Source organism: Durio zibethinus, chromosome 22, assembly GCF_047325235.1.
Source record: "Durio zibethinus cultivar Kanyao isolate XHJ-2024 chromosome 22, ASM4732523v1, whole genome shotgun sequence".
Taxonomy (NCBI): Eukaryota; Viridiplantae; Streptophyta; class Magnoliopsida; order Malvales; family Malvaceae; genus Durio; species Durio zibethinus.
Window position 1 is genome coordinate 13404943 of NC_143183.1, and position 72089 is coordinate 13477031.

A 72089-nucleotide genomic window follows, 5' to 3' on the forward strand; every position below is an offset into this window, starting at 1 on the left:
TTCAGCCAAAAAAGGAAAAAAAATGTTAATAGATAATTTAAAAAAAATTAGATAAATAATAATATTAATAGACAACCTAAAATAAATAATAGATAAATTATAATATATAATCAGATAAATATATATAAATATTAACAGAAAAGAAAGAAAAAGAAAAGAAAAAAAAATAGTAATTATAATAATAAGGATATATATATTAATAAATAGTAATAATAAATAAATAAATAATAAATACATAAGATAAAAATAAAAGAAATATATATATAAATAAAATAAAAATATAAAATACAAAAAAAAAATGGGCTTACCCATTTGGACCAGGCCCAATCGATCCGGGCCTGGACCAAATTGGGTATCTATAGCTGCCCCTTTTTCCACATTTTCTGTGAAACAGAAATTGCGCAAAGACGTAGACACCTAATCAAAACTCAACTCGATATTTTTTATTTTTTTGTGTTTAAGATTTGATCAAAACTCCTATAAGCAGAGGCTCAATGACTTTGAAAAACATAAACAATGCTCCTCTAATCAGACGCTCAACGACTTTGAAAATGAATAAAGCTCCTATAATCAGAGGCTCAACAACTTTGAAAATGAATAAAGCTCCTCTAATCAGAGGCATAACAACTTTGAAAAGTAAATAAAGCTCATTTAAACAGAGGTAATTTTTTTATTTTTTTTTATTTTTTTATTTTTTAATTTGATCAAAGCTCCTCTAAGCAGAGGCTCAATTACTTTGAGAAACATAAATGGCTCCTCTAATTAGAGGCTCAACGACTTTTAGAAAAAATAAATGGCTCCTCTAATCAAAGGCTCAACGACTTTAAAAAAATAAATTGCTCATTGACAATCATGTCCAAAAGAGTTGAAAATCGTGTTTGAAGGAATTTTTGGAGATTATGCCCAAAGGTCTTATAAATCAACCCTGATACCAAGAGATATCCTATTTCAAAGATTAGGAACTTACCTGACAAGTTTCTTCTCAAATTTGAAAATGTCTTCACATCTGTCTTTTCTATGTGAGATTTTGAAATACCCCTGCTTCTTGAATTTATGTAGTATATGCTATGCAATGTATATGAAATTCAATGCATGTTATGCAAATGTTGGCTAATTAACTCATATTCAATTATGGTACTCAAATTTCTCAAGCTCTTTTCTTGAGCCCCGAACCCTTGATTCTTCAAAAACCCAATTACACTGCTCTTCTAAGATCGAGCCAGTATAGCTCTCAATCATCTCTTCCACTCACATTCTTTCTGTAAGAAAAATCTCTTTCCAAATTCAATGTCTTTATCAGGAACTAACATCTCAATCCTGTCTTTATCACTCTTGACTTATTCAATGTAATGTAAAAATCTTTCATGCCATTATTCATTCATCAATCATTATTTTCAACTCAAAAAGTACAAATGCATTTGCACATTTCTTCCATTGTAGGGTATTAAGTAGAAAATAATGAGAATGACTGAGAAACAGTCACAAAAAAAAAAAACACAAAGAGTGAAATAGAATGTCTTTTATTAGCAAAAATGTTGGCTAATTTTGGCCAAAGAGGAATTACAAGGATAAGTATGGGGACAAAGCCTAAATGAACAATCGGATAATCATGATAACACATCTCAAGGTTTTTTTTGAAAATCTAACCATCTGATGTATTTAACAACTTGGAGCTTCTTCGAATTTGCTAGCCTCTATGCCAACAAATTTTCAAATTCGATGTCGTATTCTCCTTATCTAAGATGCCTTTTCAGGTTTTCAACTTAGACAAAACCCCCTATGACTCAAACCGTCCTTTTAGGATTTTTGCCTTGAGTCCTCCTTTTTCATTCACGTTTTTTCTTTTTTCTTTTTTTTATTTTTTTCATTTTTTCATTTTTTCATTTTTTCTTCAAGCATAGTATTTCTTCATAGCATCAGAATTTATAGAATGGGGTAAATCATTTCCATCATCTCAATCAGTATCAGAGTTTTTCTCGAAAAAGCTCGTCTCACCACATACAGTCCTTCCTAATTTGGAGTTTATTTTTTTCTACTATCGTGCTGGATTGGGAGGATTCTTTTTAAGACCAACTTTCTTTCTCGAAAGCAACGGGGTCAAATCTTCTTATCATGAGCCCTCATCATTCTTCTTTTATATAGCTAACCATGGCACAGTGCAGTCAATCTCTTTTCTTCTATGAAATTTAACTGTTCATAGCGTTCTCGAATCCATTCAGCTTCTTCTAACTCAACTTTTTTTAGAATCCTCAAGGAAGGGATCTCTACTTCTACTGGTAGTACAGCTTCTATCTTATAAACAAAAAAAAATAGGGTTGCCCCAGTAGAGGTACGAACTGACGTTCGATATACATGCAATGCAAATGGCAACTTCTCATACCAATCTTTATAAGTCTCGATCATCTTTTCCAGAATCTTTTTTATGTTCTTATTGGCTGCCTCAACTGCCCCATTCATTTTCAGACGGTATGGTGTCGAGTTATGATGCTTGATCTTGTATTGAGCACATATTTCTTACATCATCTTACTATTTAGATTCTTAGCATTGTCTGAAATGATTCTCTCTGAAAATCCATATCTACAGATGATCTCTCTTTTTATGAACTTGTAAACTATAGATCGTGTCACACTTGCATATGATGCTACCTCTACCCATTTTGTAAAGTAATCTATCATCACAAAAATGAATCTGTGCCCATTAGAAGCCTTTGGGGTGATTGGACCAATGACATCCATGCCCCACATTGAGAATGGCCATGGTGGTGTCATAACATGTAAAGCAGATGACAGAGTATGGATCTTATCAACATATATCTGGCATTTATGGCATTTACAAGCATAGTCAATGCAATCATTCTCCATTGTCAACCAGTAATATCCTGTTCTAATAATCTATCTCGTCATCATATGTCCACTGGTATGTCCCTCACATTTCCATCATGCACTTCTTCAATGATTTTTCTTGCTTTAGCCTTAATTACACACCTTAGTAATACTTGATCCTGACTTTTTTTGTACAAAACATCCTCATCCAGGAAAAAACTCATAGCCAACCTTCGGATGACCCTTTTATCATTTTTTGTTGCTTGAATTGGGTATTATTGGTCCCTAATATACTGTAGGATATCATAATACCAGGGTTTCCTATCTTTTTCTTCTTCTACACTAAAGCAATAAGTTGGTATATCCTTAACATCTAGCCTGATGGGATGAATGTCATTATTGTCATTAATTCGAATCATTACAGCCAGAGTAGCCAATACATCAACAATCAGATTCTCTTCTCGAGGTAAGTGGTCAAACTAGATATCTTCAAATTGTTTCGTCAACTCTAGAATATACTTGTGATATGGAACGAGTTTTGAATCTTTCGTCTCTCATTCCCCTTTCAATTGATATATAACTAGAGCTGAGTCTCTAAACACTTTTAATGATTTCACTCTTCTGTCTATAGTAGCCTGTAGGCCCATGACACATGCCTTATATTCAGTAATATTATTTGTGCAATTAAAATTTAACCTTACTATTACAGGGTAGTATTGCTCTTCCGAAAAAATCAAAATTGCCCTAATTCCATGCCCTAAGGCATTGACAACTCCATTAAAGTACATTCTCCAACATTTAATCTTGCTGTTACAGGACAATATTGCTCTTTCAGAGAAATCAAAATTGCCCCAATTTCATGTCCTAAGGCATTGACAGCTCCATTAAAGTACATTCTCCAACATTTTTCTCTATGCTCCTCTTTCTCCAGTTGAGAAATAGTCATTAGGTCTTTATCAGAGAATTCCAACTTCATTGGCTCATACTCTTTAGTAACACGATCTGTAAGAAACTCCGTTATAGCGTCTCTTTTTATTACTTTTTGGCTCACGTATATAATATCATATTTCGAGAGTATTACTTGCCATCTAGCAATTCTTTCAAACAAAGAAGGCTTCTTGAAGATATATTTAATTAGATCCAATTTTACTTTGAGCCATGTGGTATGATAGAGCATATACTGTCTGAGTTTTTTGGCAGTCCACGCTAATGCACAACACATTTTCTCCAATGAGGAGTACTTAGATTCATATTCTGTGAACTTTTTACTCAGATAGTAAATAGCTCTCTTCTTTTGACTAGACTCATCTTGTTGCCCCAGCACAATCCCATTGAATTTTCACATACAGTTAAGTATAAAATTAATGGTTTCCCTGTAACAGGTGGTACCAACACTAAAGGGTTCGACACGTATTGCTTAATTTTATCAAACGCCTCTTGACATTTTTCATTCTATTTTTCAGGATTATTTTTACGGAGAAGCTTAAATATGGGATCACATTTGTAAGTAAGCTGAGAGATAAATCAAAAAATATAGTTCAATCTCCCCAGAAAACCTCGAACTTTCTTTAGTGTACTTGGAGGTGATAAATTCTGAATAGCCCATATCTTATCTGGATCGACTTCAATTCCTTTTTCACTGACCACAAAGCCTAATAACTTCCTTGACTTTACCTCAAATGTGCACTTGGTTGGGTTTAATTGGAGCTGAAATCTTGTCAACCTCTCAAATAACTTTCTGAGGCTGGTGACATGATCTTCATCCTCAGAAGACTTTGTAATCATATCGTCTATATACACCTCGATCTCTTTATGCATCATGTCATGGAAGAGTGATACCATAGCCCTTTTGATATGTTACCCCAACATTCTTTAACCTAAAAGACATGACTTTGTAATAAAAGGTTCCCCACATAGTTATAAAAGTAATCTTTTTCATATCATCTGTAGCCATTTTTATCTGATTATACCCTGAGAAACTATCCATAAAAGAGAAAATTGAATGCCTAGCCGTATTATCTACCAGTGTGTCGATATGAAGCAACGAAAAATTATCCTTTGGACTAGCCTTATTCAAGTCTCGATAGTCTACACATATTTATACCTTTCTATCTTTCTTAGAAACGGGTACTATATTGGCTACCCACTCTGGGCACTTGGCCACTTGTAGAAAACCTATATCAAATTGTTTTTTCACCTCTTCTTTGATCTTTAGTAACATTTCGAGCTTCATCCGTTTTAATTTCTACTGAACTGGCTTACATTTCGACCTTAAAGGCAATCTGTGCTCCACTATCTCGATGCTCAACCGTGGCATATCTTGGTAAGACCAAGAAAATACATCTACGAATTCTTGAAGTAGGTCTGTCAATCGTTGTCTATCTCTTGATGAAAATGAAATGCCCATTCTGACATCTTTCTTATTCTCTTCGTCTCTCAGATTCACTAAGTCAATTATCTCCTGATGAGGTTTAATTGGCTTATTCTCTTGTTCAATCAATCTCATTAAGTCTGGAGGCATAACATATTCCTCAGAATTCTCTTCATTGTCAAGTTCATCAGTGTTAATTGAATTCTCAAAAGTAACCTCTTGATTGTTATCATGATTATCTTCATGTTCATTTAAAGACCTGAAATTAAATGAAATGGGATATGTTAGCAAGATGTACTTGAAAAGATGAAAATAATGAAGACACAAGAAGAAATGAATGAAAATGCATCATTCTTAATTTTTATTAAAAATAATAGAAGATAAATGGCCCAAACAAGAAAGATCACCCCAATGTCTTGGGCACTAGCTATTGGGGTGTTACAATTACATTGTATTAGTTTCAAAAGTCACAGGCATCTCGATGGCACTCCAATTATTCAGTTCATAATCTGGTGGACAAAGGCGAACCCATCCCTCTTGATTAATCTCCCTTTCATCTTCGATAGCATCAATGGTTAACTGGGTAAAAGCGTCTTCCATATTTTTTTTTGTATCTGGGTACATGAATTCTTTAGGTTTGAAAGTCTCATACAGGTGTGGGATAACCATTAGTCTTGCTGTCTTTCCTGTTGATCTTCTTTTAACCTTCCATTCTGCCATCTCATAGCCTAAACCTAACCTGTCGCTATTGTCTATCACCGTTAGGGGTTCCTTTATTCCCTATAAGTTCTTGCCCAGCCCTAGTCCTGGATACCAGCCCTTATTGATGACTTAGCTTATCATTATCCTTAAAAAAAATTGATTTTTAAGTCCTTCACCTATGAATTAACTAATTCAAAAGATCGATAGGAGCATTCTAATGCTTCTTCGACAGCCTCTACATATGAGTATTCAATGGTTGGGTTACTAGCATGTCTTCCTCTTCAACTACCACTACTAATTGACCTTTTACATTAAACTCGATCTTTTGGTGCAAAATAAATGGCACAGCTCCTGTCATATGAATCCACGACCTTCCTAATAGACAGCTATAGGATAGAGAGATATCCATCACTTGAAACTTCACATTGAAAGTGCATGGCCCAATTTGTAAAAGTATCTCGATATCCCCTAAGACTTCTCTTCTGGTCTCATCAAAGGCTCTCACAATCATCTAAGTATCCTTCATATAAGACTAGTCAATAGGTAGCCTCGCCAAAGTTGACATAGGCAGGACATTGATAGCAGAGCCATTATCGATAAGGACCTTAGCTATGATATGGCTCTTGCACTTGACTGTGATATGCAGAGCCTTAGCATTTCTTTTTCTTTCTAAGGGAATCTCATCATCGCTGAACGAAATATGATTTGGCATGACTAGATTTCTAGCTAGGTGGTTCACATATTCAATAGATACATTATGTGCCACGTATGCCTAATTCAACATTTTTAGCAAGATATTTTGGTGTGGCTCTGAGTTTAGTAAGAGTGATAGTAATGAGATTTGAGCTAACATTTTATTCAACTGTTCAACAACTGAGTACTCACTATATTTTACCAGTTTCAGAAATTCACAAACCTTTCTTTTTGATATCAACTTCGGACGATCTTTTTTAGGTTCTACTTCATGATTATTCATCCTTCTCTTTCTTTGGCCTTCTTTCTTCTAGCTTTCTCTAACATTTCTAGAGTGTAGCACTTTTCACTTCGGGTAATACCTCTTACACCAGTTATATTGGAAGCATCAGCTTTGGAGATATCCTCTTCTTGCCCCTGAACCACTGTATCACAGTCATATCTCTAGGGCACAGCTTTATCATTTTTGTACGAGAAAAGAGTCAAAATTTTAAAAGTTACCAGCCTAGGAGTAAGTTTGTCTATGATTGACTTTGGCTTGTTCCCACAATGAATTATCACTGGCTTTAGAAACAGTTTTGTAGGCTTCTCAGTCATGGACACCTCAACACTTCTTAAGTTTTTTTTTCCTTCATAAACCTCCATCTGATATGAATTCAAAAGTTTTTGTACCTCTTGGTGAAACTGTTCACTGGTTTCAATGGAGTGGCCTATTGTCCCATTATGATACTTACAACTAGTATCGGCTATAGATGCTTCATGATAGCTATGTGGATTTACTAGTTGTATCATGTCAACTTTTCGTAGAACATCGAATAGTTGGTTGAGAGGTGTCTTAATATCTGTCACTTTTTTCTTCACATGGCACTCTTGTTCTTCACTTATAATATTCACATTATGATTCGGTAAGGGATTACCACTAACATTAGGTGCAGTCACCCCTCTTGTATCAAAGCAAATCATTTTATCCTTGATCAACCGTTGCACTTTGTGTTTCAAGGCAGTATAATTTTCGGTGGAGTAACCAGCGATCCCATAATAATAGTCACAATGAGCTGTGGGATCATACCACTTGGGGTAAGGTGGCTTGAGGGGTTTTAATTTACTAGGAGCAATCAAATGACTGTTGTAAAGCTCCTTATATAATTTTGTATAAGTCATTAGAATTGGGTCAAACACAGGTTTCTCACGGGTAGTTCGTTGCTCTCGTGAACCACCAATGGGGTTAGTTGGGCGATTTTGAGGTCTTAGAGTAGGCTGAATGTTAGGACTGTATATAGTATTTTGAGGCCTAAGAGAGGTTTGATATGTTTGGGGGTAAGGTGACTGTACAAATAGTTAGTATGGGTAAGAGGAAGTATTATTTACAGTAGGGTAATATGACAGGTATCTAGGTGGTAAGTAGGGTTGATAGCCCCCAAATTACTGTCTATCAAAGCTCACAGCCTGAGCTTCAGTCTCTTTCTTCTTCGAGATTCTCTTACTAGATGCTTCACTTCCTTTCAACTTACCATTCTTGATGGCACTTTCGATAATTTCTCTTGAAATTATCATATCAGTAAAATTTTTTGTTACATTTCCTATCATTTTTTTATAATAGAGAGGTTTCAAAGTGTTAACAAAAAGCACTGTGATCTTTTTCTCAGTCAATGAAGCTTGTACCTAAGAAGCTATATTCTTTCATCTCTAGGCGTACTCTTTAAAAGACTCATTTGTCTTTTTCTCCAAGTTCTGTAAAGACAAACGATCAATCAATAATGTGTCGATATTGACTGATGAAGTCATGAGACATATCACTCCAAGAGCGAATGTGGGTTCTATCCAGCTGAACATACCACCTGACAGCAGAGCCTGTAAGACTATCTTGAAAGACATGCACTAAAAGTTTTCATCATGAGCATGAGCTGCCATCTTTCGGTAATACATGGTGATATGGGTTTTGAGGCACTTCATACCATCATATTTTTTAAATTCTGATACTTTGAACTTAGGAAGAATGACCACATCAGAGACTAAGCAAAGCCCAGCAGCATCAACTGAACCATAAAAGCTAAATCTTTCCACAGCACGTAGCCTTTGTTCTAGCATACTAATCTTGAAGCTTTTTTGAGTTTCCACTCTTATCTTTTCTTTCTCCTTCTCTTTCAAATCATCTAGATCAAGAATTAGTTCTACTACCTTTTCAGTAAAGACAGGATTTACATAGCTATGATAATGCCCTGGATTGGAAACTGATGGCATTCCAGGATATGTTGGATATGTGAAGTGTTGTGGTAGAACCTCTTGTGTAGACTGGGCTTGAGGTGGGCTAAAACTTAGAAGATATAAAGGATCAGTCACTTCTTGCAATAGGGAAACTTGTTGGCTTGTATTTTCTTCAACTCTTTTTCTCTTATTCATCTTATTGAGAGCATCCAGAATCTTGCTCAACTCACTTTCAATCTTCTCTTGTGCTTTTTTTATCTTTTCAAATCTGTGAAAATTTTTTTGCTCTATTTGTCTCGTTCTGAATCTTGTATTGTATCGATGGGTAGGGTTCTCGCTAGATGGAGCTATCCTTAAACCTTGAGTACCATATCTTAGAATTAGTAAATTTGCATGACTATCACATGGTTACTTTGTTAAGTGTAATGAATGAGAATGCGATAAATGAAAAATGCATGTATGCAAAGAACATTTGTCTTAAAAACGATATTCAACTAAAGATTTCATTTGTTCCAAAAAACTTTTGTTTACATTGAGTTTATAATCTTAGAATTATAACCATAAAATTGTTTAATTTATTCATACTGAGCCTTGGCTTCTTCGATGAAGTTCAACAAACGCTGTCCATGTTCTTCTACTGGGGCCACCACTTGTTTCAATGTCTCTGCCTTTTCTACCATCTCTCTTGCCTTGCATACCCCTTTACAGATTTGGGTCATTAGGTACTCAATGTATTTTTATCTTCCTAAGTTTTCTCTTTTACCACATCAAACTTGATATGATAATTCTCTATGCTCCCTAACTAATGTAGCAATGTGGTCTTTTTATTCATTCAACTTTTGCTTTAGCCTACTCAGATAACTGTTTAGCATGTTACTCTCTGTCTATAGTTGGGTACTTTCTTCTTCCAATTCAGCATACTCTTGCTTCAATCTTGCATTTTCTTCAGTCAGCTCAGTGATAGTTATCTCTTTAGCCCTTTCTCTCACACATAACCTTTTATGTTCTTGGTGTAGCTTTGCTAGGTCTTCAATAGCTGTATCACATTCTCTAGCAATCTTGTGAACTTTAACTTCATGACTTTCAGCTTTATCTTTCCATTGATCTTTTTCTTCTTGAAGCTTTTGGATTTCTTGCTTTAACTTACCCTTTTTAGACTCATATTCTTTTGTTGCAAGCTGTAATTCTGATGGTATCTCTTCAAGTTTTTATTCTATTGGTGGTTGAGAACTTTCATAAGTGAATACCATTTCTTGTTTTCGTTTTGCTCTCCAAACCAAGTATCCTGGAGTGACTTTATCAGTAAACGGTCCATGACTCACTCTTCGGGGATTTTTTCATGCTTTAATCATCTCATTCATCCTTTGAAATACTTTTGGCTCACTGTAATAGAAATCTAATTGATGAAGCCTATAAGTCATAGGAATGAACTATTCTCCCTCAAACTACCTTCTCACTAGAAGTGGTGCATAATTTGTCGCTCCTCATAAACCCAGAAGTAGGACCACTGTATTATCCCCACATTGATACAACATAGGCTCACGATTTATCTATGGGGCCAACCATCTCACCTTGACGCTAGTCAATTTTTGTAGGAAAATTATCCATTCCTGTTTAGACTTTCGTTCTGACCACCCACTTTCACAAAATTCCTTGATCGGAGCTCGATTACGGATATAAAGCTTTGAGAAAGCACCATTTCCCATTCAAAATGACTTTTCATCCATAAGTACAATAACTGTATGCAACTTATAAAATGTTTTCCATTTTGACGACAGTAATTCAAAGATCTGACAGTTTCTGCTAATATTACCGTTGAAGGATTACAACCATTAATCACATTCTCGATAAAGTCAACCACCACTATCTCAATATAACCCAAAACCTTTGGGAAGATCACCATTCCGTATATAGCTAAGGCAAATATATCCAACTCCCGTTCTTCATTGACATGTTGCAATAGAAACTCATGAAAGAACTTTCAAGGTAGGCAAACTTGTTCTTGTTTCTTCTTCATATAAAAATCCACAACTTCCTTGTCTATCCCCATGAGTTGAGCCAAACCTTTATGAAATCTTAACTTGTGTTTTTTGACATATATCTTATCAGGAGCCTTGAGGTGCAAACCTAGTAAAATAGAATATTCTTCGATGGTGGGAGTCATATCAACTTCATTGAAGATGAAACACTTATATGCAGGATCCCAAAATTATGCTGCGACTCTAATTAGTTGATCATCAACAACTGTTGCTAGAAAGTGTGCTATATGCCCGTGTCTCTAGCAAAACTGCTCTTATCTCGATAGATTCATCTTTTTCTAGATATCAACCAAATCCTTTAGATTATTCTGTTTGAGGAGGATAGATGTTTCTTGAGACAGAGTAGAATCATATCCGATTGGTAAACAATCTCCCATCTTCAGTTGAATCTTTTTTGATTGGGCCCTTACTTCGTTGGGTGTCTCACAAGGTGCTAATACGGATGAAGAACAAACTAGTCATTCAGTGGAGTCCATGAAAAAAATTTGTTGAAGATCGTCTTTTAAGCAAATGTTCTTTATGCAACTGTATGATATAAGCATAAATCAATGCAGAGGAATGAGAGAAAAGGTTAGTACGCCCAGAAAAAAAAAAAAAAAAAACTAAGTAAATTAAAACATCATACAAAAAAAGAGAAATGAACCCTATACTTCTAGTCAATTCTAAAAGGGAAGAGTGATGGGTCTATCAATAGGTTAAGCACTCTTAGGGTTCACTATATGTGGTTTAAGGTCAAAGTCTAAAGGTTCTCAAATTGCTCCTTACATCTTTGTCCATCACAAACTAGTAAGGCACCCTAATCCTCACCCATTACAGGCTACAAACGAAAAAAGTTCAATTTGAGTGGGAGTATTTCACTAGTCAATGGGAGGCATTAGACCTCACGAAAGCAATAGGTACTTTACTCCCTTCTAGAGGGACAGAGCTCGGGTATAGAGCTCATGTTATGCACATGTATATGAATGACATAATTAATAAAGTAAATAAACATGAATGAATAATAACACATATATACAAAAAGGTTCAATTTTATTAGGCTTTTGGATAACATAAATTTATTTGCTGGCCTGACTCTCAAAGTTTCTCCAACGGAGTCATCAAGCTGTCATAACGTCTAGATCTGGGGATCTATCGCTAGACATTGACTTGAAGGAGTCGCCACCTATCTTTTTTTATCTAGGTGCGATTGATCTCCTAAGGAATCTATCATTTCAGGGAACACCTAAATTTAAGGGTCCCTAAAAGAATAGGTTCGGGTCTACTAACCAGAACAGGGTTCAGAAGTTTGGTTATGTGTGAGGAAGGGTATAGCACCCTCACAACGCCCATCAAAAGATGGTACCAACTTAATTTTGTGTTATCCAATAAGCCTTAAAAATTTACCAAGTGATTAACTATTGGAAATTATTCTCAATTAACTCTAATACTTTTAGCAAAAAATTGAGAAAATCCCCCCACCTCAAGAGCATGCAAGAAAACTATTGTTTCACTTGCAGAGGCTCCATCGTCGGATTATTTAACATTAAAAAAATGAGAAAGAAAAAAATGATTGTTTTTGTACAGAAAAAATTGATACTTTCAACTTTTCCTCAAAATCCTTTTTTGTCTTTTGAAAATTTTATTCTTAAGGAAAATTGATACTTTCAACTTTTCCTTAAAAATATTTTTTAGAAACTTTTAATTTCGAGGAAAATTGATACTTTCAACTTTTCCTCAAAACCTTTTTTTTAAAAATTTATTTTTAAGGAAAATTGATACTTTCAACTTTTCCTAAAAAAAAACCTTTTTTAAAAATTTATTTTTAAGAAAAATTGATACTTTCAACTTTTTTCAAAAAATATTTTTTTGAAAACTTTAATTTCGAGAAAAATTGATACTTTCAACTTTTTCATGAAAATATTTTTTTTGGATTTTATTTAAAGAAAATAAAATAATAAAATAAAATAAAAGTGAAAATAAAAAAAAAAGTAAAATAAAAATAAAAATAAAATAAAGATAAAAATAAAAAATATTAAACAAAACTAATCTAATAATAATAATAATAATAAATAAATAAATAAATAGATAAATAAATAAATAAATGAAAAAACAACTTGGGAACGGCTCGGCTTGAGGAAAAAAAATGGCTTGGAGACGTGGCTCAGGGGTGTCGGCTCGGCTCGGCTAACGGCTTGAGTCGCGGGTCACACGTGGGTCGAAAGTGGGTCGGCGCTCGGGTCGGGTCGAATCTTGGCAAAACGTGTGGATCCTCTGAGTTACTTAACGCAGAAATGACATCATTTTGAGAGGGTATATAAGGCTGATTCCTTCATTTCTTCAGCAGAAGCCTTCTTCCCTCTCTCTCTTTTCCTTTTTCTTCTTTCCCTTCTCTCTAGAAATCCGAAGAACTCCGGTTGAATGGTCGTCGAATTTTGAAAATTTTCACCGAAATCTGGGTTTTTCGTCAGAAGTTTGCCAGAAAACTGATCGGTTTCTAGAAATGGTTGTCGAAAACTGGGAAGTTGACCGAAAACTTTAAACTTGGCCAGAATAGTCATCGAAAAATTCAACCTTCGTCGAAAAATTTCACCAAAATCTGGAAATTTTCCAAAAATTTCTAAAAAAATTTCGTAAAAACTCTCCAAAAATCCTTTTCGATTCTTAGAGCTGTTCTAAACGCACCAAAACCTTTTTAGCTTTTAAATCTTTTCTGTATTTGCTTTTTCTCTCAGCCAGTAACTCTTTTCTTCCCTTTTTTCCTTTGATCCGAGGGTCCTTTTATAAGGATTTATTAGAGGAGTTTCTGATCAATCACAACTCCTCTTTGGATTGGGATTCAATCATTGAATCCAATATGGACTCTGATTGAATCCCTATTCACGGTAGGATTTTCCAAATTTTAGCCAAAAAAAAATGTTAATAAATAATTTTTTTAAAAAATAATAATCAGATAAATAATAATATTAACAGATAACCTAAAATAAATAATAGATAAATTATAATATATAATCAAATAAATATATATATATATATAAATATTAACAGAAAAGAAAGAAAAAGAAAAAAAAAGAAAAAAATAGTAATTATAATAATAAGGATATATATTAATAAATAGTAATAATAAATAAATAAATAAATACATAAGATAAAAATAAAAGAAATATATATATAAAAAAATACAAAAATATAAAATGCAAAAATAAAAAAAAATGGGCTTACTCATTTGGACTAGGCCAAATTGATCCGGGCCTAGACCAAATTGGGTGTCTACAATGAATCCTTGAAATTTTCAAATATAAAGTTTTAAACTGTGGATGTGAATCACTAACAAAAATCTTTTTAATGTGAATTTTAGAATCTTTTATGTGAATTATAGTTTGTAAATATTGCAAATCTGAAAATTTTTGTGAATCTTCCATCTTAGTGAATCTAAAAGTCTTGCAAATCTTTGAAGTTTTGCAAATCTAAAATTCTTGCGAATTAAAGTCCATTCTTGCGAATCTGAAAACCTTATGAATCTGGAATCTATGCGAAACTTAAAATCTTGCGAATCTAGAATCTCTGTGAAACATGAAACTTTGTAAATCTAAAACCTTTAAGAATATTGAGTCATTTGCAAACTTTTGGAATCTTTACGAAACTTAGAATTCTTGCGAATCTGAAAAATTTTTGTGAATTTTGAATCTTTGAAATTTTGAAATCATTACGAATTTTTTACGAATCTTGAAGTCTTGAAATCTTTCAATTCTTATTATAGAAGTTTGCAAATCTTTGAAATTTTGTGAACCCTTAAATTTCCAATTTATGAATCTTTGGATTTCAAGATTTTTTAAAAATTTTTTAACCCAAACAAAATGGATGTATTTTATTTTTGCGTAATTTATGTTTCACAAAAACTGTGCAAAGAGGCGTAACTGTAGATATCCTATTTTGTCTGAAAATTTTTTTGAAGTTGAAATGGGCCTTATACCATAAATTAGGCCTTATGAGCCCAAGAATTAAGAGCTAAAAAATTTTTTTAAAAAAAAAAGAAAGGGAAAGTTTGAAAACCCAAAAGAAGAGTTGTGTGAAATGAAGATCTTGGATTCAATGATTTGATTTTCTTAGAGCTTAATTAATGCAAAACAAAATCACATAATTGAATCAAATAAAATCACCAAAATCACAAATTTCGAAATTGATTATTTTCCAAGTTAAAATAGCTTTGAGCCTTATATTAAGGACTCAAAATTGTGGTCAAGAAAAAAAAAAAGGTGGAAAACCCACCAAGAAATGGATGACTAGCAATCTATACTCAAGTTTAGAATTGGTAACAAAGCTCTTAGGTTGGAATTGGTGATTATCTACCATTACAGATTAAATGATACTTTCACCTAAGTGTGTCTCCATACATTAAGGTAATTTTTACATTTTGTTTATTTATTTATATATTTATTAATTTATTTCACTTTTTTTTATGTATGTTTAAAATAAAATTTAAGGATTGTGAGTTTTAAATTATGAATTTTTTATTTCATGGGTTTAGAAGTTTTAAATTATGAATTTTACCAAATTATTTGAGAATTTCATAATGAATTTTTTTAAAAAATAATAACAAAATTTTCAATTCTACCAAACTTTTAGAAGATTTTAAATATTAAATTAAATCTTATCAAACTATTGAAGAAATTAATGAATTTTTTTAAAATAATAATAATAAAATTTCTAATTCTATCAAACTATTGATAGAGGACTTAATGAATTTTTTGTAAAAAAATAAAATAAATTTTTTAATCCTATTAAATTATTGGAGGATTTAAATATTGAATTAGATTTTACCAAATTATCGGAAGGTTTAATGAATTTTCTTAAAATAAATTTCATATATAATTTTACAATAAAATCTCACCAAATTATTGGAAGATTTACATCAAAGTAAATCTTACAAATTATTGAAAGATTTTACTAATTATTTTTTTAAATAAAATTTAAATGAATTGATGTAGTAGATTCTTTAGAGTGTGATACTAATCTCTATGAATACTTATAATATGAGAAAATTATCTTAAATTACTACCAAACTATTGGAGTAATTTTAGGAATAATTTTCAATTATTAAATAAATTGACAAATTATAAAGATATTTTTAGACTTGGATAATTTGAAAATTGCTACCATCCTTTGGATGGGCGTTATAAGGGTACTATAACTTTCTTCACGTGTAATCGCACTTGCAAACTTAAATTTGGTTTTGTAGACTAGAATTTATTATTTAAAAAAACCTAAATCAAGCTTGAGACTTTTCTTTAAAACGTGATAAATTCGATTAGATGACCAATTGCATCTAAATAAAAAAGATTGATGGTAATTTTTAAGTCTAAATCTAACGGTAAATTCACGCATCTATATGTTATGACAAAATTCTATAAAAAAGAGTTGTTAATTTTAAACGTAATAAAAGATAAGAATAAGTATTAGTAGATTTTTTTAAATTAAAATATTAAATTTACATCGTAAAATTTAAATTAATTATTTTTAATAAATATATAATGTAAATGACTAAAAAAATACTTTTAAGACTTAAAAAAATACAAGGTATAATAATTGGTATTTTAAAATTAATCCATTCTTCCCGCAACAATAAGATCCCATTTCCCTTTGGCAGATAAAAATCTTATACTCAATTCGCTGCAAGAAATCTCAATGTCTGCCCCCTTGCGGGTAATATTTGGGCGAGGAATTGGCTGTTGAAGACATGCTTAATCAAATTAGTATCTTCGTGTAAGTTGATTAAAAATTCACAGGCTCCTTATTTTACTTGTCTATAGTTGCCTAAGAAAAGAGAAATTAAAATGTGAACAAAACTTTATTTAAAAAAAAAAAAAGATGTGAAGAAAACAAATCTGATGGGAAGTGGGAAGGCAAGAGTTTAATTTTATTACCTTAAATAAGTATAGAAAGAGGCGTAAATTGTTTTGTTCTGGATCTACTTCTAAAAAGTGATGAGAATTGATCATAAGTTAGTGAGATGAATAATAAAATTCATATTAATTATTGTTATAGTATAATATTATTTGTTAATAATAAAGAAATAATAAAATATTATTTTATGAAAAATAATATGTGACATAATTATATTTAAATTTTTATTTTAATGTTATTATTTAGAAAAATAAATAAAAATAAATACGAAATATGTAATTTATAATATTTATAATTATTTTTATATTTTTTTCAATTAACCTTTTAATTTGTTTGATCATTTTCATTACTTTTTAAAATTTCATTATTTTTTTAATTTCTCATAAAATATTATAATATTTCTTGACCTTACAACAAGATTGAAAAATTTTGAAATTACCGTAGACTTGATCTCGTTATGTTAGTATTTTTTATTTTTTTTAGTGGATATTCTCCACTCTCCACTTTTTGTGGTGTGAAGCTTTTAAATCGAGCATGCTATCATGCTTGCTAGGAAATGTTTATGCAAATGTCTTTTTCTTGAAAAAATACTACTTCAAAATTTTATTAAATGGCTTATACGTAGGATGCCACTAAACCTACCACAGCTGTTCTTTGCAAAATGATATGCACTCCTTTTGTCTACTAGTTTTCCTTTTTGTTTTTTAAAATCTAATTTTAAGGTTAGTTTAGTTGAGGTTAAAAAATTTTGGATTGAAAAAAATATATTTAAAAAATGTGATAAGAAATGTGTGGTTAAAATTTTTTTTGAAATAATATCATTAAAATTTTAAGTGTTTGATATTATTATAAAAAAGGATAAATAATTAAAAAATTCAACGTGATATTTTAAAATAATAAAATATTAAAAATATATGAATAATATAGTAATTTTTATTCCAAACTCAATTTTAGTTTTTTACTTAAAAAACATTTCTTGAGGAATTTTTTGATTTAGGTTGGTAAATTAGATTTTTAAACTGAAAAATCATATTTTTATTGTTTAGCATTAAGATTAAAATAAAAATAGTTTTTGAATGTTAAAAGTTATTTTCAATAACAATACTAAATTAGACCTTAATCCTCATTTTTTCTAAAAGAAAAAAATCAATTATATTTTAATTTTACATGCTTAAATAGCTATAAACAAAAGAATAAATATTAGAGTTTATTTTTCTTTTATAATTTTATTTGTCACCGTGCTAAAAACTTTTAATAAGACCAGGAATTTATTCATTTTTTATACATAATTTTACATTATATAATAAATAGTCTCAGTCTATATTTCATAAATCTCTCCCCATTTTATTTTTTTTTACTTGATATTGTTAAAATTTGAATTTCATCATTGTGGAATAATTTACTAATTGTTTACGTAACAACCCATAATATTATTAGAATAAAATAAAATTACATTATTACATTTTAACAGTAAAAAAAAATTTTGGTAGCACTTATGCATCACAAAACTGATCCAAATTAAAAAAAAAATTTTATTTTACTCCTTTAAATTGAAAACATTCGAATAAGAAATGATAAACATTTAAACCATATGAAAATTTAATTTAAAATTTAATAATTTAAATTTAAAATAATCTGAATTTACATAATTCAAATATCAAATTTGAATATCCAAATATCCAAATCCAAAATAACTGTAATTTATCTAATCCACCGATTTAGGAGAAATAAAAAAAAAAAAGAAATTAAATATGTTAACATCTTATCTCAATGGTTGGTCCGCAACACATTTCCTCGAGCTACTACTCTACCAAATTTCTCCAAACATCCACCGTCCACAGAACCAAGAGCCAAAAATCCAACGGCCGATGAAAAAAAAACACGAAACCTCACATGAAGTACGCTGTAGTAGATCCTTTCTTGTGGCGTATCGGCCCATCGGGTTACTTCGCTGCAAAGCTACAAAAACCAATGGATGAAAGGAATAAATTTTCTAAATATGGAGAGTCAAACATAACCGGAAACCGCAAAGACTTAAATTTTTTTTTTCCATACAAAATAAAAGAGGGGAATTCGTTTACGTTCCTACGCCAGAATCTCTCTCTCTCAATTTCCAATTTTCAAAGATTTTCGTTCCTAAAATCTTCTATTTCAATTTTCTCTTTTTAATTCTTAATATTGTTTTGAGATTACCTTAAGGAGGTGAAGCTTTGGTTGTCGAGTGATCTGGCAGGAGCTTAGGGTTTTTAAGGTCTACTTCAAGAGATGGGTCGATTTTGAAATCGATCGATCATACTATCGAACCATTTTCAAAACGGAATGGAAACGGCGAGGCTTGTCTGGTCTCGGCTTCCACATTCGGAAGAAGGTGAGCTCGATGGAGTTGAACTCTTGAGTAATACAAGCAATAGGAATGGCGTCGATAGCCTTGATTATGAAGTTATTGAAAATTACGCCTATCGAGAAGAACAGGTACTTTTATGGAAAAATTAAAGCTCAATTTTCAGTTTTAAGTTATTGACAATCTATTTTATGCTTTTGGATTTAATTTAGGCACAAAGAGGAAAGCTTTATGTTGGATATAACGTGGGGGTGAAATGGTTCTTCGCTTTGCTCATCGGCATTGGTAAGTTGATTGTTTCTCGATTCGAATTCTGATTTGATTTTCGGGTTTTTCAAATAAAAAAATTTATTTTTAAGCTTATTTCGACATTTTTGAGGTTGTATTTCAGGTTATGGTGTGGAGTTGGGGTATGGAATGACAGTTATTTAGTTTCATTTATTTATTGAATCTCTTTAACTGTTAGTAGCATAGAAACATTGAAATGTTTAGAACCATATTGGTTGCTTAAGATTATTGAAAAAATAGATTTTCGATTGTGTGTTTTACTTTGAGCGACAAATACTACTCTTGCATTATTGTTAGGTTAATACAGATGTAGAGGTAATTAGATTAATCATTACTTGACCTGAATTGAATTATAAATTTGTTTAATGATCTGTTTTTAAATAATTCTTTTCCTTATAGGTAGTGAACTTCTATCTCTTATTTGTGTGAATTTTTTTCCCATATGGTATTTAGTAGTATGGATGATTTTTTTTCTTTTAATTGCTTTCAGGTACTGGATTAGCTGCTGTATTTATCAATATTTCTGTTGAGAACTTTGCTGGATGGAAGTTTTCCTTGACTTTTAACATAATACAAAAGTCATATGTGGCTGGTTTTCTAATTTACATCTTAATCAACTTAGCTTTAGTCTTTTCTTCTGTATATATCATTACCCAATTTGCACCAGCAGCAGCTGGATCTGGTATTCCTGAAATCAAAGGATATTTGAATGGTAATTTTTTATTTTTCAATCTGTTTTAGTTGTTATACTCATTAATGAGCTATCATAAGTGTTGCATAGGCTGACAATCCAATTCTTCTCTTTATCCTCAGGAATTGATATTCCCGGTATCCTTCTTTTCAGAACGTTGATTGGAAAGGTGATAATCTTGCTAGCATTATGTTGCAACTGAGATTAATCATAAACCAGTGATCACTTTATAGTTCACAGGTTTTTTTAGTAGACAATTTATGTGGATGTAATTTTTAAAATTTTTATGAATTCAGATTGGTGTTTTTGAGGTTTATCAATCCAAACAACACTTTTTAATATGTATCTAGATCTGTTTCAGTTGCATTCTTGTCATTGTAATTTGCAGATATTTGGAAGTATTGGTTCAGTTGGAGGTGGTTTAGCTCTGGGAAAAGAAGGTCCTCTTGTTCATATTGGAGCTTGTATTGCTTCTTTGCTTGGACAAGTAAGCACGTAGTGTTAAAAGAATGCTTATGTCAGGATATGATTTTCACCATAATTTGCTCTGAAATGACATGATTTTATAGTGATCAAATGACTTGATTAGTGGTCTTAAAAGTAGTTCAAATTGTTGCCCTGGCATGCCCCCTGTAAGAGAGGAGGGTTTACTTTACACCTCAACTATTTGTTGATGCAGTCTTGGAATGCGTTAGTAGTGTATTTTAACAACCGTATCTACTTATTCTGCCTAAAAAGTTTAACATTTTTTCTGTTTTATGTCTGGCATCTCTTCAGAACTTTCCTTGCAAACTAAATTTTCATTTCATGTTATCCGTTGATTCAGGGTGGATCCACAAAATATCATCTAAGTTCCAGGTGGCTTCAAGGTTTCAAGAGTGAGCGGGATCGTCGTGATCTTGTGAGTATAAGAATGCCTTCTTTATTTATAGTTGTGGAAAGGTTATATATGAGAATGCCTTTGTGGATTTTCTCCTTTTGCGTGTATAGCTGTTGAAAGATGAATCCTCCTAGGGTACTATTTTCCTCCCTGACTTCCGAATCATTTTATTATTGTATGTTTCATTATCTTGTCTTGTGACTCCTGTTGATATTGGTGGCTTTAATTGGAACTTACATATATTTGGTCATATTCTATCATTTTTTTCTAACAACGGTGGTGATATACCTCTAAATTTTTCTCATTTTATTTATTTATCTAATATTTTGAAAAGGTAACTTGTGGCTGTGCAGCTGGAGTTGCTGCTGCTTTTAGAGCTCCAGTTGGGGGTGTATTATTTGCATTGGAAGAGGTTACATCTTGGTAAAAAAAATTTTTCTCAACTACTTTTTAAGTATTTGGACAAGCATGTTTATGTTTGAGATTAAACTGTTATATTTTTAATTAATATTCCTGTATTTCCATTTTCATCTTAAGTTAATTGTAGTTTTGTTGTTATTCATGTGTGAGTTCTGGTATAGATTTGTATGGATATGCATATAGGTATTCAACTCTAACCTTCATGTTCATTTGAATGTTGCCTTTTGAAGGTGGAGGAGTCAACTAATGTGGCGTGTCTTTTTCACTTCTGCAATTGTGGCTGTTGTGGTACGTGCTGCAATGGGATGGTGTAAAAGTGGAAACTGTGGACATTTTGGATCTGGTGGTTTCATAATATGGGATATATCAGAGTTAGGATCTGAACTTCTTTAAGCTTTTGCATATTAAACTTTTTGCTTGGCTTTAGTTTACTGCTTCCAACTTTTTTCCCCTTTCTTTCTTCCTTTTTAGTGGTCAAGAGGACTATTCTTTTGAGGAATTATTGCCAATGGCAGTTATTGGAATCATTGGAGGTCTACTAGGTACAGCTTTTAATTGGGTTTCATATCTGTTCTTATGATCTTTGATGTAGGACAACTAGAGAAGAGATAGAATATAGAGATTTAGAGGGGAAATCAGATATAGACAAGAACAATTAGGAAAGAGCAGAGGAAATCAGTGGGACAAACAGAAGAACTAGGGAGAAAACGAGAAAATAATCAATAGAGGGAAGAAAATAACAACACTTAATATCTCAAATTCTCAAATTTTAATAATCCAAAATCTGAAGTTTCAATTGATTCATAGGGTCTTAACAAGAGAATTCCTGTTAAAAATAAAGAAAACAAGAATAAAGCCACATTCCATACAAATAACAAACCAAAGCAAAGAAAAAGAAAAGAAATAACCAGGTAGATAGAAGATTCAAGAGGCCTGATCAACATAAAGACGAATGCGCTGACTTGATTTTTTTGGCATTATAATTACAACTACAAAATAGAGCAAAACCAGAAAATGATCAATAGAGGGAAGAAAATAACTACACTTAATATCTCAAATTCTCAAATATTAATAATCCAAAACCTCCTCAAAATTAAAATAACATAGGTATTTATAACTAAACCGAAAACCCTAATAAAATGAAAAATACCAAATAGAACCCTAATTAAAAGTTAAACCTAATAAAATGAAAGGCCTAAACAGTTCTCCATCAATCTTAGTCTTTGTTTTTTTATTTATATTGTTTATTTTACAGTATTCTTTTTATTAACATATATTGATTTTTCTTGAGCCCAGGAGCTTTGTTTAACCAACTTACTATTTATATAACTCGCTGGCGACGAAATTATTTGCACAAGAAAGGTAATCGAGTCAAGGTAAGAATTCTAGCAACTTTGGGAACTACTTGGGTTCTCAATGAGCATATCTAATATTTTAAACCACCGCTTATTCCTCTGGTTGTCCAAAAAAAATTGCAGATATATGAAGCATGCCTCATCTCTGTGATAACATCAGTTATATCTTTTGGACTACCACTTCTGAGAAAATGCAGTCCTTGCCCTGACTCAGATCCTGACTCTGAAATTGAATGTCCAAGGGCTCCTGGAATGTATGGGAATTATGTAAATGTAAGATATGCTCATATAGTTGCCTATTGTTTGGATAAACTTGACGTGCATGGTATCCAATGTTTTCCTTATTGTCATGATGCAGTTTCCCTTCGGTAAATGCCTTTTCTATTCAGTTTAAATTTATTTGACTTTAATGATTGTGGTTTTTCCTCCCATTATATCAGCTAAAAATTTCTACAAGTTTCTGAATGCAAGAATACAGGAACTGCATCCAGCTATACTTTAAATTTACTTTCTTGTTATTTGAACCTTAAGCAACCTTTTAAATATGCAGTCAGTTTTGGTTGCAAAGTATCTCTACTTTTCTATTTTCTAACTTTGATGTAGCTTTTCTTTGTTCTAAAATATTTTTCCCCTTCTGAGTGCGTTGATCTCAAAAGCCATCATGTTCATGTGAATATATAAATATAGATATATATATATTTATATATATTTCTCAGATGAATAGATACTTTTGGGGGTGAGATGACCTTTTGTTCTCTAATTTCTGTCTTTTTTCTTGAAGTTTTGATTGCTTTACATTCTGGTTATTTCTCCTAAATATGATTTAATGTGATCTGCAGTTCTACTGCAGTAAGGACAAGGAGTACAATGATCTTGCGACTATCTTCTTCAATACTCAGGTTTCTTGGATCTTTGGAGATACATCCTTTCCTTTGAAATGCTAGTTGCCTTGCTAGTTTCTTTTCTAACAGGTTTATATTTGTCACAGGATGATGCCATCAGAAATTTGTTTAGTGCAAAAACAATTCATGAGTTCAGTGCCCAAAGCTTGTTAACATTTTTGGTAGTGCTCTTTGAACTTGTTGACTCTCTTACAAGAATGCTGATAGTGTGTTCTAAAAACGTATCACCTATCTACTTTATGTGGTTATGTATGAAATTGTGAGGTTAGTAGTTGCATGTCTCCTATTAGCATGACCTATTTTTCGTCCAGGCCTGTCTGCTCTTGGTTTTATTTGTTATGAAGTCAGAAACTAAACCAATTCTGTTCCTACTCTAGATTCCTTAGAAAGGAAATTTAATGTAAAAGTCTGGGTTGGAGGGACAGAACACATTAGAAGGAAAACATCTTCCATTCCCCTGCTGAGGCTAGCTAAAGAATATAGCAACATAGGAGATAAAAAGTAAAATAGAGGCAAACAGAATCAGATTTAAAGTATTTGAGACCAGGAGGAATAATATGTCCAAACTATTTAGAGGTTATGGCAATCTGTTTGGCTGAGACAAACTGCCTTTGGTATCCCATATTGAGGAGAAAATTTCTAAATCCCAAAATATTAATGTTGACTTCAGCATGATGCAGTTCTTGAGCACCTATCTTTTTCCTTTTTTTTCCTTTTTTTCCCCCTTAAGAAAGGGGCATAATAAGTTAATCAGGAGTGAGGAAAGGGAGTGGAAACTGTTGTAGAAAATTTATTGAAAATATTTTGTAATTGTAATATTATATCCTTAGAATATTTTGTGATATGAATTACAATTTAAACAATTGAGGGCTTTTAGGAAATGCACTTACCAAATTTTATAGTTGAGAACTTCTAGGAGATTTGTTCTATAGTAGTGTTTATTATATTTTTACTATTTACATGTACAGCTGAAGTCATTGGCCAATATTATTATCCCTGAAATCATTTCATGGTCTGAATTTTTTTTTTTAAATGATTTATTTCAGGTTATGTTCTATACCTTAGCAGTGGTGACATTTGGTACTGCTGTTCCAGCTGGTCAATTTGTTCCTGGAATAATGATAGGATCAACATATGGCCGTCTTGTTGGTATTTTTACAGTTAACCACTACAAGAAGCTCAACATTGAAGAGGGAACGTAAGTATATTGTTTGTTTTTCTTATGGAATATAATTGATCACATCTATATTCCTATACTTGTTATATATATATACATATATATGTTTTTGTTGTCAATAATATCATTTTTCTTAATTGCCTTACTTTCTAACTTTTGTTTAGTGATTCCTAAGAAACTTACCTTGTTACATACTACACGATTTCATTTTTGAAGCGCTCTATAATTTGGTGTATTTGCAGATATGCACTTTTGGGAGCTGCTTCTTTTCTTGGGGGTTCCATGCGGATGACGGTATCTCTGTGTGTCATTATGGTTGAAATCACAAATAATTTGAAACTATTACCTCTTATTATGCTTGTTCTTCTCATATCAAAGGTATGTATTTTGTTAGTTTATTCGATTTGGATTGATGTGCTTCAAAATGTCCTAACTCTTTTTCCCTCCCAGGCTGTTGGTGATGCTTTTAATGAAGGCTTATATGAAGAACAAGCACGATTGAGGGGCATTCCGTTGCTGGAATCAAGACCCAAGTACGAGATGCGGAAAATGACTGCCAGGGAAGCCTGTGGAAACCAGAAGGTTAGTTGATTGATCCTTTTAAATGAGGTTTCTCTGGCAAAGATGCCATGGTTTTGCAGTGTTTAACATAACAATCATCTTTAATTTAGCTGAGAATCATGTGAATAAGTAGGTGCTAAAATCAACGTACAACTTCAACATGACGCCTACACTTTGACTCCTAATCTGCTTGTTTTTCTACCTTTATAGGTTCTCTCACTTCCTAGGGTTGTAAAGGTTGCAGATGTGGTTTCTATTTTGCGGAGCAACAAACATAATGGCTTTCCCGTAAGCTTATCTTTCTCATCACTTTTTTCTCTAGTTTAATGTTAGCAATTTTGAAAACTGTGTTTAATTGATTACCTTAACTAGGTGATTGATCACACAAGAAATGGAGAAACACTTGTTATTGGACTTATGCTTCGAAGGTACAATGTAATGAACTCCTGGATGTTTCACCGTTTATATTTAGAGCAGAAACAGATTTAAAGAACTAACTGCTGTACTTTGTTTATGATGCAGTCACCTACTGGTACTTCTTCAATCCAAGATAGATTTCCAGCATAGTCCTTTGCCATGTGATCCCAGAGGTCGATCCCAAGCAATTAGGTAAGTGGAAATCTTCATGTATGTCTAAACATTTTATTCTGTCATTCTGGCTTTTTGTTGAGTTTAAGACTAAATACCTCCCATCATTTACAGGCACAATTTTAGCGAATTCGCTAAACCTGTTTCAAGTAAAGGAATATCAATAAATGATATTCATCTTAGTTCAGATGATTTAGAAATGTACATAGATCTCGCACCGTTTTTAAATCCCTCACCGTATATTGTACCTGAAGATATGTCATTAACAAAGGTGATTTTTTCAGTTTTGCTTTTAACAGATTTTCATGTTTGTTTGCTGTGGTATAATTGTCTTCTATCTTATTAGTGTTTATTATAATGTGATGGTATAGGTTTACAATATTTTCCGCCAACTAGGATTGAGGCACATATTTGTTGTTCCTCGTGCATCTCGTGTCATTGGTGTGATCACCAGAAAGGATCTGCTGATTGAGGAGGTATTTCTAGCTGCGTCAGCTTATTCTTAAGATTTTAACGTGACTGCAATAATTGAACTTTGATCTTTTGCATTGCAGGAAATTGAGGATTCAGCTATTACGGAGCTCCAATCAACTAGTGTAAGGTCTCTGTCCTGCTTTACTTCTGTTTATGATTTCTGCCATGGTGACACTATTTCAGAGACCCATATTTTGAGTTAGAAAAAGGATTTTTTTTTTCTTAACAGTTGAGCTTTATTTATTCAGTAGGGAATTAAGCTTGGGATGGTTTTAAGCCTTTTGAATGATAACTTGAAAAATGCTCTCTCACAGGTACGGAATTGTGCTTGTGCTGCCAAAAGTTTTAATAAAATGACTAAAGCAATCCTATATGGATTTTGGAAATTTTTGTTTGATATAAAACCTAATTGAATGAGAACAGATAAAGTATGTGGAAATCATGATCTGCCTAATTAAGAATGTACAATGTCCCAATACAATTCCACATTTAGGGCACTATGGTAGAATTGTTCTCCAGTTTTGGTTTTCAAGGCAGTCTGCTCCACCATTAAAATTTCTTTCTCCTGCACGTGAAACTAAAATGTAAGATAGAGTTTTACATTGCTCTTCGATTCCATGTGGTAGCAGCTTTAGATTTGGATTTTTTGCTGAGTATAAAGGTGTGTTTGAAAGAGCTAGGAGGCTTTTGATATATAAAAAATCATACTGTTCCTATGTCTTTTTTGGCTGCTTATGTTATTCCTATGTCAAGACTCAAGACCATATTATAGTCATGTATTTAATTCTATGGTGGAGTTTTTCTTGGGCATGAACATATAGTTGTGCAAAATATGTAGTTCTCACTATTGAGTCCGTCCTATTTTTTTTTTTTTCTTATTTTCTTTGCGGAACTCAACCTCTTATTATTTCATGTGCTTTAATTTTTAATATTGGTGTTGACTTTTTTTTTTATGGCAGAGGTCAGCGACATGAGAAAAGATTGTTGGTGAGGAATGCAGACGCAGAGCGCCCCCTCCTTAGTGGTATTTTGGTTCAAGATACAGATCATACACTTAGTTGAAATAGGATTCTTTTGGCTTCTACCATTTTCTGACCTAAGATCAAATTCTTTTTCTTCGTCATAATTAAATTTATCCAAGGGATAGGTTAGACACGATTAACTACACTTCCGAAATTTTGTATTATATATTGATTAAAAAAATTATGTAGTTTTGCATTTATGTGCTTGATTGGCAAGATATTTCTAATTTTAATATATCCAAACGGTGATAGAGATAAGTAAAAATATGAGGGATTAGCTTATACAAATTTTAAAACTGTTTTAGATCTTTGATTTTAATAAACTCAGCAGATGAGATTATTTTTTTTCTACTTATCTCACTTATTTCTTAGATTTATTGAAATTAATGATTAAGAAAAATATAAAATTTTTTAATTTTATACAATATAAGTTGATATTTTTTCATAAATAATATATATAGAGAGAAGGGATCAATGAATCAACTTATATAATGCAAAATTAGAAAGTTTTAAAAAATTATCTAATGATTAATTTTAATAGATTAAAAAGATGAAATTAAATATACATTTTTTTAAATTTTAGTTTTCTTTCTCATATTTTAGATTTATTGAAATCTATGGATAAAAAATGTTTAAAATTTTTATAGTTTTATATTATGTAAGTTTATTTCTTCTTATATATTATATATAGCAAAGGGTCTATTTATAAAATGTAAATCTTTTTATATATTATTTTAATCATTAATTTTAATAAATCTGAAAAATGGGATTAAACTATTTTTTTTATTTTTTTAATATCTTTTATTCGTATTTTATATTTATATTGAGAGCTATGAAAAAATAATACAGCTATTATATATTATTTCACTTAGTCTTTTTCTGTCAATTAGTCATTATGATATTTTCTTTTGATTCATTACCTAAAATTTAAAGAAAATTAATTTTTAAAAAAATTCTAAAAAAATTCATGTACACTAACTCATATTACTTTTCACTATTTTCAATTTTATCAATATTTTATCAATACAATATTTTTTATTCAACAATTATTATTAAACTTTTAAAACTATCAAATATAAAAATTTCAAAAATATAAAAATTATAATATCCCTCCAACATCAATTTCCCGTAAAAATCAACATATATGCTACATTTTTAAAAATCAACCAATAAATTCACAACCATTTAAGTTTAAGAAACCTACCAGTACAACAATTTTTCAATTCAACAATCATTATGGTAGACACCTAATTTTTGTTTCAATCGACTTGAATTTTTTTTAATTTTTTATACTTGATTTGAATATTTTGATGTGGAGCAAATTTGAATTTTTTTAATTGAATCTACCAAATTGGGCTTTGTTCAAACTTTGTTTTGGATAAATAATCTTTAGCCATTTTTGCTTTGATCAAAGTTCACTCTATGTCAATATTGGGCCAATCTATATGGGCTTAGAGGAAATTTGAAGTTCAAATTTTAATTTTAAGGCCCAAATTATTAATTGAAAAATACATAAAATTAAAAAAAAATTATAAAAAACAACAAAAAAAAAAAGGATTCCGTGGCCAAGCTTTTCACCCTCACTTTCTCTTCAAACTAAGACTAACACTACACATTTCCATCATTTGCTATGGATTGTTTTTACATTCTCTGTTTCCATTTACTTCTAACATGATTTGATCAAAATTCCTTAATTTTTCTTCCCCAAAATACAGCATTGCAAAAGCCCAAAATATAATAACTATTACTGTAAAAAAACTTAAAAGGGCCATTTACAAACAAAAAAGGGAAGGTTCCATTTTGGTCCTTGAAATGGTGGAAGAAAGCAAAAATTTTTTTTCCAAAAACCATTCGGCTACAAAAAATTCCTAGCAAAATTCCCAACTCCCGTTAACCACCGAACAACTTTAAAAAAATTGACTAGCTTCAATTACAATCCCCCACGACTAGCTCATAATTTACAATACCAACACCATCACTAGTACTAATCCTTGCATGCACCTAGCCCTTGCCCACTCCAGCACTAGTTACAACACCAATCTGATCACCACTTGATTGGCCTTTGCACACGCCCAAGCTTCTACACCATAAAGCCAAGCTTTATTGAAATCTCCCTCAACACCAGGCCCCTACACGTATCAAGACTACAAACCTAAAACTAGCCCTGCCTTTGCTCTTTTACCGCTGAGATCCTTACCGAAATTGACCACCACTTAATCCACCACGAGTTTACACCATCCACCAATCGACACTCATGCACCAATCACCATTGAAAGCCCTTTCCCTCACTTTTGCCTCAGCCATAAACAACAAAAAATGAGTTCGTATTTGAACCATCCCTTTACCTAAAACCACCAAAACTCCACAAAAAAAAAAAAAAGCCACCAATAGCTAAAAAAATAATCATTACCCCAAAGAGCCGAAACCCACCAACAACATTCCAAACCTCACATTGTAGCCATCTTTGACACAAAAAAAAGTAATAAAATCCCTTTTACCTTTTGTTCCAAAAATTGCATAAAAAAAAAAAAAACCACAGTTCTTAATGTTGTAAGGAACCCAGTGCCAACAGTAAAGAAAAAAAAATATAAAAATCATAAGAGCTTTCAATCAAGGCAATTTGGGAAGCTTGAGAGTGTTCGAAGCCTAGATTTTTTGTGAGGGGGAAGGTCATGAATGGAGAAAAAACATAGTAAAAAATGGTGGCTTTTGGAGTGATGGAGAGGGGTTGTTTTTGGTGTTGAAGTCGCAGGTTCAAACCTATATCTAGGAAATTTGGCTAAGTTTTAAGAAAAATTAAACTTGGAGTGGGAAAAATAAGGTTAACATGAAGCCCTAGGTGAATTTTAGGTCCAAATGGCAATGGTGATCAGTGACCAATGGCGGGACAATGGTTGACGCAATGGTTGGTGGCTGGTTTTTGTAAGCAAATGTGGCTAGCGTTTTGGTTCTTAACAACTTTGAATTTTTTTTTTTTTTGTAAAAAAAAGGTTGAAATGAAATAAAGAAAGAAAAACCTAGCTTTTATAGCAAGAAAAAAAAATTACCAGTTAGACTGCGCGTAAACCTAACCTAACTCAGGTTTTGTGCACCCAACTCGATCCGATGCCAATCAATTGTCTTGAATCGGTCCATTTATGAACCGATCTAATTGAACCAGTCAAATAATCCTTAGTTGCTGAATTGCATTTGAATCGGACTGAACCGCTTTGAACCATCGACCAACTTTGATAGGACTTTTTTTGTATTTTTTATTATTATTTCAACTATATTTTTTGCTAGATTATTTATTGTTGTAACGATTTTGGGACCAATAAATGTAAAAAATTTTAAAATCAAAAAAATAAAAAGGGAGTCATCACCAATCTGTTTTAGGGTGTGATTGATTACCTAAAAGCTTATCTTTTTAATAAAACTATAAAAAGCGGGTTTAAAGTTTATCAAAAAGATAAATGTTGGTTTACAAAAAATCAAGTTAGGCTCGAGAGACGAGTATGTGTGGGGAAAGATTAGACCCCCACAATGCCCATAAATTGGTGCCATTTAATTATGCACTATTTTTAGTATTGGATAAAATGGTTTCGATTTGAATTTAATAATAATCCCTTTCATTTGAAAATAAGATTTTTTTTTTGCTAAAGCTCTTTATTTAGGAATATTGAGAAAAGTTAAAGAATTATCTTCAAATTCTAAAACATCTAGGCAAAATTTAAAATAACTCTTTTCATTTAAGATCTAATACAACAATCCTTAAAATAAAAAAAATTAGCATTCTTTATGGAAAATAATTGTTGGTGACTCTCCAACATCTAGGCAGAATACCAAGAATTATTTCCTTTGAAATGTTATTTTTGTTTTATTTATACATCCATTTTTGTTTTGTGAAACATTTTATATGTGAAAGTAAATAATAGTATTATTAGGTAATAAATAAAGATCGAAGACAGAAGAATGTGAAATGAGTGTCAACAATAATATAATGATGTATATATATGCCAATGGATGTTATGCAAGATGAAATGTAATTTTAAAGTTGGCTTGTAAGTATAATTAGACCACCCCGACTCTCTAACATCTAGACAAACTTTAGGTGCGACTGTTTATATTTAAGATCCCAATTTACTTGTACTTTTTATTTAATAATCCCATTATTAATGCGAATTAAGAATTCGTGTGAAAAAATTTAATGAAATAAATTTTTCTAAATACCCTATCATCTAGACAACATTTGAGAACAAATTACTTCAAGTGAGATTTTCACACGCGTTTTTAGGATTTTTAAGTGGTTTTGGTTAGAGCTTGAGTCGAGGTTTTAAAGGTTAAGGTCTTAAGATTTTGAAGATTCAAAATGTGTATCAAATTTGCGTCTTTACCTTTGGATTTTAGGGGTTTTTAGAAATTTGGATTTTTAGGTTTTCGATATTAAGGTTTGGGATTTTGGATTTTTATTTCAAAATTTTGATTTTTGAAATTAAAAAAAAACGTGAACATCTCTAAAAATCCACAACATCTAGGCATATTTTCGGAGCAAGTTCGATTTTTGTAAATTTCAAGAAAATAAATTTTTTATTATAAAGAGTTAATATTAATCTATTTAATTTTAATTAAATTTTTTTTATAATAATAATTCTCCAACATCTAGGCAAAATTACTATTATTTAAAGCACGATTGTATTCCCTCCAACATCTAGGCAGGGAAAAGTTTTTTTTTTTTATTACTTTGTATTTTTATTTTTATTATTTAATTGTATTCAACACTTTGGTAAAAAATGTTTAAAGGAATAAAAGTTTTAAAAATACACATTTTTTTAATTAATATTATTATCATTATTATTAACATAAAACAACATATACTTATTCTAATAAAATCTAATAGTATTAAAATATGCATAAATAACAATAATAATAAAGTTAAAATGATATAAAAAATAGTTAAAACAAATTGGAAAAAATGTAAAAAATATATATATATACCTGAACCAAACTGGTCAACGGTCTGGTCAACATCAGTTCGGTTCGGTCTGGCAGTTTGGAACATAGGCAGTTCAAATCGATTCACTGGCGGCTCATTTGGATTGACTGAAGGCTGGTTGAGATGGGTAGCGGGTCCGTTTGGGTGGATCTCGGGTCGAGTCAACGGACACGCGCAGATACTTCTATGCTCAAAATGACGTCGTTTTGCTCCTATGCTTAAAACAATGTCATTTTGCTCTTATGGTTTTTCTATAAAAGTCAGTTTTTTTTTTCATTTCATCCTTCTTCTCTAAAAAAGAATTTTCAGCTCTCCCAACTCTCTTTAGCTTGGCCAGAAATCGACACCATGCCATTGTACCGGCTGCCGCCTAAAGTCGCTGTTGACGGTTATCTCCGGTGGTCGCTAGTGATCGAAAAAAAGTAAAAAAATCATCAAAAATTTCTCTCGAAGCCTTCTTTTTGAATTTGACCTTCTTTTTACCTGAATGAGCCTTGATAGTTGTGAATTGATCTTTGAAGTTTTTAGTTTTTTTTTTCTTTTTTTTTGAAAGGCTTAAACTGATGATTTCTCTTTCTGTTGCAAGGTGGCTATGGCATTGAGGTTCTTCCCTACGGGGAGGACTGCGTGTTGTTTTTGTTTGTTTGTTTTTTTTTCGGGTTAGGTGTTTAGGAACTGTCTGGGTATTTTGAGGATTTCTAGGTGTAGACAAATTAAGGTTTCTAGGCTGGGGATTGAGGTTTTCGGGTGTAGGAAAGCTTGGATGCTAGTCTGTGTATGCGTGTTCCAAAGAGAGCCTAGAAGGGGATGAAGCTGGGTTCTTTATAAGGCTCGGTCTGTGTTTTGGATAGTGGGTGATTTAAAAGCTGGAGGGGGTGACTGTAGGAATGGTTGTGGAGGTGGCTGGTCTAGTGGCTGGTCTGGTGGCTGTTTACAAAGGTCACTGGTCTGATAGGACTAGGTAGGGGTTGTTGGATCAAATGGGATCAGGCAAAGGGTTGGACAGGGGCGGCGACGGCACCATACACTAGCCCTCTATTTTCTATCTCTTTTTTTTTAATTAATATATTTTTTAATTTAATAATTTTTTAATATTTAATTTGGTTGTATTTTCTGTTTAATTGATAAATATTAAAATAAAAATAATAAAATAAAATAAAATAAAATAAAATGTAAATATGTTTTGAAACTAAATAATAAGATTGGGCTTTGGGCCTGATTGAATCAGATTGGGCTTGAAACCAGTTGAATCAAAATCGAGCCTAGAGCCAAGTTGAGTCAAAATCGGGCCTAGAGTCTAGTCAAATTAGAATCAAGCTTGGGTCTGAAAACCCAATACCCATGATGAGTTTTAATACGATACTTAACTAAAAGAGTAAGATAAATTTGGTGTCTACAACTGCCCTTTTTTGCACATTATTGAGAATCAAGAATAGGACAAAGACAAAGACAACAATTTTGTCCGGAGGCAAATTGAGAATTTTTCAGAATTTTTGTTTTGTTTTGTTTTGGTTTGGGCAACTATCGAGACGATGCAATGAGTCAAAAAATAAAGAATCGACTAGGGCAATATCGCAAGTCAAATAATAAAAAAAATGATCGGGACAACACTGTGAGTCGAGGAATAACAAGATCGGGATTAAACTTGGAATGAATCACAAGTCAGAAAATAAGGATATCGAGATTAAACCACAAGTCAGAGAATAACAACGATCGAGATTAAATCGGTACTTAAAAGTAAAGAGATCGGGATTAAACCGCGAGTCAAGAAAATAAAAAGACTGAGATTAAACTGCAAGCCAGAGAAATAATGAGGATCCAGATTAAACGACGAAGTAGAAGTAAAAGGACCAAGATTGAACTGCGAGTCAAGAAAATAAAGAAATTGGGATTAAACCACAAGTCAGAGAAAGAATGAGGATCGGGATTAAACTGTGAGTAGAAGTAAAAAGACAAAGATTGAACCATGAGTCAAGAAAATAAAAAGACCAAGATTAAACCTCAAGTCAGAGAAATAATGAAGATTGAGATTAAACCACGATGTAGAAGTAAAGAAACCGGGATTGAATTGCGAGTCAAGAAAAAAAAAGAGAGACTGAGATTAAATCGTAAGTCAAAGAAAGAATAAAGATCGAGATTAAACCACGATATAGATGTAAAGAGATTAAGATTGAATTGCGAGTCAAAAAAATAAAGAGACCTGGATTAAACCATAAGTCAGAGAAATAATGAAGATCAGGATTAAACCGCGATGTAGAAGTAAAGAGACGGGGATTGAACTGCGAGTCAAAAAAATAAAGAGACAGGGATTAAACCACAAGTAAGAGAAATAATGACCAAGATTGAGCTGTGAGTTGAAGGGGAATAGGTACTTTATAGATTGATAGTTTCAATTTTAAAGATTATGCTAAAGATAACATATCCTCTTCAAGGCCAGCATCTTTATTTTGAAAATGAAAAATACTGATTCTTCCTGATGTTTCATAAAGAAACCTTCTATGCAACTTATCAAGAGGTTTGTGATGTATGCAATAATTATGATGAATGAAAAGACAAATGTGCAATCAATGTATTATATCATATGTTTTCATCCAAGTTAATTCAACTTTTTGGTTCAATTCTTTTAAACTTTAAAAGCCATTTTTAGTAGTCTCATCCTTCTAAATCTTTCGATTTTCAACCAGAAATCTCTGTCTTATGATGGACCCACTTGGCTTTTAGATGCTTTAAAATCTCTTTTTTTTTTTTGAATTCTTTCTTTATCCCCTTTCTCTTCTTTGTTTTCAGTAATCAATCAGTTTCATTTCATTCTTTCAGCCTTTACATTACTATTTCTATCATCCTTATATTGCATTCTCTTTTTGAGCGATGCATTGGTCTATTATGAACTTTATCAATCATTATCTTAATTTTAAATGACAAATACAATGATTTTAGGTTCAAAGTTGGGTGTGAAACACGGTTAGTAATGGGATATTTTGGGTTTAGGAAGATAAGTCTTTCAAGACACAAAGAATAATTAACTTAAAAGTATTTCAAGAATCAAATATCAATTCTCTAGATAATGAACATTTGAATGACCTCAGCCTACTTAGACCAGGTTTTTTCCAAAAACTCGTTACATTTATGATCTTATCATGTGTGATTTCATATAACCAATCTTTGCCCCATATTTGTGACTAATGAGAACTTGCCCCTTAAAAGTCATCTCTCTTAATTTTGGCGACGATTCGTCCATTTGATACTACTCTTTCATTCTTTGAAAGACTTTTTCCTAGCTCTATCTTCATTCAAGCTGCTTTTTTAGGTTTTCAGCTTAAATGACCCAATTTTGGTTCAAACTACCTTTTTTGGGTTTTCAGTCTGAATCATTTTTTTTTTTTGCTTTTTATCTTTTTTTTTCTTTTTCTTTTTCTTTCTCTTTTTTTTAAGCAAAATATTTCTTGACAATGTCAGAATTTACAGGATTTGATAATTCATCACCGTCCATTTCTACAAGGATCAGAGCTCCACCAGAGAAGGTTTTTTTTACCATATATGGACCTTCTCAATTGAGCATCCATTTTCCTCTGTTGTTATGTTGATATGGCAAAATCCATTTCAAAACCAATTCGCCCTCACGAAAACATCGAGGTTGTATCTTCTTGTCATGTGCTTACATGATTCTTTTTAGATACATTTACCCATGACTGAGTGCTGAGAGTTAAGAGCCTTTTCTCTTCAATAAGATTTAGTTGCTTGAAATGATCCTAAACCCACTCTTCTTCATCCAATTTTACCTCCTTTAAGACTCTCAAGGAAAGAATTTCCATTTTAATTGGTAGTATAACTTTCATGCCATACACTAGTGAAAATAGGGTGGCTCCCGTGGAGGTTCGAATTGATGTTCTATAGGCCAGTAGGGAAAACGATAATTTTTCATGCCAGTCTCTATATGTATCAGTCATTTTCCCTAATATCCTCTTGATGTTCTTATTTGCAGCTTCCACTGCACCATTCATTTTTGGGTGATATGGTGCTGAATGGTGATGCTTTATCTTGAACCGTTCACACAATTCTTTCATCATTTTATTATTCAAGTTGCTAGCATTATCTGAGATTATCCTTTCTGGAAGCCCATATCGATATATTATCTCATTTTTTATAAATCTACACACCACTGGTCACATAATACTAGCATACGAAGCTGATTCTACCCTTTTTGTAAAGTAATCGATTATCACAAAGATAAATCAATACCCATTTGAAGCTTTTGGGGTTATGGGTCCGATCACATCCATTCCTCACATAGAGAAAGGCCATGGTGGTGCCAAGACATACAGTAGGACTGAAGGAGAATAAATTTTATCTGTATAAATTTGGCATTTGTACAGTAGTAACCAGCTCTCATAATCTGTTTGGCCATCATATGCCCGTTAGCATGTATTTCATAAATTCTTTCATGTACTTCTTCAAGTATCCTTCTTGCTTCTATAGCATTAATGAATCTTAGCAAAATTTGTTCTCGACTCTTTTTATACAGGATTTTTATATCAAGCACAAACCCTTTTACTAATCTTTGAATGATTCTCTTATAATTTTTTGAGGCCTATTCTAGGTAGTTTTAACATTTGATATACTGTATAATGTCATGGTACCACGATTGTCCATCTATCTCTTCTTCCACGTTCGAACAATGGGCTGGTGAAATTTTTATTTGTACTCTAATGGGCTGAATTCCCATACTATCATTTAACTTGAACATTGCTATCAAAGTAGCCAAGCATCAGTAATCTGGTTTTCTTTTTGGGGAACATGCTAAAATTGGATCTCTTTAAAATGTTTCATCAAGTCGATTATGTGCATTTGATATAACACTAGCTTCGGGTCTTTGGTTTCCCATTCACCTTTTAGTTGATAAATTACCAAGGCTGAATCCCTATATACTTTTAGTGTTCCAATCTTCTTTTTAATGGCCATTTGTAATCCCATGACATATGCTTCATATTCAGCAACATTATTTGTGCAATTGAAATCTAACCTTGCAGTACATGGGTAGTAATTTCCTTCTAGGGATATTAGCACTACCCCAATGCCATGCCTTATTATATTGGATGCCCCATCAAAAAATATTTTCCACACTTTTTTATAGGCTTTTCATCTTTATCCTACAAGATCGCCATCAAATCTTCATCTAAAAACTCAAACTTCATAGGTTTATAATCTTTTATAGTTCGATCAGTAAGAAAATCAGTTATTGCACTCCTTTTTATGGATTTTTGTGTCACATACACAATATCATATTCTGAGAGCATGACCTGTCATCTCGTTATCCTGCCTGATAAATACGATTTCTCAAAAATGTACTTGAGGGGATCCAATTTCGATATTAGCCAAGTCGTATGGTAAAGCATGTATTGCCCGAGTCTACGAGTAGTCCAAGCCAAGGCACAACATATTTTTTCTATTTGGGAGTACTTGGCTTCATACTCCGTAAATTTTTTATTCAAGTAGTAGATAGCATGCTCTTTCTTGCCAATTTCATCTCTTTGGCCTAATACACATCTCATTGATTTTTTTTGAACCATTAGATATAAAATCAATGGCTTTTCTGCAACTGTTGGTACTAACACTGATGGGCTTATCAAATACTCTTTAATCTTTTTAAAGGTATTTTGGTATTTTTCATCCTATTCACCAGGATTATTTTTACAAAGCAACCTGAAAAGTGGATCGTATTTCGAGGTAAATTAAGATATGAAGCAAAAAATATAATTCAAATCACCCCAGAAAGCCTTTCACTTCCTTTTACGTGCGTAGTGTTGACAACTCTTGAATAGCTCAAATTTTATCAAGGTCTACTTCTATACCTTTTTCAATGACTATAAACCCTAACAATTTTCTAGATTTAACACCAAAGGTGCATTTGGTTGGATTCAACTTGAGCTGGTATCTCCGTAATCTTTCAAAGAGCTTTTTGAGATTAACAACATGATTTTCACCTTCTTGGGACTTGGCTATCATATCATCAACATATACCTCTATCTCCTTGTGCATCATATTATGAAAGAGAGTGACCATCGCCCTTTGATATGTGGCACTAGCATTCTTTAGCCTAAAGGGTATGACTTTATAGCAAAATGTACCCCATATGGTCACAAATGTAATTTTTTTCATATCTTCGTGAGCTATTTTGATCTGATTATAGTCGAAAAACCCATCAATGAATGAAAAAGTGAAGTGCTTAGTAGTGTTATCCACAAGGGTATCAATATATGGCAATGGAAAATTATCTTTTGGGCTAGCCCTATTTAAATCTCTGTAGTCTACACATATTCTAACTTTTTTATCTTTCTTAAAAACTAAGACTATATTGGCTACCCATTCAGGTACTTAGCTACTTCTAAGAAATCAGTGTCAAATTGTTTCTTTACTTATTCTTTTATCTTCAGTAGCATTCCTGGCTTCATGCATCTCAACTTCTACTATACTGGTCAATACTTTAGTTTTAAAGGCAATCTATGCTCAACTACCTTTATGCTAAGTCCAAGCATATCTTAGTAAGACCATGCAAATAAATCCATTTACTTTTGTAACAGATTCACCAACTTTTGTTTCTCAATCTGTGATAATAAAGTATCGATCCTAACTTCTTTCTTATTCTCACCATCTCTCAAATTTAATAGGTCAGTTGATTCATGATGGGGTTCTATACTTTTCTCCTCTTGCTCCATCCATTTCAATAGATTATAAAGGAAATCATAGTCTTCTTAATCAACATCGTTATCAAGCTCATTAATGTGAATCAAATTTTTAAAATCAAACTTAGTGTTATTGCCTTGATCATCCATAATGCTCATTATTAGAAAACCTGAAAATGGGTATAATCATAAAAAAATATATATATATTGATCTTGACAAGGGCAAAGAGGATGGCAATGAAAAAAAAAATGAAAAATAAGAACTTGGTATAAGTGAAATGTATTGTATCCATCATTTTATTAAGACTATAAAAATAAGCCCGTACATTTAACCTCTGCATGTTCTTAGGCAAAAGCAATTGGAATTTTCAAGTTAAAAGGTTCAAGGATAACAAAAATGGTACACCATTCTTGAGTCTCCTAAAAAAGAAAAAAGATCTCTTCATCCTGCATGCTCTTTCATTTACTTTAATTTGGAATCCAGAAAAGGCTTCTTCTAATTCTATTATTGATTCCCCTTGTTCAACCTCTATTGATCCAGGATAGATATGCTCGCCTGAATGAAATGTTTCATACAAGTAAGGGAACACCATTCTTTTATCAATCGAGTCTTGCCCTTTGAGGTGTGCCATTTTTCTTTTTTTCTTTTCCAACATTATCTTCTTTTTATCAGCATCCGTAGGCTTATAGTTTAACCCCCATCTTTTTTTATTTTTCACTGAGTATAGTGCTCTTATGATTCCTTGTAGAGTTTTCCCTAAACTCTACTCGACTCGCCAACCCCTGCCAGCAGTCTGTTTGATCACCATATTTATAACTTTTGACAATTGAGGGAATGATATCTTTGACCCCTCTCTGACATAAGTAGCATTTGCTACTTCAAAAGCTCTAAATGAAAATTCAATCACTTCTTCTGCCACCTTAACGTAGGGGGTAGTTAGGGACTTTGTTATCAATAAATCCTCATCACCATCTATATAGACTTATTTTTTTTTTCACGATGAATTTTATCTTCTGATACAAAAATAAAGGTACAACTCTGGTCGTGTGAATCCTAGGTCTTTCTAGTAGACAACTATATGTAAGAGTTATGTCTATTACTTAAAATAAGACGTTAAAGGTATAGGGACCAATTTGTAATGGGATCTCTATATCACCAATTACCTCTCTTCGTGCTTCATCAAACGCTCTTACAACCATGTGACTATTTCGTATGTGAAAGGGGTCTACCGAGAGTCTTGTCAATATCATGAGAGGCATGACATTAATGGAAGATCCATTGTCAATCAAAACTTTGGCCATAGTATGGGTTTTACACTTTACAGTAATATGTAAGGCCTTAATGCTACCTCATCCTTTAGGAGGTATTTCATCATCATTAAAGGTGATGAAATTCGGGGCTATAATATTCCCAACCATGTGATTTACTTTTTCAACAAAAATGTTATGCTCGACATAAGCTTGGTTGAGCATTTTCAGCAAAGCATTCCTATGCGGCTCAGAGTTCAACAATAGTGACAGTAAAGAAATATGAGCTGGCATTTTATTTAACTGGTCAATCACACTATACTTACTATGCTTAATGATCTTTAAAAACTCACAAGCTTTTTTTTCTGACATCTTTTTTTTTAATCTGCACTTTCGAGCTTACCACCGACTGAAAATCTTGGCTTTCCCTTATGTCTTCTTCTCCTATTTTACCTTTTCATTTTTGAACACTTTCTGATATTTCAGGAGTGTAAATCCAACCACTTTGAGTCATTCCTCTTATTTCCGTTATGTTGGTAATATTCCCCATATTTGGATCATTCGAGGTCACATCAGGCCCTTGTATCACCACATCATAATCGTATCTCCATGAGACTGCTTTATCGATCCAATAAAGGAATGGACTAGGGATATAAATGATCATTAGTGTCCTGAAAGAGGGGATGGCTTTCTTAGTTATGGGCTCTGATTTCTTATCATAGTAGACAGTGAGAGGTTTGAGTATAAAAGACTTGCCAGCACGCTCGTCACCCATTGTATTCACATTGCTTTCATCACATTCATCATAAAACTCAATGATGGCCCCATCCATCAAGCTCTGTAATATTCGTTTAAAGCCCTCACAACCTTGGATCAAATGTCCAACCGTTCTTTTATGGTACTTGCAAAAATGGTCAAGGTTTTGATGACTTCCATTGCTATCTAAAGATAACTGTTGAATCATGCTTGTCTCACATAAATAATCATACACCCATTCAAAAGGGGTTTTTATTTCTTCCACGCATCTTTTAATCCTCACATATTTTCCCTTACCTACCATATTAAGTTTTCTTTTGCTGTGATTTGGTAAAGGGTTTCCATTGACACTTGGCTTGAATTTGGTGTCAAAAGTTAAGAGCCCATCATTTATCAAACCTTGCATTTTATGTTTAAGTGTCGTGTAATATTTAGTAAAGTGTCCTGTAACCCCGTAATGATAATTGCACTTGGTGTTAGGGTCATATCAACTTGGGTAAGGTGGTTTTAATGGTTTTACATATGAAGGAGCGATAAGATGGCCTCTCACTAACTAAGAATACAAATCAATGTAAGATATGGAAATTGGGTCAAAATGAGGTCTTTCCCGATTTTATTATTTTTAAAGTTTCTTTGATTGCTGTTTGGGTAGGTTGGTTGGGTAAATGGTCGAGTTGGAGGTGCAGAGGTGTAATCGGATGGCTGAGGGGTAAAGCTTGGTCTGGGCAGTGGTTGTTAGGGTGCTCGATAATGATATGGTTGTTGAAAAATTTGGTTGGTGGTAGGGTAGTAAGGAGGGTATGGATTATATGGGACAAAAAATGGTACGAGAGATTTTTATGAGTGACATCATGTGTCTCATGTTCTTTCTTTTTTGAACTTGCTGTTTTCTTTTTGGACCCTTCAATTTTATCACTTTTGATAGCGTTCTCTATTATCTCACCTGAGATTACCATGTCAGAGAAGTTTTTCATGGCATTCCCTACCAACTTATCATAGTATGGGGCTTTCAGTGTGTTGACAAATAGCACAGTTATCTTCTTTTCAGTCAATGGTGGTTGGATTTGGGCCGTTACATCTCTTCATCGATGTGCATATTCTTTGAAGGTTTTCATTGATTTTTTCTCCATATTTTGTAATGACAGCTTATCAGGGACTGTATCAAAGACATGTTTATACTAAGCAATAAAAGTTTTGGCTAAGTCTTTCCACGTATGGATTTTACTCTAGTCTAACTGTACGTACCATCTCGTTGTTGACTCAATTAAACTATCTTGAAAACAGTGTATCAAGAGTTTGTCATTATAGGTATGACTCATCATCTTTCTATAGTACTTGGTAATATGAGCAGAAGGACACTTTGTTCCATCGTATTTTTCAAAATCTGGGGTTTTGAATTTTGGTGAGATAACCAAGTCAGGCACCAGGTTCAGCTCGTTGGCATCAACAACTCTATAGATGTCATTTCCTTCTACTACTTTGAGCCTCTCTTCATGATGATCATACTTGTTATGTATTTTGAATTTATAACAGGCTCTGACATTTCATAGGGCTTTTCTTGTTCAACAGGGTCATCAAGATTTGGCACCATAATGAGATCGACTAGGATAGGTCCCGAGTTAATATTCAAGTGGGTCGATTGTTGACTTGCTGAATGATTGATATAGGGGTATGGTTGTACACTTGATGGCTGTATGTGTATACTTCGAGGAGCTTGAACTTGAGCTTGAGGCGGGGTAAATCTCGGAGGGTATAATGGCTCTTTCATATTAACCTTCTCCCTTATCCTTGATGCGCCATCGACTTATTTTCCTTTCAATGAACCAAACAACAGTTGTCTTAATTCAGCCATTTGTGCTTTGATACTTTGCTGTATTTCCATCACTCTTTCCTATATCTCCTATTGTGCCCTTTCAACCTCTTCAAATCTGGTTGCATTCTTTTCCTCCATAGCTTGAGTCTGAGAATGAGTATTATATCTATGTGAAATTGACTGACTTAGATTCCTCAGTTTTGCTATCCTTAAACCTTAGTTTATTAACCATGAATTAGATCGCATGATATAATATCATTTTTATTGTCATTAGTATTTGCTTTTATTAAAATGCATGCATGAAATGAATGTAATGCAAATTAGGGTATTGTCTTGGATCGATCGAAAGAAAAAAAAAACTTTCATTAACCATGGAGTCTTTCTACATCATCCGATCATCCTTGCATTAAAACCATAAAAACATTTGATTTGAGCATATTGCTCTTTAGCTTCACACAAAAAGTTTAATAATCTCTGATTGTGGCCTTAGGTTGGTACAATCTGTCGTTCCAGTGCTTCTGCCTTTTCAACCATGTTGCCTACTTTTTGAATAGCTTTGTAGATTTGAGCAATCAAATGTTCGATGTACTGCTACCTTCCTAAACTTTTCTCTCTTCACATCTCTCAAGCATCCATTTCCATATTGCAAGTGTGAGCCTAATAATTCTCTCTCTCTCTTGCCATTCAGCCAAAATCTTATCTATGTGACTCTGATTGCTTGTCAATTAAAACTCCAAGCTCATTAATTCTTGCTCTAAAGATTTTTTTTTCATTTTACAAATTAGATTTCTTATTCTGTTCCTTTCTTTGTTTGATTTTTAGCTTTTTATTTTCTTTTTGGCACCTCGCTACCTTTTCAGAAGCTCCTGAAAGTTTTTCTTTTCATTCATGTTGCTCTTTGGTGAGTACAGAGATCATTTCTTTGTTCTCTCAAGCTCTATTCTTCTAATACTCCACCATATCTCTTAATTCTTTCATATCCTTCTTGGATCCCTTTAAAGGTCTACTGTATAACCTCAATTTCTTATTTTCTTGATGCATATTCTATAGATCTTCTTTCAATATTCCTTAGTTAACTTCTGTAATACATCATCTTTTATCATCAAATCATATCTTAGTTGGTTAACCTAATCCATCATAGCCATTTTCTTTTTTTTTAACCTTTTTCTTTCGATCTAAAACTCTTGTTGGACAATCTCAAAAGTTGACAATATCGGTACTGAAATAGGAGTCGATAACTTTTTTGAAACATTGACTGGTAGAGACCTAATTTCGTTAACCCTTTTCATCCTTCACGTAAGATAACCTTCTGTAACATTATTTACAAATCTAGTTAGGCTCATTCGATTGACCTACTTCCATGCTTTGATGATTTCACGAACCCTTTTCATGTAATCAGGTGTCTTATAATCAAACTTGAGTGAACTAAGTCTATGAGTCATAGGGATGAACTGTCGTGAGTCATATTGTCTTTGAACCATAAGAGGTGCATAACTTACTACCCCCATATTCTTAACAAAGGTACCCATGATTCATCTCCATAACTATACAAGATAGCCATAGGAAGCATCCATGGTGCCCTCCATATTACATCTTTGCTAGTGAGCTCTAGAAAGAACGACATCCACTGACTTTTTTATCCAATCTTTCCTTCATTCTTTAGCAACAAACTTCTTAATGGGAATGAAATGAATGGAGAACGGTTAAAACGATGTCTTTTCTTTTCCTCAAAAGTGGCTTTTGAGCCAAGCAAAAAGTAACTGAGCATACCTTATAAATTGCCCCTCACCCTTCTTTAGACAAAAATTAAGTGATCTAACAGTCTCTGTCAAAATAGTTAGTAAAAAGTTTATGCTTTTATCTAATTACTCAAAAAAGTCAACCACTGATGCTTCTATATGTCCTAACACCTTAGGGAATATTATCAATCTGTACACGGCCAAAGCAAACACATCCAACCTCTAATCAGTATCACTGTATTTTTTTATGTACTTGAGTAAAAAAGCTGATGGAATGGACTCAACCTTGTTATTTTCTTTCTTGTGCTTGTCTATTTCTTCAACTCTTACTTGCATGATCTTGGCTAACTTCTTTCTATATCCGGTAGTCTTATGCTCATTCCAATAGATCTTATCTTGATTTGTAGACTCTATCCGAAGTAAGGATGAATATTCTTCAATCATGGGGGTCAAGTTTTTTTGGTTGAACACAAAGCATCGATAAGAGGGATCCTAAAATTGTACTATGGCTCTCATTAGCTGTTCATCAATCTTTACTGACATAAGTAATGCCACATCCCCGCATTTCTTGAAAAAAGATTCATTTCTCTCCATTCTTCACTGTTTCTAAATAGCTTTTAATTTTAATATATCATTCCAACTGAGATCCATATGCATTGATTATGGCAGCACCGATATGTGACCATTTACTAAACAATCTCCTTCTTTCCCCTAAGTACTTTTTGATTAGCTCTTGACCTCTAAGTAGCTCTTACACACGAATGACATCCCTTAGGCTTTCTGAAAGTTTTTCTTGTTGAAGATTGGTCCAAAACAATACCTTTTAAGAAATGTGGTACCTATATGATGCATGCAACAAAATTGAAGACAACAAAAGAATTAAACAAATCAGTAATGTAGATAAAACAAATAAATAAATAAATGAGTAAATAAACAAACAAGTATAGTACATGACATAACAGAATATACATAGTGTCCTAGTTTTAGGTAATTTTCTCATAAAGGGACATCATGGCTTTATCCTAAGTTTAGACACTATGGCTCACTATATGACGGGTTAAGATTTATGTGTCTAAAGGTTCTCAGACTATTCCTCACATCATCATCTATTATAGACTAGTAAGGTTCCCCGATCCTCACCCATTACAGGCAACTAACGAAATTGGTTCAATTTGAGTGGAAGTATTTTGCTAGCAAATGCGAAGGTTATCACCTCATGAGAGTGTAGCTACTTCACTTCCTCCTAAAAGGAATAAAGCCCAGGTCTAGAGCTCATGCATGTGAATGAATATGCAAAATGTGTGCAAAGTGATGTATTAATCAAAATATCATAAACGCAAAATCAAAAACAAAATAACTAACATACAATTTATCTTATTCATTAACATGTACATATATAATTTTTTTTTTGAAAAGAGGATTAAATTAAATGTCAAATAAAATTGATTAAATCCAACAATTCTTAATAACGCATAATTAAAATTTGGCTTGACTCTCAAAAGTCCCTAATGGAGTCACTAAGCTGTCGTAACGGTTTTAAGACCGCTATATGTAAAGAATTTTAAAATCAAGAAAATAAAAGGGAAATCACCACCAATCTATTTTAGGTTGTGATTGGTCACCCAAAAGCTTATCTTTTTAATAAAACTATAAAATGCGGGTTTAAAGTTTATCAAAAAGATAGATTTTGGTCTACGAAAAATCAGGTTAGGCTCGGAAGTCGGTTACATGTGAGAAAGGATTAGCACTCCCACAACGCCCATAAATTGGTACCATTTAATTATGCGCTATTTTTAGTGTTGGATAAAATGGTTTCGATTTGAATTTAATAATAATTCCTTTCATTTGAAAATAAGATTTTTTTTTTTGCTAAAGCTCTTTATTTAGGAATATTGAGAAAATCTTTAAGTTAAAGAATTATCTTTAAATTCTCCAACATCTAGGCAGAAGTTAAAATAACTCTTTTGGCTTAAGATCTAACACTCCAATCCTTAAAATAAAAAAAATAACATTCTTTATGAAAAATAATTGTTGGTGACTTTCCAACATCTAGGCAGAATACCAAGAATTATTTCCTTCGAAATGTTATTTTTGTTTTATTTATACATCCAATTTTGTTTTGTGAAACATTTTATATGAGAAAGTAAATAATGGTATTATTAGGTAATGAATAAAGATCAAAGACAAAGGAATAAGAAATGAGTGTCAACAATAATATAATGATGTATATATATGCCAATGGATGTTATGCAAGATGAAATGTAATTTTAAAGTTAGGCTCTTAAGTATAATGAGACCACCCTGACTCTCCAACATCTAGGCAGAGCTTAGGTGTGACTATTTATATTTAAGATCCTAATTTACTAGTACTTTTTATTTAACAATCCCATTATTGATGCAAATTAAGAATTCATGTGAAAAAACTTAATGAAATAAAGTTTCCTAAATACCCCATCATCTAGGCATCATTTGGGAACAAATTACTTCAAATGAGATTTTCACACACGTTCTTAGGATTTTCAGGTAGTTTTGGTTAAAGCTTGAGTTGAGGTTTTAAAGGTTAAGGTCTCAAGATTTTGAAGATTCGAAAATGTGTATCAAATTTTGCGTCTTTACCTTTGGATTTTAGGGGTTTTTTGAAATTTGGATTTTTAGGTTTTGGATATTAAGGTTTAGGATTTTGGATTTTTATTTCAGAATTTTGATTTTTAAAATTAAAAAAAAAAACACGAACATCTCTAAAAATCCTAAACATCTAAGTGGACTTTCGAAGTAAGTTTGATTTTTGTAAATTTCAAAAAAATAAATTTTTTATTAAAAAAGTTAATATTAATCTATTTAATTTTAATTAAATTTTTTTATAATAATAATTCTCTAACATCTAGGCAAAATTATTATTATTTAAAGTATGATTGTATTTCCTCCAACATCTAGGTAGAAAAAGTTTTTTTTTTTAATTATTTTATATTTTTATTATTTATTTGTGTTCAACACTTGGGTAAAAAATGTTAAAAGGAATTAAAAGTTTTAAAAACACACATTTTTTTTAATTAATATTATTATCATTATTATTAACATAAACAACATATACTTATTCTAATAAAATCTAATAGTATTAAAATATGCATAAATAACAATAATAATAAAGTTAAAATGATATAAAAAATAGTTAAAAAAAGTTGGAAAAAATGTGAAAATATATATATATATATATACCTGAACTAGACCGATCAACGGTCCAGTCAACATCGGTTCGGTCCAGATTGGCAGTTTGGAGCAGAGGCGATTTAAATCGGTTCACTGACAGCTCATTTGGACCAGTTGATGGCTAATTGAGACGGGTCAGTGGGTTAGTTTGTGCGAATTTTGGGTCAAGTCAACGGGCACGCACAGATCCTCTTATGCTTAAAACGGCATCGTTTTGCTCCTATGCTTAAAACGGTGTCATTTTACTCCTATGGTTTTTTTTATAAAAGTTAGTTTTTTTTTTCAGTTCATTTCATCCCTCTTCTAAAAAAAAATTATCAACTCTACCAACTCTCTCTAGCTTAGCCAAAAATCAGCACCATGCCATCGTATCGACCGCCGCCTAAAGTCGCTGCTGGTGGTCGTCGCCAGTGATCGAAAAAGGTAAAAAAGTCACCAAAAATTCCTTTCAATGCCATCTTTTTGAATTCGACCTTCTTTTTACCTGAAGGAGCCTTGATAGTTGCGAATCGATCTTTGAATTTTCTATTTTTTTTTTTTTTTTTTGAAAGGCTTAAACTGATTATTTCTCTTTCTTGTTGCAAGGTGGCTGTGGTGCTGTGGTGCTAAGGTTCCTCCCTGCGGGGAGGACTGCATGTTGTTTTTGTTTGTTTGCTCTTTTTTTGAGCTAGGTGTTTAGGAACTGTCTAGGTATTTCGAGTATTTCTAGGTGTAGACAAATTAAGGTTTTTGGGTTGGGGACCGAGGTTTTTTGGGTGTAAGAAAGCTTGGATGCTAGTCTGTGTGTGCGTGTTCCAGAGAGAGCCTAGAAGGGGATGAAGTTGGGTTTTTTATAGGGCTCAGTCTGTGTTTGGGATAGTGGGTGATCTAAGGGTTGCAGGGGGTGACTGTAGGAATGGCTGTAGAGGTGGTTGTAGGAACGACTGTAGAGGTGGCTGGTCTGGTGGCTAGTCTGATGGTTGTTTACAAGGGTCATTGGTCTGATGGGACTTGGTAGGGGTTGCTGGATTAGATGGGATCAGGTAGAGGGCTGGACAAGGGCGACGGTTGCACCGTACACCGGCCCTCTGTTTTTTGTCTCTTTATTTTTTTAATTAATATTTTTTAATTTAATAATTTTTTAATAATTTTTTTAATATTTAATTTGGTTGTATTTTCTATTTAATTGATAAATATTAAAATAAAAATAATAAAATAAAATAAAATAAAAGAAAATGTAAATATGTTTTGGGCCTAAATAATAAGATTAAGCTTCGGGCTTGATTAAATCAAATTGGTCTTGAAACCGAGTTGAATCAAAATCAAGCTTGGAGCCAAGTTGAGTCAAAATCAGGCCTAGAGTCCAGTCAAATTGGAATCAGGCTTGGGTCTGAAAACCTAATACCCATGACGAGTTTTAATACGATACTTAACTGAAAAAGTCGGACAAATTTGGTGTCTACATTTATTTGTTTATGCATATTTAAATTTTAAAATTTAAAATATATATGTCAAAAAGAAAATAGAAGTGTAAAAAAAAAAACTTTTTAAAACAAAAATGAAAATCTTTTAAGTATAAGATATTAAAGAAATCCGAGTAGTGATTCTTTAAAAATCTTTAGGTGAGAATATTTTTCTAAAATACTCCCAAAATACTGAAATATTTGAAAATATGTTCAATATAAAAGGGTTTTTATTTATTTATTTTTTAAATTAAAAATTAAAAAATATATGACAAAATAATTTTTTTATATATATTGATGTAAGGTTACACATAATAATGCATAAATATTAATTGCATCAATTAATTAACAGTACGAGTATTGATGATCAGATTTTAAGATAATCAAAGTTGTGATACCTGTGAAATCTTTATGTGAGAAGTTTTTTTAAATACTATTAGCATATTGGAGTATTTATAAAAAATTTTAATATAAAAAATTCCTTTTTGGTTAAAAAAGAAATAAATAATAAATAAATAAATAAAAATAAAAAAATAACAAAATTTTTCTTTCTAAAAAAGGGGTAAATAAAATATGTACCCGTATTTCATTATTTGCATTGCATGCATATTATTAGATTTTGAAAAATAAATATGAGCCTTCGAAGATGAGATTCTAAGGTAATCCAAGTAGCATTTCAATATTACCAATATACTGAAAAATTTTAAAAATTCTACTAATAACAAAGTTCTAATTTATTTTTATCAAAATAGAATATTAAAAAAATATAGAAAAAACAAAAGAACAAAAATTATCACGAGTAAAGGTAGCCAAGGAAATTATTTCTAAATATCAGAATTGTGACCGTTTTGTCAAAATTTAAGGATAATACATAATTAATTGGTATTTTCTTAACGGTTGCTGTAAGGGTGTTAATCCTTCCTTACAGTAATTGAACTCTTGAACTCAAATTATTTTGCAGACCCTAAAATTATCTTTTTAATAAATTTTAAGATTTTATTAAAAATGTAAGTTTTAATAAGTGACTAATCACACGTAATCAAAAAATATTAGTGGTGACTATTTATTTTTAAATTCATTTAATGACCTCAAAACCGCTATGACAATTATGAAAGTTTTAAAATATTTAAAATTTCTAAAATATCAAATTTAAATATAAAAACTAAAAAAAAATAATAATATTCATTGTGAGCGGTGCTAGTTTCACTCCTAGAGCTTGTCTTAGTATTGAGTAAGGCAAAGAAAAGGTCAATTCGATTGTAAAAACCTAAAAATCGATTAAACTAATTAATTTTATGAAAAACTTAATTGACTAGTGAATAAAGTGTGAATTGAAAATAATCTAATCGATTTAATTTGGTTGATTTTATCGATTTTCTCAGTTTTTTGTTCTATTTGTGTGCTTGTTATAAAATATTATAAACTCAAATAACAACTCCAAACTCAAATAAAACTCTAAACTCTAAACATTGATATAACAATTCTTAAGAAATTAGTCAAATTACAACAATTAGCCAATTAGCAATTAATTATCCAACTTTCAAGAAACAATATTATAGTAAGTAACTAGATGCCGGTTACCAAAATAATCATGTTAAATATATATTGCTACCTTTTTCTTTTTTTTTTTTAAATGATACATATATTACTTCAAATTGGATAGTTAATACCCAATACAACCTTAATTTTGGCAAAAATTAAAAGAAAGATAAGTTGGTCAAATAGAGAACAATGAAATAAAAAGGATAAATTATATAAATATACCTTGAGGTTTAACGCGATTTGAGTTTGCCCTTTTGAAGTTTAAAATGTGACACTTAACTATCTTATAATTTGTTTTATTGTATTTTTACCCAAAATTGTAACTTTTTCCATTTTTTTATCTTCTTCATCTTCAATTCATCTTCTCTCTCTACAATTCATCTTCTCTCTCTAAACAACTAAACCCAAAACCACTGAAAAATTCTTCACAAACCCATAAAAGCAATCTTAAACCAAGACCCAAAATTTTGATTTTGCTCTAGGATGTATTCTTTGGTTGTGTTGATTATTTTTGGTTAAGACTTTCAATTTTTTTGCTTATTTGTTTGTATGCAAATTTTAAGTTTGTGTCTTTTTGGGAATAGAATTTTTGCTATTAGGAATTGCATCAAGCATCAAACAAACAACCAATTCTCATTTGGCAGCCAGTAGAAACCCAAGGACAACCATTAACAAACATAGAAACTTAAAAACAAACTCAGCACCTACTAGAAAAACTCATAGAATCCAAATCTACCCTAAATTATTCATACACAGTAAACCCACAAAATAATCACAAATCTACTAGTAGCCATCAGAAACCCAGGGACAACCAAAAACAAACCCAGAAATCTAGAAACACACCCAACACCCACTAGAATAACTCACAGAATCCAAATTTACCCTAAATTATTCACACACTGTAAACCTACAAAACAACCATAAATCCACATAACAGCCACAACAACTCATCAACAATGATTTTTTTTCCATGGGTTTCAGTTTGAATTTCTTAAAAATTTTTAGGTTTTTAAAACAGATATGGAAAGAAGAAGAGGGAAAAGATGAACTGGCGGTACACACCATAATAGTATATTTTTCAAACATTTAATCCCCCACTTATTGAATATTATGAAGAATTCATGTTTCCTACCCAATTTTTCCTTGAAAAGTTTGAATCTGAGAAAAAGAAAACAACAAAAATTTGGGAAAATAGTTAGGGTTTATTAATTAGGCCTTAACGGCATTAATGAAAACTAATGGAATGTCACAGATACATAGCTCAAGGTGGTTAAGTATCATTTTTTAAACCCTAGGGGGCAAACTCAAATTGTGTTAAACCTTATGGTATATTTTACCCAAATGAAAAGGCCTAATTGACTTTTGATTGATGGTGTGCAACCTTCAGTGGTGCTAGACTTTTGGTGGAGCCATCAATGGTGGTGGAAAATGGTGAAGGGCAATTTGTGACTTGGCTATTGAGTTTCAATTGTCCAAACTCGAAAGGGAAAGACAATAGGTCAAAGGCTGGTTGGTGGTAGTGTGCTATGGTATGAGATATCAATGAGAGGTGCTGTGTTGTTGGTGGTTGCCAATGACAGGAATGGTGGCATGAGAGGTTTGTGAGAAGTGACTGAGAGAAAAGGTCGAGAGGGATTGTGTTAGTGTGAGGATAAAGTAAATTCAAGATTTAAGGTTTTGTGTAAATACATTCATGTAGCATTTGATATCTTTTTTAAAATCATCACGATTATTTAATTACCATAGTGATAAGATCATGGAGATGATTTGATCATTAATGATATTAAATTATAATAATTTATACAATATTATAAAGTACTAGTATTTTTAAATCACTTGTTTGGTATTATGTGAAAAAATAAATTATATAGTACAAAATATCCAAAATAATTTTACAAAAAAATAAAATATTTAATAGTTATTGAATAAACAATTTATAAAATAATTTAACATTATTTTATAAAAAACTACACATTAAAAATCAGTTTTGTTAAAATAATTTCTAAAAAAGTTATTAGATAAATTCATTATATTTTTCTAATCAATATAAATTTATAACATAAATTTTTAAAAAATAAATGATTAAAAAATCAATTTTTTAAAATTTTTTAATGGTCAACTTCTTGAGGTAATATTAACTATATTTTTCATGAGAGTAAATTAATCAGAAAATAATATTGAAAATTACTTTTCCATGGTGAGAAAATTTTCTCATCCTTTAGGTTATGAATCAAATAACTCCTTAAGACAATGATCTTATCCCTCCAGTAATTTAAGATCACCAACACATAGAACATTTAAATTGCTACCAAACATTATGATGTAATTACTAGTGTAGATCACTATGGTTTTTAAATAGATCACCCCATACCAAATACTTTCTTAAGGATAAAACATTTATGGATAAATAATTAATAATATATTTTTTAATTTAATTATTGAATTTTGGTTTTCTTGGTTGATTCAGGTATCAAAATGCAAACAAAAAATTGATCAACAAAATCACCTAAGTTGAAATATTAACTAAATTACTCTCATAAACTAAATGAATCAATTTGATTTATCAAATTTAAACAATTTTCATCGATTTGCTCAGTTTAAATTGACGACTGCTATCCCTTAGTGTTGAATTCTAAAAGTTGATAGGAGTCATCAATTGATTTGTTCATATATCGGGAATCGCTGCCAAATTTCATTGTTACAATCTCGTTTTATCAAAAAAAAAAAAAAAGGTTCGGAGATACTAAATAGGATGTTAGAGGAATCAAAGCTTAAAACCCAATTTGGGATAAATTTAATCTCTACTTATCCACTTCAAATCAAATTTTGACTAACTTATAAATTAAACAGCATGTTTCTCCGTTTATTCTACTTAATAAACAATTTATATGAATGATTCATATGTCTTACGCTGTTATGTATGTATCTAGAAAGATACATATGGGCTTGCAAACTTGGGTGACTTATCAAATCTTAAAATGATCCAGGCATTGTATTATTAAGAGCATATTTAGAGTACAACAATTTATGGATATTATTATAAAGCAGGAAAGTGTTGGCATTGAAGTATAAAATGCAATCTAATCTAAATGATAAATTATAATGACAGTTTATATAAGATGTCTTGAAAGTTTATTTAATATAATCTATTTCATATACTTAATTTATATTATAAGAATATACATGATATGTTAAATGTGGATTTACATAAAAATATTCATTGCCTTTAATGACAAAATAAATATTAATTTTAACTCTATGATATATCATCATGCATTCTTAAAATTACGTGGCGCATGATTATCAATGAAATTTCACGTGCCCACAATTTAGTAAGAGGAACCTAAAATGCCTAAGTTTTAAGGAATATACCTAAATGGGTCACCTAATACAAAATCTAGGATGAATTGGAATGTTGAGATGGAATGGATGGACCAACAATAATGATCTGGATCGAGAGCTGATGAGGGTCATATGGTAACAATTGGCGATAATAGATCGATCATTTGATAGGAGTGCCAATCGGTCAAAGTTTGTAACTTGTCTGGACCAATCATTGGGTGCTGTACTGATCGATTATTATGGACAAATTTGGCTGTTGAGCTCAATTTTAAAACAAAGCGGAATCTTAGGTTTCTAATGGATTTAATAAAGGATTCAAAGAAGGTTTTTGGGCATGTTGGAAAATTAATAGGAAAATTTGAGAATTGAAATAAGTTTTTAATGAGATTTAAGATATTGTGAGCAGTTTGGAATAATGAGAAAGACTGATGATATTAACAGTCATTAGTGATTTTGGCTGTTTGGTGAATGAAATGGGCTTAAAGTCAGGGATTTGGAGTGGTTGATGGGTTTTAGTTTAGCGTTTAGGCTATGGGGAGTGTTTGGAGCAATAGGGTCAAGGTAATGGGTTAGTATCAAAGAAACAGGTAAAATGGGATGTTTTGGCAGGTTGGTGTTGATCGACTAAGGGTGTTTTAATTAGCTAGAGTAGTGGTTTGGGTTTTTTGAAGTTTCAGTAGATCGTTAGGCATAAGTTTAGGATAGGTAGGAGGCTTTGGCTGAGGCTTTGCGCTATTCTGGTGGTTATGGATGACTGAGGAAGGCCTTTTGGGAGGTTGGAAATGAAAGAAATGAGGAGATTTTCTTAAGATTATAGGAAAGATTTTTGGGGAGGCTTAGAACCAAATTTCTCAAAAGGGTAGAAGAGAATAACTTAAGGTACGTTAAATAAAATCCTAAAAGGGAACATTTATTTCTCGAGGCTAGGGGCAATTTGGGAATGGTGAACCCTTTATCTTTCATCCAATAGTTCTCTGAGATAATTATCTTAGGAATTATCCAGGTGATAATACATCAAAATTACCATCTGCTCTTATCCTACACGTGCTAGCCGATGGACAGAGGGCATTGCTAACTCCACTTTTCTTGTCCAAAAAGTCCCAAATTTTGTTCAGGTTCATTGTTATTTCAAATTGGACTATTTCTAACCAATAGACGAACACTTGTGCTTATCAGTGACCTGCCCTTAGGCATGCTCTAAGCCTAAAATTAAGGCTAATTTTAAATCTCTTACTGTATCAGCCCAAATCCAACTATTATTGTGGTTAGAATGGCTTGTCCATCGACTAGGAGGCTTTTTCTATCCAGTTTTGTTATTTCGAGAAGCCAACTAATTGTTTGTTGATCCAAGTGCAAAATTTGGTACTTACACTCATGCAACCTGAATTTAATATAAAAATTATACTTATAAAAACTATAATCAATGAACTTACAACAACGAAAGGCCAACAAATTTCACTCATACAAAAATCAAATAAACCAAAAAAAAAAAAAAAAAAAACAGTGAATAAAATCTTGTATAATAGATAATAAAAAACTAACAAATTTTCAAATGTCAAACACACTTTGACACAAAAATTACTAGGCTTTGATCTATATAATGTCAAGTGTCATCGAAAAATACTATTTAATTAAAGCTCTTAGAATATAAAATAAACTATAAATATAAGAATTTTAATATTATAAAATTAAAAAATGAATTTGTTTATTTATGAATATATTTATCTCCCTTCACTCACTAAAATAAAATAAAATAAAAAGTAAAAAATTTCGATATTTTTCAATAGAGACGGTCTAAAACCCTTTAAAAATGCCAACAAATCTCCTAAAAATATTTATTTATTATTACAAAATTAAAAAATAAAAAATTATTTATTTATTTATTTTATTTATTTATTGATTTCTTCACTTACAAAAATTAAAAAACCAATTTTTAATGTATTAAAATTAAAAAATTAGTTTATTTCTCTTGCTTTTTTTATCCATCCACTAAAATTAGAAAGAAAAAAGACAAAGTTAAAAAAAAATAAAGTGCACCACATGTCAACTAAGGGATCAACTACATGTTGCTCTAAATTTGCCTTTTAAAGGACAACTTTTATATATAGTAAGATAAGGAATAAATTTTACAAATTTGTTAACTTGTAATTATAAATACCTATCTATGCACAAACAACTACAGCTTTCACCCTCACTTTGCTTTGGGATTTTTTTTTCTGCAATCTTTTATTTTTGTAGCTGTAAGATTTTTTCAAGCATGAATCAGCTCAAAAGACAACAACTATAATAGATCTTGACCAAATTAAGAATGCAAATCTGAGTCATTCTATAATGATAAAGGAATATTTATTATAAAAATATATAATACATAAGTATTTTTTAGGCCATGATAAAAGACAAAAGAAAATTTACAATTATCAAAGGAAGAAAAAAAAGTAAATAAAAAACAAAAAGATGGAGACCTACACATTGAAGTCTATTTATTGTAATTATGAGAAATCATTAAATAAAGTAAGCATATATAAACATATTAGAGATGGATATAAAACAACCTATTATGATTGGTATTTTTTCTTTTATATTTGAAAAAAAAAATGTATAGACTATCAACAAATGGCCAGAAAAGAATGGCAGTAAAAAAAGAGTTGACAAATTCTAGAGATTTTTAATGATGCTTTGTTTGGATACCAAGAAAAGTCAAGAAAAGTCAAGAAAAGAAAATGAAAAGCTCAAATCGTATGCTAAGAAAATGAAGTATATGAAACTTATTAAAGTAGAAGAATAAATCAAACTTTTGTTTTAATTTTCTTATTTTTATCTTAGTTGTTTTGTCAGTAACCAAACAAAGTCAAAAAAAAAAAAAAAAAAGAAAGAAATGCACTAACTTATTAAACAAATCAAAACAACTTTCTCTTATCTACTCCTTCCTATCTCTATCTCTTGTCTTTTTATTTTATTTTATTTTTCCTTTCCTTTCCCTTTATATTATGTTATAAAGCAATAAATTTTACAAATTTGTTAACTTATAATAATAAATACCTATCTATCTATAACAAAATATAAAACTAAGGTTGGGCTATTATTGTTGAATGAACAGTGGCTAAAAAAATGAGTAAGATGATGTATGAGTTCTTAAGGAAACAATAGTTTCCTTTTTTACAATAATGACAATTGGCACTAAGAAAGTTTAAAAAAATACAAAAAATAATGAAAATTACAAAAATTAAACAAAAATACATCTAATTTTTAAACTTTTAGTTTTTTTTTTTATAAAAAATATTATCCTAAAATATTAGCAATAAGAAAATGAAAAAGATAAAAAAAAATAGACCTGATAATCTTAAACAAGACATGATAACACAACACAAAAATGAGAGAAATAAAAACATGAAGAGGATACGATTTAAAATTTTTGTAAAAACCATAAATAGGTTTAACAAAACAAAAAAAAGGGTATTTCATGTTTCATGTCCACATGAATTGTGGCATGTAATTTTTGTGTAAAATACAATATAAATACATGAATTATCAATATTTTACATGACACGAATACACAAATTGTTAGGTCTAAAAAACACCAATAAAGAAGAGTAAATCTCTATTTTCTCAGTTTTAAAATTTTGGATCAAATTTTTTTGAAAATTTGTGAAAATTTCTTTAAAAAAAATTGCTATACCAACACAATTTTCAAAGTAGGAAGCAAGATAATTAACAATGAACATGAGTAAAAAACACGATAGAAACAATATAAAAAAATAAAAATAATATAAGAGAAATCAACATAAAAAAGAGATAAGTGGTTAAGGTTTTCAATTTGTGTATTAGATTTAGGGTTCTTGGTCATAACAAAAACAAAAGGTTAGATTTTTTTTTTTTTGTATTTCAAGCCCAGTGAACGATGGATTTATAAATATAGGTTATATTGTGGAATTTTGTTGCAGACTTAATAGTGTTGGTAGGTAAGTGGGACTTTAATGGATTGATAGCTTCTTTTATTAGTTTGGTACAATAAATTATTGATTAATTCAAAAGTTAGTTTAATTAGTTAATGTTTAAATTAGTTATACTCTAGTTGAATTAGTTACAACAATTACATCAGAGTTTGTTATGATGCTAGGGTTTGTTGCACATATCTAGTGAAGGATAAGGATTGTAATGATCATTCAGAAAATACAATAGCAAGAATCTTCTTATCCCTATTTTCTTTTTTCTTTTTTTTATTTTTTTCAAATTATAGAATATTTATCACAATCTTTATACTGCTTCTTTAATCAATATCATTGGTGTTAGAGCTATTGATTTTGGTATGGTAGACAACATGAAAACAAAACTGCAAAAGAAGTGGGTCAACTGGAAAAAGAGTTGGAAAAATTAGGTAATGCCACCCATCAGTGGAAGGAGGAGCTCAAGCTTGAATAACATTTTGGTTTGAATAAAGTGGAAAAGGTTGAAATGAAATAAGGTAGACGTTCGATTAGATTATGTCAAGGATGGATGAAGATTCTAAGCCAGTGGAGACTAATGATTCTAAGAAGATTGCTTTTTTCTTAGGCAAACAGAAGGGTATTCTGGAGATCAATAAGGTTAAGCAAACAATACCTTGTGTTAAGTAATCTTATGTCTACTGGAACACAAACTAAGTATTCCAAGGTTAAATGCCCTTTTTTTGATGGGATTGATTTTAGAAGGTGGTTGCTTAATATTGAATAGTTCTTTTAGACTGATTAGACTAAGAAACAAAACAAGATTAGAGTACTCATGATGCACATGAATGAAAGGCTCTTCAATAACATTATAGGTTCATGAAGAATAAGGGTAATGGTATGCACACTGTAAGTATATAGGCTATATAAGTAATAAAGTAAAAATATTAACTTCAAATATGTCTCTACATGAATTGAAATGGTATTTAGAGCTAACTACTAAAATCAATACTTTAGGTGATTTTTGCTTTTCGTATAGAGCCTGCAAGTATACAGATCAAGTAAGAAAGTAGAGTATTTCAAGTATCGTCTCTTTAAGGATTATAAAAAATAATATTGAGTTACTCATAATTACCAAAAGTGAAAGACTGAGATATTATATCTAAACAAATGAATATTTAGGTTTTAAGGTTACATGAATCAAGTAAAGATTAAAGGTAATGTACAGGTAAGGTTCTTAATTTCATCAATTATCATTTAGGAAGAAAAAGACAAATGCCAACAACTAACCCTAAAGCAAGAATTAAAAGATTACAAAGTAAAAGAATTAAAAATTGTAAACAAGAAAGTAAATATTGTTGAATTCTTGAAAAGATCTTGAAACAAAGCTTGCATGAAAGAAAACTAAAAAACAAGAAAATGTAGGTTGGCTGAAACTTGTAAAGAAAACAAAGAAACTTGGATCTTGAAAATAAAATGGTTGTGCCAAAATTAAAGAAAACAAGAAACAAGAATTGCAAACTTTAAAAACAAGAAAAAAGATCTTTGAATGAAAATACTTCTTGATTGAAAAAGACGTAAAGAACAAGAGCTTTCTTATTGGCAAATCTGTAACCTAAGTCGATATCTTAACTAAAAGAAATAAAGAACTAAAGAAACTTAGAAACTAAAAGAAAGAAGATAAGTGTGAAGTAGGATGATGGAACGAGAGAATGGCCTCTTTATTTATAAAACGGGATTCAACCAAAGGGTGAGAAATTACAAGATGTATTTTCAAATTCAAAATCTAGGTGATAAGCTTAATCTTTATCTTCAAAATTGCATGAAAAAGATGAACTCTTTGATTGCACTAAAATTTTAATATTTTCATGCTTATTTTACTAAAATTTTAGTGCAATTTTCTCATATTTTAGCTTGTTTCTTAGGATTTTTGGTAAAATTATTCATAAATATACATTTATCTTTGTGTAGGTACAAATATTGGAATTAAAGAATTTTTAACATTTTTTATACAAATTTGGAGGATTTTTGGTGCGAATTGTGAAAATGACCTAAACTAGTGTCAATAGGTCACATCAACATTAAGGGATTTTTTTTTTTACTTTTCGTACATTATTTTTTAATATTATTTTCATATTTTTTTTTAGTGAATTGTATGACAAGAATGCTCATGAAATGTGTGGAATTTTTTGCAGCAAAAAGAAAAGAAAAAAAAACATGCAAGAAAAACATTAGTGCATGGTGTATAAGAGGAGCACCAAAGTTGTTGGACGTTTTAAATTGGTTCAAGTACACCAAGAAGAGTTATTGATGTGACACTTTTAGATGAAAGGATTGGCTAATAAGTTGACTTGGCTAAAGCTAATGCATGTGAAAGAATGAAAGTGCAAAGCTGTTGAAGAGCCAAGCACTAGACCAGGAACAACCTCATGTGCACCGATGAGAAAAAAAGCTTTACAAGTGTCCAGCCTAATGAACATCCTTTTGGAAATTTTTTTTTTAGACTTAAAGCTCTTCCCCTTTACCATTAAGAGAAAGTTAGATTGGGATTTAGATTTTTAGTTTGTTACTTTCTAGCATTTTCTTTTTGTAATTTTTATTTTCTTAGCAACCAAATAGATTTATTCTAGCATTTTTCCTTTGAATTTCATTGGAATCTTACTATTTCTCAATTTTTTTTAAGTTTTCTTGCAAAATATTTCAATAAAATTTGCATTTGAATTCATTTTTTAGCTCAAATCTATTGATTTTTAGTTAATGCTTAAATATGTTTTTAAATTTACCAATTTTGACCTACCTGTAGTTTTTTAATGATATCTTCATAGAATCTTGCTTGTTTTTGTTCAATTTTGTTCATAGTTTCCTAATTCAATTAGCTACAATATATTAAACATTCAGCCTCAAAATCGTACCATAGCATTCCAAATCTAGCTTGAAAGATTCTTTTGGATATAAGTGCTAATTGCAGGTTAGATGTGATCAATCAACTTTGACGTGGAATTGCTCTCTCCTTGGCAAGTTGTTTGTATTCTTTTCACTTTAAATCCTTAGTTTTACTTGTTTACTTGTTGAATCTTGCTTGATCAAGTTTTTTTCTTTACATTTTATTAGCTATTTGGATCAAAATTGTTGAATATATTTTGTTTATGCTTAGTTGTGTACTATTTGGTTTCCTAGCTTAGTGAGCTAATTTCCTCATTAATTTCTATGATTTTTATGTTTTATCTTATAGAAAACTTATTGATAAAGTGCTTCTTAACTCAGTTTAAGTTCATTTTCATTATAGGATGCTATATATAATTTTTTCTTTTCAATTTAATGTGTTGCATATTGAAATTTCAAATTCTATTTTAGATTTTCTTAGCTAGATCTTGCATTTTCTTGCACTTTTTGTTCTTTAAATCAATTTTAATTATAGTTCCTTTAATATTTTCATTTTGAGCTCATTTGTATTTGTTTATGTATCATTTAGATCTAGCATAGTTGATTGAAGTTCAATTTATAAGCTAGTTACTAGTTTTGATTTCATTGGTTCTTCCATTGAGTTTGTACAGATTTTCTTTGATTTTTGCTTTTCAAAGTGACTTTTCATGTTGTTCGTTTATAGAGCTTTGAATTTCCATCTAGCTTAAATCGATCATGTGAAATTTTAATGCAAAATAGTAGCTAGAAGTTTGTTCAATTTGCAATGTTCATTTAGTTATAGTTTTCATAATTTTCCTTCTAGTTTTGATTTAGGCTAGTTAATTGAATTTTGTGAATTTTAGTTCTTAATTTTCATTCTAAATATAATTTCATTTAGTTTAGTTACTGTATTTTTTTCATTTGATATCATTTATATGCTTGTTATTCTTGTTCATTTTTTTCATTTACTTATTTTTATATATTTTATGCTTTATTCACTTTTATTTTCATAGTTAATTTTCATGCTTAGTTTTTGATTGAACCAATTTTAGAAGGGTATGGGGATAAAAAGTACTTAGTTTAGGAACCTCTTTATCTAATTTTCGTTGGATCAACATCTTGACATTTTTTGTCATTATTATTGTTTGTACGGCCTGTGCACTTGCAAAGTTTCTTAAATCACTCTTCAATCTTAAATGCCTAGGCTGAACATGGTGATGATCTTGGGCATTGATCTTCATTTGATGAAATCTTGATAAATCCTCTCCTTACGTTTGACTAAAATGGATTTCAAGAAAAGATAAATTGCTTTTACCTAAACTCTTGATTTTCAAAGAGATAAAGTCCTATTTCAAGTAATTTTCAAAGCTAAGAAAAAGACTCATGATTGACTTCAAACTCTTCTTGGCTGGATGGATTGAGCTTAGAGAGTCCAAATTCTTGCAAAATTTCCTTCTTTCTTGCATGGCTGAATGTACTAGAGTCATTGTGCAAGTCATTCTCTTCATGGCTAAGCAAATGAAGCATGTTTATCTTGAATTTTTACCTTGGCCGAATGTGAGGGAGTCTAAATAGGCTTGGAAATGCTTGAATATGGACCAATGGTGGGTGAAATTGTTATTGTATGGTTGGGTCGAATGTGATCTTTGCATGGTTACATGCATAGCTTGCATGAAAATGAGTTTTTAAGCGTGAAAAACCTAAAGCCATGAAAACAACATGAAAGCATAAAAAATCATCCAAAAATTTAAATTTTAGCACCATTTTGACTTATAAAATCTCTATATATTTTAGTGCTATTACATCCCCACTTGAATCTTTACTTGTCCTCAAGCAAAACCTTAAATCAACAAAACTAATGAACATTATAAACATCGTCAAAGTAAAAAATTATATAAAACTCCTTCATGTACTATTGCATAATACCAAGTTAAGGATAAATATAGAGTCACAAGAATGTCCTTCAAAAGCAAGCTTCTAATATCTTATGCTATTCATACATACAAATCTACTCAATCTTTAATTCATGCATATAACTCAAGGAAATAAAATGCAAAACACTTCATCACATTTCAATTTAAAGATAGAATAAGCTTTATATGTTCACTTTCCCCATACCTCTACACTAATGTTAGACTTACATATTCAACTCAAGATCAAAAGGTCTTTCAAGCTTGTAATGTAAGGCTTAGGTCAAGGTAGGAAAAAAGAAATTTTTAGGCTCAAAAACCCTAAGTTTACTTTTTTTTTCCAACTTCTTTGACTTTGAAAAAATGGGAGCTCTTTTTGAAACTTGACTTGTGAGGCATAACGTTATTGCTTTTGTATTTTTTGGCTTTTTTTTTTCAATGATAGCCATTTTCGGCTTTATTAGGCTTTGCCTTTGCTTTTGTCGATTTCTTTTTCTTTCATTTTTTCCTTGTGCCTTCTTTTCTCCTAAATACGAAGAATATATCTATAATACACAAGTAAGCATAAGGGGTTAAGACAATAAAAAAAAGGATAATAATAATAAAAAAAAAGCTTATTGGGTTTATAATGTGGCTAAAATGAACAAAAAAAAAGATTAATGTAAAAGGTTCAAAATAAGGGTACTAAGGATGCATTATCGCAATGTGAGTTTGACAAAGGCTCAAACGGTTTAAAGAACTACCTAGATTATTTCTTGAGTCCAATATAGTCTAGGATTTCATCTCAAGGGTTGAGTAGGTAAATTTTAGAGCACTTGTTCAAATCTTAAATTTCATGCAAATCCATATCTCATAATCTTTCACAAAAATCATAGTATTTCATATAAAAAGAATAGAGATGCATGCACAAAAATCATATTTAAAATAACGACATGCTTAAGAATTCTCTTCAAGTTCCATTACATTTATACTTAAACTCCATATCATACTTTAGTCATTTTAAGAGAATATGTGCAATTTTAACTAAGTGAATATCATACTAAAGTTTAGTAAGCCAATTTGGTTTAAAAGTAAAGATGGGTTGATTTCAAAAATCCAAAAAAAATTTCTTTTTCCCTTACACTTAGATAAAATCATGTGTCAAAAACTCAAAGGAAAAAGAAATACTATTCAAACTTCTTTAAGGCTGAATATCCATGAGGCATCCTCCTTGCTTTTTTTTTCATCACTAAAAGCAAAAACATTCAAACAAAAACATTAAAAGCATACTTGTCCTAAAAATGAAAGAAATAAAAAAGCATAACCATTAAAGTAAAACTTGGATTGCCTCCCAAGCAATGTTAGTTTTGGTCAAACTTGACCATCCTTAAATTTATGCAAAATCCTTTAAGTAGACCACTTCCTTAACTTGTCTTATGGTCTTTCCTTGGTAGATCTTCAATCGATGTCCATTCACTATAAAAAGTTTCCTTTCTACTTCATCCATGATCTTTATCGCCCTATAAGGAACTCGAGTCACAATAAAGGGTCTATTCCATATTGACTTTAACTTGCCAATGAATAGTTTTAGTTAAGAGTTCAAGAGCATTACTTTTTGTCTAAGCTCAAAATTCTTTTCTATCACCTTTTTGTGATGCCAACCTTCATCTTTTCCTTATACAGTTTGGCATTCTTATATGTTTATAGTTTGAACTCACCCAACTCAATTAATTATAGGAACCTTTTATCACAAGTGAAAGCCTAATCTAGATTTAAATTTCAAGTGCCTCAGTAAGCTTTATGTTCTAATTCCACAGGTAGATGATAGGCTTTCCCCTAAACAAGCTGATGGGGAGACATTGCTAGTGGGGTATTGTATGCTATCATGTAAACCCATAACAAATCATCTAATTTGGTTGCCCAATCTTTTTTAGAAGGATTGACTATCTTTTTAAGAATTTTTTTTATTTTTTTTATTAGAAACTTTAACTTGTCCACTTATTTGGGGATAATATGCAATGGCCACCCTATGAGTCACTCTATATTTAGCTAGCAATTTCTCAAAGATTTTGTTACAAAAATGAGTGCCATCATCACTGATAATAACTTTAGGTGTGCCAAACCTTGAAAATATATTCTTTTTTAAGAAGCGGAGTACTACTTTGGCATCATTAGAAGGTGAGGTAACTTTTTCAACCCATTTTGAAACATAATCCATAGCTAGCAGGATGTATAGATTCCCATAAGAAGACACAAATGGCCCTATGAAATCTATTCCCCAAACATCAAATATTTTAACTTTAAGGATGCTGTTTAGAGGCATTTCTTATCTCTTAGTCAGGTTTCCACTCCTTTGGCATCTATCGCACTGGGCTGCAAACTTGTATGTATCTTTAAGTAGATTAGGCTAATAGAAACCACATTACAATGGCTTAGCTATTGTTCTTTCCCTTCTATAATGCCTTCAATATTTTAAAGCATGAAATTGTTATAGAATGCTTTCTATTTTCTCTTCAGGTATACATCTTCTTAGAACATAATCTTTAATTTACTTAACTAATAAAAGGTCATCTCAAATGTAATACTTAACATCATGGAATAACTTTTTCTTTTCTTGATAAGTTAGGTAGGAGAATATTACCAACAAGATAATTTACTAGATTAGCATGCCATGGTGGTCTTTAAATGGCCAATAATTATTCATTAGGAAAAAACTCTTAGATGAGTTTCTCCTTTTTGTCTTTTTCTTCAGTCCTTGATAAATGATCTATTATACAATTTTCACACCTTTTCTTCTTTTTTATCTCTAAATCAAACTCCTATAGTAGTAGTACCCATATAATCAATTTAGATTTTGCATTTTTTTTTTTGTGATCAAATACTTGATGGTGGCATGATTTGTGTATATAACCACCTTGGTGTCCATCAAATTAAGCCTAAACTTTTCAAGTACAAAGACCACTACTATTAATTTTTTTTCTATTATTGCATAATTGAGTTATGCATCATTAACAATCTTATTGGCATAATGAATAGGGTGTAAGACCTTATTTTTTTATTGCCCTAATACAACTCCTATTGCAAAATAACATGCATCGCACATCAATTCAAAGGGTTGTTTCCAATCAGGCTATGAAAGAATAGGTGTAGTGATTAACTTATCTTTTAAAACTAGAATACTTTAGCACAGTTGAGGGTTAAACTCAAACTTGACATTTTTCTCCAATAACTTGCATAATGGCTTAGAGATTTTGGATAAGTTAGGGATGAATCTTCTATAAAAGCCAGTATGCCTTAGGAAACTCCTAATCTCCTTGACTAAAGTTGGTTGGGGGAGTCTTTCAATCACCTCTACTTTGGCTTAGTCCACTTTTATTCCTTTTACAAATACTTTATGTCCAAGTATGACCCCTTATTGAACCATGAAATGGCATTTCTCCTAGTTTAGTACTAAGTTGGTTTCTTCACATCTTTGGAGTACCTTAGACAAGTTAGCTAGACATAATTCAAAGTTATAACTAAAAATAAAAAAATCATCCATAAATACCTCTAGGATTTCTTTTACCATGTTTGAAAAAATTGCCAACATACACCGCTTAAATGTTGCAGGGGCATTGTATAGCCCAAAAAGCATTCTTCTAAAGGTAAAATTATGGTAAAGACATGTGAAAGTGGTTTTCTTTTAATCTTGCAAGGTGATGGGTATTTGATTATACCTAGAATATTCATCAAGAAGGCAATAGTACTCATGTCCTACCAACTTATCAAGCATTTCATCTACAAATGGCAAGGAAAAATGATCCTTATAAGTGGCTTTATTAGCTTCCTGTAATCCATATAGATCGTCTATCCAATTATTGTTTGAGTAAGGATCAACTCAGTGTCTTCATTGGTTGCTATTGCATGCTTCTTTTTTTGGGTACACACTATACTAAACTTACCAATGAGCTGTTTGAGATTGGGTAGATAATTCCAGCATCTAGCCACTTGATTACTTTTTTCTTGACCACTTCTTTCATGGCAGAGTTTAGACACTTTTGTTATTCAATTGTTCCTTTTTGTTCATCTTTTAAATGGATTTTAATCATGTATATTGTGGGATTGATTCCTTCGATGTCCACTATTATTTAGGCAAACACCTTTCTATGTTTCTCCAACACATCAAGCAATCTTGTATTTTATTCTTGGCTCAAAGCTGACAAGATGATAATTGGGAGAGTGGAAGTTTCACCTAGGAATGCATAATTCAGGTGGGATGGCAAAGGCTTTAATTCTACATTTGGTGGTTTTTCAATGAATGGTTTAATGTTTACATTTACCTTGCATTCTATTACTACACTGGTGGGCATAACTCCAATTACTTCTTGATCTCTTTATGTCTCTTCATGTGGAAGGTTTTTTTTTTTTTTTATCATATATGCTCATTGTTAGTTCCATATTTTACATGTCAATTATGGCTTTCCCTATCATCAAGAAAGGTTTTCCCAATATGACTAGCACCTTGACTTCTTTGTCAATTTTTAGGATCACGAAATTTGCCTAAAGCACTAGCCTGCCTACTCATACCATTAAATTTTTAGCTATTCTTTTAGGGTGTCTAATAGATCCATCAGCCAATTAGATTATGGTTGTTATTGGTTCAAGCTTTTTTCCCTTAATTTCTTGAAAACAGATAAAGGCATCACATTAATACTAGCACAATATCACACAAGACTTTTTCAAAATACTGATTACCAATATTGCAAGGAATGGTAATACTCCCTAGATCATTTAGTTTTAGTGGGATCCCTTCTTGTATATTGAAATTACTTTCTTAGACCATTGCCATTGTCTTATAATTCTCTCATTTTCTTTTTTTTGATAGAATCCTCTTAAGAACTTGGCGTATTTAGGCCTATACTCTATGGTTTCAAAGAAAGGAATGGTGACTTGCAGATTCTTGAAGAATTCAATAAATCTTACAAATTGTTTTTCTTCTTTATGATGCTGAACCTCTGAGGGAATGGAATTTTTGGATCTTTTGATCTTGTGAGAGAATCTAAGGTCTATTTGTCAATTTCAATACTTACTTTTGGTGCTTTGGAGACTTTTTTTGAAATAGGTTGTGCATTTGTTAGAGTTATTTTACTTCTCAAGGTTATAGCTATTACCTCATCTTGTTGCTTCAGGAGATTTTCAACTAGTGTGGTAATTTGAGATTCCATATTTTTTATGGATTTAGCTTGGTCTTGAAGGGTAGATTGTGGATGTTCTATGGTCTCAAGAATGGGTAAGTTGTGGCGTTGAATGAATTGGAAAATTTCATGGGGTTTTTCATATATGTCACAAGATACAAAGGGACTATGTATGGCATTAACAAGGTTTGCTTGTGATTGGTTTCCTAGGGCTTCAATCTTTTTTGTAAGGGCAGCTAATTGAGAGTTAATGGAAGTAATAACATCAACTTCAAATAAGCAAGCAAACTATTTATTGACTTTTCTTTCCAAGCCTGATTGGTAATTATTGGTAGCCATTTATTCTATTATATCATTAGCCTCATCAGGAGTTTTGCTCATTATAGCCCCTTCAACAATTGAATCCAAAGTGGCTCTCATGGGTGGTGTGAGACCATTGTAAAATATCTGAATTTGGAACCATTGGGGTAAACCATGATGTGGCCATTTTCTTCGTAGCTTCTTAAATCATTCTCATCCATCATATAGAGTTTCACCATTAGCTTGCAGAAAAGTGGTGATCTCATTCCTTAACTTTGTAGTTTTTATGGGTGGAAAAACTTTTGCTAAGAATTTCTTAACCAAATCATCCCAAATTGTAATTGAGCTAGGTAGTAAAGAAGATAACCAACTTTTCACTTTGCCTCTAAGAGAAAAAGGAAACAATCTTAGTCTTATAGCTTTATTAGAAACACCATTGTAACGAAAAGTGTCACATAATTCAAGAAAATTATAAAGATGGAGATTTGGTTCATCGCTTGGTAATCCTCTTAACTACACAAAAGTTTGGACCATTTGTATAATCGAAGGCTTTATCTCAAAGTTATTGGCTTGAATAGCTAGCCTTCTAATGGATTGTTAAAAACCATATATATTGAGAACTGCATAGTCCCTTAGAGTTCTTTGCCTTTCATTATTTGCATTTACCATTGGATTAGGTGTAGCTGGTGTTGATTGTTTTTTTTTTATTCCTTTAAAGGTTTTCTTTATCTCTTGATTAACTAGAACTAAGTCAATACTTTTGGATCTGCACATGCAAATAAGAAATGATAAAAGAAAAGTAAAAAATAAATAAATAAACAAAAGAAAAAAGTTTAGATTATAAAAGCTTAGAAATTCTTTATTGATATTACGAACACTATTGTAATTCCCGACAATGATACCAAAAACTTGATTGTTACTTTTCGAATAGAACCTATAAATACATAGATCAAGTAATAAAGTGGAGTATTTTAAGTATAGTCTTCTCAGGGATTATAGAAAATAATATTGGGTTGCTCACGATTACCAAAGGTGAAAGGCTGAGATCTTATATCCAAATGAATATTTAAGGTTTTAGGGTTACACAAATCAAGTAAAGATTAAAGATAATGTATGGGTAAGATTCTTAACTTGCATGAAAGATTGAAGAGATCTTTGAAACAAAGCCTGCATGAAGGAAAACTAAAAAACAAGAAAATGTAGGTTAGTTGAAACTTGTAAAGAAAACAAAGAAACTTGGATCTTGAAAATAAAATGGTTGTGCCAAAATTAAAGAAAACAAGAAACAAGAATTGTAGACTTTAAAAATGAGAAAAGAGATATTCGAATGAAAATACTTCTTGATTGAAAAGATTTAAAGAACAAGAGCTTAGTTATTGGTAAATCTGTCATATAAGCGAATACCTTAACTAAAAGAAATAAAGAACAAAAGAAACTTGAAAACTAAAAGAAAGAAGAGAAGTGTGAAGTGGGATAATGGAATAAGGGAATGGCCTCCCTATTTATACAATGGAATTTGGCCAAGGGGTGGGAAATTACAAAGTGTATTTTGAAATTCAAACTTTAGGTGATAAGCTTGATCTTTATCTTCAAAGTTGGATGAAAAATATGAACTCTTCAACCATGAATTGCTTGGCCGAACATGATGATGGTCTTGGCCATCGATCTTCACTTGATGAAATCTTGGTAAATCTCTCCTTAGGTTCGGCTAAAATGGATTTCAAGAGAAGATAATTGCCTTTTATCTAAACTCTTGATCTTCAAAAAGATAAGTCCTCCTTCAAGCAAACTTTTCAAGACTAAGTAAAAGGCTCATGATTGATTTCAAACTCTTCTTGGCCAAATGGATTGAGTTTGGATAGTCCAAATTCTTGAAAAATTTTCTTCTCCCTTGCATGGCCAAATGTACTAGAGTTCTTATGCAAGTCATTCTCTTCATGGCTAAGCAAAGGAAACATGTTTATCTTGAATTTTCACCTTGGCCAAATGTGAGGGAGTCCAAATTGCTTGGAGATGCTTCAATATGGACCAATGGTGGATGGCATTGTTCTTGTATGGTTGGACCGAATGTGAGCTTTGCATGGTTATATGCATGGCTTGCATGAAAATGAGTCTTTGAGCTTGAAAAACTTGAAGCCATGAAAACAACATGAAAAGCACCAAAAATCATCCAAAAATTTAAATTTTAGCATCATTTTAACCTATAAAATCTTAATATATTTTGGTGCTATCACTAGGAATATTCAAAACTAACAAAAATTAAAAGGTAACGTAAAAGTAAAAGATATGAAATTTAAATGTATAAAAGATAAATTGCAACAAAATTAAAATGCACGAAAAGTAAATTGCATAAATTTAAAGTGCATGAAAAATAAATTACATTAAAATTAAATAAAAGCATGGAATTGAATAACATAAAAAAGTAAAATTGCAAGAAAATGTAAATGGCAACATAATTAAAGGAACATGGAAATTAAATAACAAGAAAATGAAGGTGCACGGAAGTTAATTAACATGGAAATTAAAGGGGAAATTAAAGGAACTTTAAACTAAAAGATAAAAGTAAATAGCATCAATAGCAAGTAAATGAGACTTAAAGTGGCAAACCAAAACAGAGATAAAACAGAAAACTAAAGCTGCATCAAACAAGCTTAAGAATAAATCTAACAAAAATAATAAATAAATGATAGATTCAAGTAGGATGGAGCCTCGTAGGTGATGTCTCAACCTATTGGCATCCATATCCTAGCCTCATCTAGTTCAAACCACTTTAAAATGAAATAGAAATAAACACAAACATCAAGTAAACATAATCTGGAAAGAGAAATGTAAATGGTGTTTTCATTTTTTTTGAAGTATTGTGCTCTCCAAATTTGCTTTTAATACTAGCTAATAAGTAGGACATGTAAAGGAAAGGATAAAAGAAATTTAATGAAGAAAAACAGAAGAGAAACCATGGACAAACAGCCTCAAATTGAGACTTCCAACCCAAAAACAACAGCCTTCTTGAGACGTTACATGAGGGAAATAAAAAAATATTGAATTTTGGTGCGGCTCTCCCCCATTTTCCTCAACAGCAAAGTTTGATTTTATAGCAGCATTCTAAGGGTTTTATCAATAGCCAATGGCCCAACACGAGGTGGCCAAGTCAGCATCTATGTGGCAACACACTCAGAAGTAGCATAGCTGGTTCGTTTCATCAGTATCAAGTTCGGTTCATCCAGCTGGTTTATTTGTTTATCATGCATGGCTGGCAGCAGCAGCTAGCAACGTCCTTCTTGAAGAAGTCCGCTTTGGTTGACAGTAGCTGTTTTTGTTCCCTTGTCATGTAAAAAATGAGCGGTATTTTAAGAGTGATCTTGTGCTTCTTGCAACAGCCAATAGGAGTGTAGTTTACATCCAGGTCAGCAGTTGCATTTAGTGCCCCATTTTGGAGAATACACGGCTGCATATAATAGAGGCAATTTGGATGAAGACGTTGGCAGCTTGCAACACAGCTAGCAACTTCTCCTTTTGGCAACAAATGTAGCATTTAAAGTCCACTTCATGAGCCAATCAACAAGCAAGATCATGACAAGTCAGCAGCTAAGGTGTCCACTTCTTGGGAGAGCACTCAACTTCATTTGGAGGAGCTCCTTGATCGATGTGTGAGATATCATCAACAGCCAGTTGTATTTTTGCTAGCTGTTTCTTCTCCTTTTACAAAGCTGAAAATGTGACGCTCCTACTATTTAACTTTAGCCAAT

The 72089-nt window shown here is 31.5% G+C and overlaps 1 protein-coding gene and 1 non-coding gene across 11 annotated transcripts; both read left to right on the forward strand.

Moving 5' to 3' along the window:
* Positions 1-18800: 18800 nt before the first annotated feature.
* On the forward strand, positions 18801-27628 carry LOC111307948 (chloride channel protein CLC-d-like). 10 transcript variants are annotated; one of them, XR_016332042.1, is made up of 24 exons: positions 18801-19185; positions 19267-19339; positions 19833-20054; positions 20156-20202; positions 20422-20520; positions 20860-20934; positions 21248-21336; positions 21564-21704; positions 21805-21875; positions 22630-22709; positions 22812-22961; positions 23528-23587; positions 23677-23751; positions 24637-24788; positions 25010-25145; positions 25218-25349; positions 25539-25616; positions 25701-25756; positions 25851-25937; positions 26031-26187; positions 26288-26392; positions 26471-26512; positions 26639-26704; positions 27350-27628. XR_016332042.1 is itself a non-coding variant. In XM_089751758.1 (24 exons), exons 1-23 carry the CDS (start codon positions 19033-19035, stop codon positions 26664-26666), a joined length of 2313 nt encoding a protein of 770 aa, XP_089607884.1. In that variant the 5' UTR covers positions 18801-19032; the 3' UTR covers positions 26667-26704; positions 27350-27555. The 10 variants fall into 10 exon arrangements, 7 of the variants coding, with proteins under 7 accessions (XP_089607884.1, XP_022762054.1, XP_089607885.1 ...); XM_089751758.1 differs by having other exon boundaries at positions 26471-26517; positions 27350-27555; XR_016332043.1 differs by lacking the exon at positions 26639-26704 and having other exon boundaries at positions 25701-25763; positions 26471-26517.
* Positions 27629-68512: 40884 nt separating this feature from the next.
* On the forward strand, positions 68513-68619 carry LOC149512621 (small nucleolar RNA R71). The gene has a single exon (XR_016332223.1). It is a non-coding gene; the product is annotated as a small nucleolar RNA R71 (small nucleolar RNA).
* Positions 68620-72089: the final 3470 nt, after the last annotated feature.

Bases quoted from the DNA above. Each gene is read 5' to 3' on its own strand.
- LOC111307948 (XM_022906319.2), top strand. From the start codon at position 19,033: ATGGAAACGGCGAGGCTTGTCTGGTCTCGGCTTCCACATTCGGAAGAA. The intron at 23,588-23,676 runs GTTTCTTGGATC...TATTTGTCACAG, and splicing joins CTATCTTCTTCAATACTCAG to GATGATGCCATCAGAAATTT. The intron at 25,617-25,700 runs GTAAGCTTATCT...TACCTTAACTAG, and splicing joins ACAAACATAATGGCTTTCCC to GTGATTGATCACACAAGAAA.